We start from the raw sequence: 71,017 nt of genomic DNA on the forward strand, positions 1-71,017 counted from the left end.
ATGACTTGCATTCTTCTTATCCACCTGCAAGGCACCAATTCTCTGTGATTATTGATTTGCTAATCATAAGTTACAATCAACTTGCCATGGTTTGATTCTCCCCTGGAAAAGGTAGGTGCTTCTAATCATCATGCCATGTTCTGCATCAGATACTCATGTTCTTCCCTTAATGTTTAGAAAAATACAAGGTAGAAGATTGATGATGATCTTCCCATGTTCTCTAGTTGCTTTCCAATGTTTGTAATATAGCATTTGTTTCATATATTTTCACAAGTGGAATGAGTCAGATCCATCATAGTTTGGGAGACTGAAATGTCAAGGTTGTGACAGAATTGAAGAACTGAGTAAAAAAAAAACCTTCCAGTTACTCAAAGTTGTATGGACAGATCCAATCAAGACTTTAAAGGGCTATAATGTTTTGCATGGGCTTCGCTTGATGGGTTGGGTTTATGGGGGCGGCACACTATCAAAATGCATATAAAAGAAAAAGTTTGGATTGAGTTAATTTAGCTATGGTTGAGATCGATTTCTCAAAGAGTGATCATTCTTAGATTTTTTTTTTTTATACTCATGTCCACATGACTAATTTAAAACTATTTAAAACTTTAAATTATGATACATATATTAAAAATATTATTTCTCCATAAAATTATAAACTCTCCTAATGAGCGATTTCAATAAATGCTCGAGCGTTCACCTAGGTGCTCAGGCAAGGTGAGACGAGGCCCGAGCGCATCGCTTCATGTCCAGGTGCCTCACTTTAAAGAGGTGTCCCTTGGGTGCTTCAAGCGAGCATCCGAGTTAAACCAAGCGACCGAACCAGTGTTTTACGTTCGGTTCAGTCTCGGGTGCTTAAGTTGGTTCAATCAAACCAACTAAAACATCAATATCAGCATCTCTCTCGTGACTTCCTCAACCCTAACCTTGCTTGTGATTTTGTCGTTGACATTTCCTCTATGTTGTCACTGCCCCTCTTCGCTGACGTTGCCTCTCTTCGTTATCGCTTCTCTCTGTTGTCGTTGCCACAATCATCGCTTGCCATTGTTGTCGCTACTCGCCGCCGCTGTTGTCATTGCCACTATCGTTGCTCGCCATTCCCGCTCCTGCTATCGCTGCTCGCTGCTACCATTGCTACTTCTCTCAGTTAACAGCCTCAATCTTACTCTTATACTGCGCCCCGCTACTGTTACCGTTGCCACTGCCACTACTACTACTCGTCGCTGTTGTTATTATTCGTCACTATCGTCACTCCTACTCTTGCTACCGCTATTCGCCGCTACTGTTACTCTTACTCTTTATTTTCACATCGACTCGATAATATACTGTTAACAATATACTAACAACATATTGTTAATTATATACTAGTAACAATATTTTTATTTATTAGATTAATAATTTTTTTAAATTTTAATACTGCTAATTTTTATTTAAAATTATTTTTATTGTTTTAAATTTTAAGATTTTTTTATTAATGTGATATTATGATTCCATAAGATTTTTTAATTTAATATCATATTTTTATTTAAATAATTATATTTATTAATTATATATATATATTTTTTTATTTTAACGTCTTACTTCGCTCGGGCGAACGATTAGTGCCTCGTACGGAGCTCGATGCTTTTTGACGCATAGCGTTTTTTTGGATTAATATTTTTTCTTTCGCATTTATACGTTTGACAATTTATCAAATTTATATCCACAATATTTGAAATTTTCACATGACAAACTATTAGCCAGCAAAATCACCTCCATTTCTCATTGGTCAACCTTACAAGTCCACAAACAAAAATTTATGGATCAAAATCATAGCATTCACTCTAATACTAATCTTTATTTGTATATAAGACTTTGTAACATTAATGATGGTGATGTCTCAACAGAAACACTGATGTGACTGGAGCTCCCACAGTCAAAGCAGCTAACGAATGCTCTGTGCCCAGTGTGGCTGCAGCTCATCATCCCTTACTCCATTGCCACTAGCTGTGCTGTTCATGTGCTGCAAGGGATTTCCTGTGTCCCCAATGCAACTCCTCCCTCAAAAGTGAGAGTGTGTGGGACCATCAGACAGCTATGTCTTGGTAATGAATCTACATTAATATAAAAGAAAATTAAAAGCTTGATGACAGCCAAATCCTCTTCAAGAAAAATACAGTGTGATTGTGATGGAAGATAATAAGTGTGTGGTTTTAATGGAATGCAATGGTGATGGAAATAACTAAAAAGGCACACACATACATGCTAATGGTTTTGTTGGATATGCTACCCTCTGTCGGCAAACACTTTCCAATGGACCTCCAATTAATGCAGTCAAATGTGAAATCTCAAAAAGAATAAAAAGAAAAGGTCATATTTTCTTTTCTTCTATTTATTCCTATGTCTTTATTTACTTAGCAACACAAACATTTAAGTTTCAAGAACGAATAGATCCATCGATTATTACAAAATATAATCAAATTAGTGTATATGAGTGCTAAAATATACATATATATATATTCTTTTATTGGGAAAAATGCATACAATAGTAGACTTGCTAGTTGTTGGATTGCCCAAATCAATAGAGACCCAGTTTGGTAGGAGTGGCCATAGAAAAAGATGAGACAAATGCATGAAGTCTATGGGGTGATTGGAACAGGGGACCAACCAATGATAGAGATGGCTTATCAAAGCAATAATCAAATAGAAATGATCACCGTCTATAAAGCAATCTTCCACCGACACATGATCGATGCATAATTGTCAACATAAATAAACGTGTTTGTCTCCTTGGAATAAAATGATTGCCATTTGTTACTTGTCCCCATCCTTTTGATGTGGGATGGCCAGTCTTGAGACATGGAAATAATATTTATGTTTTGCAAATCATAAATGCAATTGGTATTTCCAAGCATTAATCTGCGCAATAAACAAAACGAAATCCACAAATTGATTGTTAAAACTACACTGTTGTTTGGTAACATTCTGTGCCTTGGAAATGTGAAAAATGTGAGTCAAAGGACTACTTGGGTGATGAATGAATGACTTGAGATGCTACATTTTTATTAGATCACATGGCTTGGAGCGTTGGATTTTGTGTCAGTGTTGCAAAGTTGATGAAACCTCATCTTGAAGCTTCTTAACTCTCTCTCTGTCTCTCTCCTCTCGGAGACAAATAGGAAGGGGTGGGGGTTTACTTGTTCAGCTCTGCTGTCTCCATTGCTTCAGTGGTGCAGATCTAAGACGTTTCCCCCCACGACCAGCAATGGGGACGGATCTGAGCTCCTCCACATTCGCCGTCACCGGATCCATGGGAAAGCTCGCGACTTTCGCCCTCTTCCTGTTCGTTCTAGTCTTGTCCTCTCTGATTCCATCCACAGGTCAGTTCTTGGTCCTTCTGTCGTTAGAAAGTGCTCCACTCTTCTCAAGATTTGATCATTTGGAGTCGAAACTAAATATCCCGGCTCAATTTTCCCCGACGGGTTTCATCGGAGACTGAGCTATGTCAATCTTGATCGTAGAAATTTGGGAAAGGAGATGATTTTGGCCGTAGAAATTGCTCGATTCTTCTCAAGATTTGATCTTTTGGACTCAAAACCTAATTTTTTTCGACACAGTGTTGGAATTTTTTCCGCGGAATGTAATCTCAGATGATATTGATGGTAAAGTTTTTGGGAAATGAGAGAATTTTTCCTTTTTGGACTGTGTCCATTTCTTTTATTCTTAATTTAAATATCTTTCGTATGGAACTTGGAATCTTGGCATTTGCTTTCTATTTTTGGGGTATTGCTGGTTTTCCTTCACGAAAAAAATGATCCATGACTTGCTTACAAAGTTTGAGTTACGTGTGAAGTTGCTGTTGTAGCAGCAGCTAGTTCAGTATTTGAGGGTTTGAAAACCTGCAGAAAGAGAAACATGTCAAAATCTCTAATTTATGCAGACAATCAAAATGATCAAAGCTTTTTTTTTCATCACCGAAAAAAGCTTGAGAACAATGCTGTTTAAGAACCAATATGTTACTACATAGGGAAGAAATCCAATCAAGAGGTCCAATTTGGGGTGTTCATTGCACAATTTATTCAAGAATTACTTCTGGGAATCTTGGAGGAATGGTTTGAATGGGGGATTGGAATTTTTATTTTCCAATAAAGCAAAGACTATTCCCTTGATGTTAAAGGATGTTCAGATTTGTATCAGGGATTTGTTTTCTTCGGTGTTCTGTTGAGTAGATCCAAGAAACTTCTTAGCTAAATTGTTTTTTTCTGTCGCGTTCTTTTCTGATTCATGCTTTAATTGTTTTGATTACAGAAGCTTATGATTCGTTGGACCCCAATGGAAATATAACAATCAAATGGGACATAATGCAGTGGACACCGGATGGTTATGTTGTAAGTACAAAAGAGAGACACTGCTGAAAGCATGTGATGCTCGCATGGGCAATCCTTTGCATTTTGCTTCGCCATGTATAAATTCTCATAGTAACTGATTGAAGAGACAACTCAAATTCTTGCCTTCTTGAGATCATCCTTGCATAAACTTCTGTCAGTTTATATAGCAAGTGAATTTTGCATCTACAATCAAAATATTGATATGAATCATTTTCAGGCGGTCGTTACGATATTCAATTTCCAGCAATATCGTCACATTCAAGCACCCGGATGGATTCTTGGGTGGACCTGGGCAAAGAAGGAGGTCATCTGGTCAATGGTAGGAGCCCAGACCACAGAGCAGGGTGATTGCTCAAGATTCAAGGGGAACACTCCACATTGCTGTAAGAAAGATCCGACAGTTGTTGATCTACTTCCTGGAACACCATATAACCAGCAAATCGCCAATTGTTGCAAAGGAGGGGTGATTAATTCATGGGTGCAAGATCCAGCCAATGCTGTAAGTTCATTCCAGGTCAGTGTTGGTGCAGCGGGGACCACCAACAAGACTGTCCGTGTGCCCAAGAACTTTACCCTGAGGGCACCAGGACCTGGATATACATGTGGAATAGCCAAGATTGTGAAGCCTACTAAATTTGTTACACAAGATGGAAGGAGAACAACTCAAGCTCTTAGTAAGTCATCAAAGAAAAATTGCGAAAAGCTAGTAGTTTGATATTTTAAATAGGATAAGCTTCCAGGTAGTGGATTCGGCTCTTTAGTTCTTTTGCACAATGAAATACCAATCAAGTAATGTAGGATAGCCACTTCGCCTAGCTAGTCAATTCTGCTTTTTCGAAACTCAAGAAATGACAGTCCTTATAGTCGGCTAACATTTTCTTCGATGCTTAATCGCAGTGACATGGAATGTTACATGTACATATTCCCAATTTCTCGCTCAGAAGACTCCTACTTGCTGCGTATCCCTTTCATCCTTCTACAATGACACAATTGTTAACTGTCCGACGTGCACATGTGGTTGTCAAAATAATGCAACTCAACCAGGAAGCTGCGTGGAGTGAGTTCAAATGCCAACCTCTTTAATTCTCTCACTATGAAAATTTTAGCTGATATATTGATGATGTTACTGTTTACTATGCCAGAGGAGATTCGCCTTATTTAGCCTCTGTCATCAACGGTCCTGGCAAAAACAGCTTCACACCATTGGTCCAGTGCACATCACATATGTGCCCAGTAAGGGTCCATTGGCATGTCAAACTAAACTACAAGGAGTACTGGCGTGTGAAGATTGCAATAACAAATTTCAACTACCGGATGAATTATACACAGTGGAACCTTGTTATCCAGCATCCGAACTTAGACAATCTCACTCAACTTTTTAGTTTCAATTACAAGTCATTGACGCCGTACGGAGGCATAAGTAAGTTTCTTTTCATTCATTTCTATTTTTCCTCAAGTTCATTCTTTGACATTTTCTCTCACTATTGAAATGTGGGCGGGGGAATACGGTAATCTGGTAATCTGTTTATCCTGTGAGATTTCATCATGGTGGTGGTAACTGATCTAATTTCACAAGAACTCATGGTGCTTTTGGTGTGTCTGTTGGTCTGAAATCTATATGGTTTAGCATACATGTTGCTTAATGCTTCTTTCTATAACTAAAATCTTACTGGCTTTGGTCTGACAGATGATACTGCAATGCTATGGGGTGTCAAGTACTATAATGACTTCCTCATGGAAGCCGGACCTTATGGAAATGTGCAGTCGGAACTTCTATTCCGGAAGGACCCATCAACTTTTACCTTCGAGAAGGGGTGGGCCTTTCCACGGCGCGTATACTTCAATGGTGACAACTGTGTCATGCCTCCCCCAGATTCGTATCCATGGTTACCGAATGCCGCCACGCGGTTGACAAGCACCATGATGATGGCCCTTTTTGCTGCTTTGGCTTGGTTGCTAATTTATGTCTAGAAAGGACTCAAGGTTCGTTTGAAACTTTTAATTTCGATAGAAACACAAACTGCTCTGCTTCTGGAAATCGATTTGGATTCTGGATAAAAAGAGGATTCAGGTCTCTCCGCACCAAAGCCATCATAATGTAAATTTATACTATAAATCCACAACTTGGCAAGGTTTTGAGTTTAGATTCTTGTAATTTATGTGGTCTATGTCAGCATGTTATATGTAGAAGAGTGGAGACCCATGATAATTTATATTTGTGAAAGTACATGAGCAGGCAACTTTGTTTGATGTTGAAAAGGACCTTCCATTTCTCTTGCTACTTTCTTCTGCTTGAATTCCATCTCATCATATATGATGTTCTCATCCTTACAGAATGAATAATGGAAGGGTATTATGGAGGTCATCTGAACAACTAATCCACATTTAAATCTTTTAGTTCTGCTGTGATCCATGTTTGCAGTGTGATTCAGTGATAGTGTTTTCTGACAAAAGAAGAAAAAAGGGGACCTTGAATGAGTATCTTCTTCCCAATTGGCTTTCCATGAGAACTCAACTGGAAATTGTGTCAACAGATACTATAGCAGTGCAATTTTATGGATTGAGGCAACAAATGTCTGATTTGAACTTCTCCAACTTTAGTCAATGAGTTCTTAACAATTAGCCTTAAATTTGACAGATTTATAGTCAGAAAACCCTATTGACTTAAAAATTTGTCCTCACTGCCTAAGGTTTGGGTACTTTTGACTTCTGATGGGGTGACCACAGAAAAGAACATCTGTAAATATATACACCCATAACTATAACTAAAATGAATTGAATTTTGGATGTACATAAATTAAAATTGTCCAATAAAAAAAAATCATCCAATTTCATGGAAAGATTAGTCCAATAATTTCACTAAGCCTAAATCATTAATCTGAAATGCTTAGATCCAAATTAATAACAATTGAATCATCAAATCCTTATATTTGCGACTAGATCAGTACATAAGTCAAATTTCTCATTCTCAGTGGTACATTTATATCTATTTCCAATAAGATCTTGAGCAATTTTATCCAAAAAAATGAAGTCGCAGGAAAAAGAAAGGAAAGTAAAATTGTAGTTCTCTCAGATAAAAAATGCTCCAGAAAAGTAGGTCTCAGAGGAATTTTTGGCTTGGTATTGTGGAAGCTTACTGAAAACCTCTTGCAGAGGAAAAAGCACACACACTGTTCCACTTGGCTAAAGCTTGATTAGTCTGACAGTAACAGGCAAAACACATGATGAATTTAATGATTTCATTCTCATGATCATCTCTTGAGGTATTGATCAGTAGCAGAATGTTGAGCATTATTCTCTTTATGCATCAGATGAGCTAAGGACACTGTATCAGTGTGCACATACCCTGTTTATCCCTAATTCACAACCAATATTAAACTAAATGGATGATATCTTGATTTGTCTTCTCATGAGATATAATATATATGACATCAAATTTCTGGTAGCCTCTGATAGACTATGAACAACTTTTAGCATACCAAATAAGAATCATAAGATACAGAAATTTACAATGTAAGTTCGTACCTCTCATGGATGGATCATGAACTCAGATCTGGTTGAGAGAACACCAAATCCAGGATAAACACCACCATTTCAGTGACAAGGTTCTCTCATCTCCATCCTCAGGATTCATCCGAGCCAGACCAGCTACACGCAGATCTGATCCAACACTCTGAACTGCCTGGTGTTCAGAGGAGGAAGAATGATCTTGTGGATCTTTATGGATGGGTAAAAAAGGACTCTCACCACTCTCAATCCTTCTCTTCCTAACTGTTCCTTCTATTTCAGTTCCTCTTTGTTGAAGCAATGCATTTGGTGAGGGGTAGTGAAGGAACAAAGGCAGGAAGTCTGAACATCACCCCTCAACCATCTCTGATGTGAAGGAAACTTCAAATGGGAATAGAAACAACAAAGATCAATTATATGTTTAGTAGGATAGTTTAACTACAACAAAGCTTTTTGTTAATCTTCAGATTTGAGAAACTACTACTAAATAGAACTTAGAAAAGCTAATCATCAAAATATGGTGTGTGAGTCTTGTGTTGTGTACACAAGAAACAAACGAATAGTATCTGGGTAATTAAAATGAACTGCTCTTGACTGATTTTTTCTTCCTTTTTTTTTGGTGCTGACAATGCAAATGAATTAAAAATTCTCCACATGAAGACATATGATTCCTTTGCTCATGTTTTGATATGGTTAATAGTTGGCAGCAAGTAGACAGTCTCTATCTGAAGAGTACTCCCCAACTTACTCCACAGAATTGGCCAGGCTGTTCCCTACTGCTGATTAGGGATGGCAAAAATGTTAGGTAGACTGGGGACAAGCATCAGCTATACTTCCTTTTGAAGTGAATTTGCTGCTCAGTACATCAACAACAACCAAAAGGATTTATTGATATGGTATGCAACAACCAAAAGATTTGAATGATTGTGAGATACCTCTAATGCATCATCTTTCAAATCTAATGGAAGTATCAAATTTATTTACCGAAGATGAAGGATCAAAATCTACAACATTTGTCTAGCGGTAGTGTTGTAGACCTACTTAACGAAAGTTGAGAGTTCAATATCTCATCTAATAAATTTTGGTCTAATGATAATATAGCAAACTCGTTTGCAAAATGATTAATGACTCGAAACTTGATTACGTAAATTTAGTCGGTTATCATTCTTTCTTTGTCTATTGAAAATAAGACTTTGGGATTTGATATTTTTGTTGCTTAGTTCATAAATCTACAAGTACAAACTACTAAGCTCTCATTTGTCACAATTAATAGGGGGAGAAAGAACCTTTGAAAAATAATCCACATATATAAATCACCATTGACTTTCTTTTTATTCGTCAAACATACCATTAATGTTTTGGCTAATGACTCGCGACTTGTCGATAAGACTATAACTTATCTAATTATACATGTAATACTCATAATCTATCAAGATATTAGGCTACATGTTTTATCAGGAAATATAATTTATCAAGAATTCTTGCAAAAACCTTTTGCTCTATCAAATTCAAAATATGTGCATTTTCCATTATCCGCATATGTTGTTAGCTTAAAGCTAAATTGCACACTTAGGCATGTCATTTAGCAACAGTATACAACATTTCACAGTTCATGGTGGAACAAAAATTCCATAAATTATTAGTATATTTAATCACTTGCATTAGATAAGAGATAAACGGTGGTATCGATAAGTTCTCCAAACTCATACGATTATTTTGTCTAATAAATATAATCATATCAATAAAATTAACATGATTTCTCATAGATGTCCCCATACCTACAAAGTTATGTATCATTTAAGATAATACATTTTAGTGGATAGAGTGCTTAGAGCTGCTTTTAGCTCCTTTGGGTTGTACGAACATGCAGTAGTTTTCCTTTGGGAAAGAAAACTACATGCCTCACGATGCTCAACACAACTAGATCAGGTGATCCGTAAGAGAGATCACATCACCCTGATAGATTTCGAAGATGTTTAGACATCAGAAGCATGTTTCGTGGATGGAACTCAACCCTATCGTCCATCCTCCAACTCAAGAACAGATCGAGCACCGATTCTTGCAATCCCCAAAATCGTCGTAAGGTTTGCTTCTGGCACCAAAATAGGTGTAGACGCCACTCATGAGAGTGTTGATTGCTGACGCCCCAATCAAACACAAGATAATGATTTCAAGCACCGAAAAAAATAAACAACAAAAATACACCATCGACGAGGAACTATGCATACACATCAAGAAAGAGTGTGTGGGTGGGGATTGGGATTGGGATTTCAAGCTGTCTCATCAAGCGGACGCTTTCTCAGGACATGAGAGAGAAGGAGAGGAGGAGGATAAATCCAGCGAAGATTGCAAGCTCTCCTCCCTCTCCTCTCCTCGAGCTGATCCTTTTCCGCTGAGCCTACAGATTCTGAGAGCCAAAAGGCTATGATGGAGACAAAGGCGTGGTTCTACGAAGCCGGCAAGTGTGTGGGCGCGTCGGAGTGCGCCCTTCTTTTACTCCTATGGGAAACCGAGGAATCGTCACATCACTTTGCGGCCCCTCAAGACACCGACAAGCGTATCCATCCCCTCCTCCAACTTCTCAGCTAAATCTTCTCGTGATAGGCGGAGTAAAGCTGTAGCTTAAGCCGCTTTAGTTCTTGTAATGGGATCCAATGCGGACCGCCGAAACACTTAATCCAAATCTTTCTCGTAAGCGCTTAAGCCAAAAGGGACGGACTCATAATTCGAATGATAATGATAACGAATTGTTCGTTTGGGTAATCGATAATAATCATAGACACGAGACATGATTTGATTTATATTCGACCGCACCCTTTGTTTTCCATGCAGCTTTTACCGAGATCTACAAGTCTTGAAGTCAAGATTTCTCTTGTCTTACAGTAGGAGGAGGAGGATGAAATGATCATGTCAAGATATCACGAGAAATTGGAAGGCAGACCAACTTTCTGCGCCATGGCTGGGTTGGCTTGGCCGTACGTTCCATGTGTGGGGTTCCCCCGGGCATTATTGCTGATACAGAAACCCTAGCCATGGCGCATGCCCATCACCACAGTCAGCACTTCTCTCCCTCCTCCTCGGCTTGCCTCTCCTCCTCCTCCTGCTCCTTTTTCTTCTTCCTGCAGTAATGGACTACTCGGTCTCTCCCACTGAGCACATCTGCTACGTGCGTTGCAGCTATTGCAACACAGTTCTTAAGGTAATTCCCTGGAGTAGAAGATTAAAGATGAACGTACCACAGCAATGCTGCTTTTGGGTGTACAAGAAAGATGTACATCAGAAAAGCATCCGCTTCAGCAAGCTTCTTGGTGTTTATTACCTCCGACACTACTTCACATCATATTTTTCTTTCTTCGTTTCCACCGATCTAAGGACCGGCACTCTTGGAGAAATTAAACTCGATCTCAATCTTTTAATCGTCTCATGTATGGATTTTAACTGATCATGTTGATATAGTGCTCTTGCTGTTCATGATGTGGTATCTACAGAGGAATCTTGATGCTTTCTAGGGTTTTTCCTGTCTCCTAGGAATATGAGTTTGTATGATCAAGATCTGCACATTTCTTCTGTCTTGGAGACAAAGATGGGGCCTTATGCATGCATGAGGAAGCTAAAGATGATTCCTAGAGATTTTTCACTCTCTCCTCTCTCTCTCTCTCTCTCTGTAGTTGCTACCGATGTAGTTCTAAGAGCAGTAGTTATAAGGTAGATATTATGCTCATTCTTCTGTGTCCTCGTCGCAGAATTAGAAGAACATAAATGTTCCCTCACCCAAATTCATCAGATCTTCGAATTAAGAACAGCATAAAGAAGATCCGCTCGACGGTGCTTCACCATTTAATCGATGAACCAAAGCTGATCTTATCTTAATTTGTAGAGTTTTGTCACAAACACACATCTCAGCATCCACCAATGCCAAAAAATGTGGAAAGAAAAAGGGCACTACTGGCAAAATAAGAGCTGAACGATGAGTTTCTATGATGCCACAAAGTGCAAACAACTTGTAGTTACTCCTTGCTCTCGAATGGTGACAGACTCTTCTTCCCTTTGCTTTGCAGGTTGGCGTCCCATCCAAGAGGATGATAGACACAGTAACCGTGAGATGCGGTCACTGCGACCATCTCTCCTTCCTCTGCCCCAGTGACCATCAGATGGCTCTTCAGGTTCGCTTCTCCTTGTCCATTAAATTTTCAGCACTCATACTACCGTGACAAGATGGTGTAAGGAGGTTCATAAACAAAACTATCATGCGGTAAACTTAGTCTTCTTTTTCTTCATCTCTTCTTCTGTTTGTTGTTAGCTTCACTTTCGATGAAGAACATTTTGATGTGACAAAATTGATTCTCATGTTTCTAGCTACACACTACTGGTTTGCAGGCCTACATTTATTTGTCCTGGATGTTGTTTTCTTACTGCTTAGGAAGAAGAAGAGAGAGGATGGGAGAGGTTATTATTTCTTATGACACTGCACTTTGTTTTGAATTAGGAGACTTGCACTGATTACATCAGGGGCATACCGTTGTCGTTGCCGCCGCCACCACCATCATCATCATCATCATTAAGAGAACAAATAATCCAAAAACCACCATTTGTCACGAAACGTAGGTTTTCGACTTTCACTTCATGTTGTTCTTCCTGTTCTTGCATAATTATTATGTACTTGTTAACGAAATTTTTGTTGATCTGTTGATGACAGCTCCTGAGAAGAAACACAGAATGCCTTCAGCCTATAATCGCTTCATGAGGTATGAGTTACAGACGATGTTATGCTACCATTCAATTACTGGTTCATTTTCTTAGATCACCATCATAAACCATAATCTAGTAGCTAAGTAAGATGTGAAGCATTCATATTAGAAAAAACCAGCTCAATCTGTCTTCGAGTTCATCACGGAAATCTCCTCCGCCATTATTCATACAAATAATTCTCAGTGTAGAATAACACTTCCTTTGAAGAAACAACTCCATGCTTCTTCTTCTTCTTTTTTTCTTCTCCTAATTAGCCTTTAAGTTTTTGACCATTGTCGAGTCATCTAAAAGCTTAAGTTGACATCAAGTCATTCAATCACTTGTATTCCATCACTTCCCTCATTTGTCTATATTATTCTGGATTAAATAGGAAGAATTACTATCTACTCAGACAAAACATATATTTCTAACCACTGTCAACATATCTAAGAACATAAGATGATTTATGTTTTGTTTACTTATATATTTAAACACCATACATTTCTAATTAATGTCAATTTAGTCCTTTCTCTTCTATGGTACATATCCGATCCATCCTCTAACGATGAAAGTGAAACCTTATTCGAGTCAAATGAGATCAGGAAATTGCAATGCTTAAATACACTACTGATAACAACATGCAAGACATGTTGTCTTGCTTCTGTCAACATACCTTAGATTAATACATGCTATGTTCTTCTGCCAATGCATGTAAAGTTAATCTTATCCTATTTCGAATCACGACGCCTACAATTTCTCAAAAAAATGAAAAGCCTTAATTCGGATGTTCATCGATCCTTATTATAGATTGTCAAAGTATAAACCAAGCTGACTAGTACATCACAGTGGAGTACTTGAAAGTTTAGCTACTGTTAGTGAACGAAAGTACCGTGGCTGATGAGTCAGCACAGTTAGGTCCGCGGGTCGACGTCGGAAACTTATGGTGGAAAGAATAGGATGATGAGGTGGCTGTGCCTCGTGGCTGTGCCTCGTGAGCATCTCGGGCGAGGGTCGAATCGATGGGGTCGATTGAGTCCTCGTGAGTGGTGGTTGGCACTCTAAGTCTTGCTGACTTGAGTGTTGTTTGTGGTGGGTTGAGCCCTCTCGTCCCAGGGTGGTTGGTTACTTTTCTTCGCGACGTGGGTGTGCCCTTGGGAAGGGGGGTGCAAACTGGCATTGATCAGGATCCGGGCCGACGGGCCACCCTCTGCGCACCGGATGACGACTTCGGGGTGAAGACACCCGCCGCTCGGGGGTGCCCACCTTCCTGCAAAATAACCATCGTCGCGTGCTTCCTGACTTTGGCCCCTTCGACGAGCAAGTCAGTTTCGTCTGCCTTTTTCCTTTTTTTCTCCCCTCTTGGCCGCGCGTCGGACATAGGTTTTTATACCTGTGTGCGAGGGTTGGTTGTGCCTCGGTTCGACGTGGCCATCGACTTTCATGAGGGCGGGACGACTTCTCTGATGAGATGGCGTCTCTAGGGGTGCTTGAGCGGCGTCAGACGACACCACCTCGGGCTCTCGGGGCAGTCAAGTCACACAGTGTATCGGTACCGAACCTGACGTGGGGTGCACCCCATGGTTCTGATGGCGTGTGGCATCGAGTTCACGGCTGATGGCGTGTGATGTTGCTGTGATTCATCTAGGACCAAAATATGCCCTATCAGCTGCTCTCCTAACATATGAGGCAAATTTGTAGTACAAATTGGGAAGAAGACCATGCACACATTAGGAGAAATAAACGACTTAGTAATCAGATATGATCTAAAGTGTCATGAGCTAAAAAGAAAAAAAAAATTAAGGATCAGTTTTTGATATTATCATTAAAATCCATCATCTTAAGTTAGAATTGAAGTTCTATAAATTTTCTTCATCTTTAACTACAACCTTAGTGCAGTCCATATCATGTGCCATCAAAATTGGGACTGCAGTCAAAAGCTAGATAGCTAGCTAGCTAATCCCTCCCTCTTGAGCTTGTAAGTATTGTTGCTGAAGTTTACTCTCCATATCATCACAGAGAGGAAATACAGCGAATTAAAGCAGCAAAACCTGATATTCCACACCGAGAAGCTTTCAGCAAGGCCTCGAAGAACGTGAGTTATCGAACAAATAATGTACAGATATAATCTTCATCAGATATCAGTAGTAGTACTCATACTGTTTTTGTTGCGAGAAATAAAGTGGGCTAGGTGTGATCCTCGTCGGTCGACCTCGGTTTCGATCTCTGGTGCTAAGAGTAAGCCGGCTTCTGTTCCTCAAGTGGTAAATCCAATCTTTGCTCTGGAAAGAGAGCATAAGCCTTTCTTCTCTTACCGTTAGGAAGCAGTTCTGTAGCATGATTAATTGTTTGTGTTCTCTTTTCTTGAAGATAAAGGAAAGCAGTTGCCCTATAGTGGAAAGCTCCAGCATTTACAAGCAAATGGAGCAGAAGGAATAGGTTCTCGATCAGCTCATGGAGCTCTTTCTCTTTCTCGGTGATATGCTGATATGGTGTTAATTATTATTGTTGGATCTTGTCCTCTCTCTATCTAGCCATAACTAAATATCTGTAAAGCTGTAGTATTTCCAGTTTTATGTATGCATTTGTGAACGAAGAGGAATGTACAGCTGTGGTTTGTATATATGAATTGTTATTATCCAGACCTAAGATGATCTACAATCTATTATTGGGTAAGTGCCAAGTTCATGCCAACATAAATATAGATTATAACTTACGAGCATTTCTTGGGTATAACTTTTGAACATATTATATTTAAATTTTTTTTTGGTTAAATGTTATAGATTACGAACCGACATCAAAAATACTATGTACAAAAAATATCTTATTATTTTGTTTAGTAATTAATATGTTTTAATTTTTTGTTTCATTCATATCGTGCGCTGCATTCATATCGATAGCAATAATGTAAATGAAAATGTGACATCTTACTATATACAAATTGTTGAAAAGGTGGCATATTTGTGTTAAGTTTGTTGTTTTTCTTGGTGTCTCACCTGGACAAGTTCTCTAAAGATCATTTTCTTCTGACACATTATTCTCACTATGATCCCAAGATCAGATGCTCTTATATATATACAACAAAAATTCTTATCTGAAATAGAAAGCAGCCGATATTTCTTTTTAGAAGAACTGCTCAACCAATCAGATTATGTTCATGCATAATATGTCTCTAAGCGTCCTCTCTTGTGGCTCATAAATTGTCTTTAGTTGAAACTGATAGTATGCTAATTTGGTGTCACTGCTTCTTTTGATTCCTTAAAAGACTATACTTATTCAACAGACAGCTATAATAGAAGGGAGAATTGACCAAAGAAATAGCTGTTTATGTGGTTGCATAGGAATTGCTTTGACTAAAAACAGTTTGAGAGTGATGAGGTCCAAAGAGAAAGGATGAGTATTATCCCACATAATTTTGTGCAGTCAACTTACATTTTTAACCAAGTATAACAGACAGTAGGACTAATACTTCGAGTGTCACCATAGCAGCATAATACATATGAGACCCTATCCATCATATAGCATTTATGATGATCTTATGTCATGGGCCTATGGAATTACTTCATGCAGCCAAGACAGATGGAACCTATAAGCTAATCCATATCGCGTATCATGGAAAATATTTTTCATATCACAAGATGTGGAAACTATATCATGGAGATGATACATAGCCCCTGATTCAAACAAGATATTTTTCCCATGACAAATAGTTTGATGACCACAACAATCACTCCAAAATGGTGCCAAAATAGAGGTGTCATCAGTCTAAAGACTCTAAACTACTTAATACGATACCAACATCATAAGACCGGCAGATGAATGCTCATAAAAGGAAGCAGAATTATGATCCAGGAGGAAAAAGGCAACACATACAGTACACAGCATCAACACATTTAACAGTGGCAACCACAACTCTTGTTGACAAAATGTTCAACAACTGTGTTATAAAACATTAAGTCTTGAACTCATAGAGTTCCCAATATCTTATTCTGGAAAGGCTAAGACCTAGATCAGACAGCACACTAGCATTTAGACAGGCTATGCTGCATTGGCAAGGGCACCAGCCTCAATTAGCAGAGGTTCCAGTTTACCTTGTTGATGCTTTGCCAGGGTATCTGTTGAAACACAAGTCAATCAGAAAGCTCAAAGACCTGAAAAGGCTAATTGAATATACACATAAATTAGGCCATTTTTCATCTACACTCATGAATATATATGTTCCTTATCAATGGTCAAGTATACTTTGTAATTCTCATGTTATATGATATACTTTGAACAGAATTTCTTGGAATGCAATTTAACATTCTAAAAAGGATTTTAAGATGAATCAACCATCAATCAAATATAAAATCAGAGGCTTTCAGTATAAAAATAGAGAGGAAAGGGAGGAAATATAGTTCTGCTGCAAATTTACACAGGAAAATGAAAGGACAAGGGACATACCATCACAGCCACCAATATGTTTCCCCCCAATAAAAACATTTGGAACAGTCCTCTGACCAGTCCATTCTGCCAGTGCTGCTTGGATATCAGATCCATCACCTTAATAGAAAAAAATTCAAGGCATCAAAGGAATTTTAGATTAGAGCCAATGCTAGCATCAAACATAGTGGGATGACTGGACAATATTCACAAAAAAATAAAAAGAAACTGTTGATTAATGAAATTTCCAATCCATGAAATAATACGGCTGAAATTTCAGTTTACCGCTGTGAATATTGCTTCTCAGGAAGGCTAATGTAAAAAGTTCACCAAGACCAAGTAAGCTCAGACCCAGTCTACTTTGCAGAAAGCATTAAACTCTATAGTTTATGCATAAGCTACAATCCATAAAAAGAGAAAGTATTCATAAAAGATCTCTCTTGTTCCTCAGATGAAATTGGAAGTTGGAACCCCTCCACTGCTTCTATGGAAGAGAACATAAACAAGGAATTTCAATTGCAAATTCCATTCCTCACCTTATGGCCCAACAAATACTATATTATGAACAACAAACTAATGCTGGATACAAAATAGAGTACAATCACAATCTAAAGGTGGAAAAATCTTTGGCTACAATCAATCAGATACCTAAATTAGAAAAAAAAGGCCACCAAACAAATAAGCATACAAATTACATCTACTGCCACGTAAGAAAAAACACAGGAAAGATCACCCACATGTCATCACATCATGACCTTCAACTACTCATACCATCAGTAATCTGTATTCAAATATGTTACTTAATTGGTCAGCAAGTCCTAAAAATGTGTACGATTCGCCACTAAGGCCTTTTATAAAGCTTTGATTAATGTTTCCTATAGTTTGAAAATCCAAAATGTACAGAAGATTGTTAGTGATATGATTAGTTTACCACTTCTATAAAGTACTATTACTGTGACCATTTCAATCTATCAAATCCTCGCCTTGATCTGAAGAGCACTCTGTAAATCTAATTTGAGATCTCAAACAGGAACAGAACACTTGAATCGGATAAGACAACAAGACATACCATACAAACATTTCCTTGAGAGTTCATACAGTCACCAAAAGTGAAATAAAGTGCATGTTATGACCAGAAATAGCCAGAGAAAAAGGTCCACGTAGAGAATACTCACTCTCAACATCCAACTCAATTGCCTTGTACCTGGCCCCCAACTGATCTAGCAACTTCTTCACCCTTACGCAGAATGGGCAGAATGTCTTGCTGCAACCAGCAAAATATCAAGCTCAACTCCAAGCCAACCATGCCACAAGGTGGAAATGGAAACATCCACATTAAAGATGAGCAAAATTGGATTAGGCAAACAAGAACACAAAAGCAGAGCTTTTTATCCCTTTTCCATAACAAGAGAGAGGAAAAAGCTGATAGAATATAAACGATTTTGGTCCTTTTAGCGAAACATACGCAATAATAAAAAATCGAGGGTTGATACCGGAAACAAAACAAAAACTGAGGGATCATAAACACAGATTAAAAAAAACGATTTCATGTCTTTTTACCGATCAAAAAAGAAATTGCAGAGTTACAGTCGACAATAAAAAAACCACCGCTGTAGTCTGCAGGTTATGAAAGAAGGACAAAGATTTTTTGCCCGATCGAAAGAGGACAACAGACTCAAACACACAGGCGAGAATCAAAGATCGACTCTGCACCATCAAGATTTCGGCCCATTTTCCCATCAAAACAAGGAAGAAAACATTAAAGGAATCTTTTTTTTTTTTTTTTGTGATGGGATGATCAACATGGTCGAGAATAAAAAACTAGCTTAGATCCATGAAGATTTCGGCCTCCTTTTTTTCCCCAATTAAACGAGGAGAACAGAAGTTAAACACGGTCGCGAATCAAAAGGCAACTCTGCACCGCCACCCCTCTTCACCGATCAACAAGACGGAACAAACCAAAAAAGGAATTAAAGGTAGGGAAGTGATGGATAAGGAGAGGACGATCTAGACCTGAAGACCACGACAGGGTTGGAGGAAACGGTTTCCTTAGCCTTTTCGAGAGCCATGATGTCCACTGCTCGCTCAATTCCAGCCGCTGCCCGCCGCTACCTATGCCGACGCTCCTCCTCACTGTTCCTGGGAGTTGACGAAGTGGGTCATAAATAGGCCACGTTCACTAGCTTCCGCGACCGATCTTGGACACGTGTCAGTACACACCCCCCTCTCCTTAACCCGGCCCGTGGGTCAAATTTGACGGGCCCGGTCTAAATCTTAATAAAATAAAAATGTATATACAAAAACACTTCGGATAGTCTTCAATTGCTAATATGATATTTATATTTAAAGTATTATTATATACATGCTTTGATATAATATTTTTATTTAAAATAGCATATTTTTCCTTAATAATTATATATATAATATATATATTTATATTATGATCCTCCGTATATATTTCTTCCTTCAACATTCATCCAAAAATAGCTAAGATTAGCAGTGTCATACTATAATTAATGTTAGTTGTTTCAAGACAGAAAATAGAAAAAGCTTTTCAATTTTGGAAGGATATAATATGCATAAAACTTTGTTAGAAGCATTTAAGTTAATGGTTAGCTGTTTCATAGATTAAAGTCAAATGAACCTTTTATTTCTCATGTTTATTATATGGTCATGAGAATTTTGCATATGCATTCTTGTAAATTATATAGATACATAATATATATATACATATATACAAGTATGAGGAATTCAAAGATGATATCTTTGATTCCTGATAACTCTGAGAGAAGTAAAAATATATTTTTCTACCAAAAAATAACTTTGGCTCAAAAGATTACTATATAGACATCAGAAAACACAGCAGAAAAAAACTTTAGATTAACTCTATCCAATTCTCTGTTTTCTTCCTCGATGATGACTATTTGGTTTTCTCCTTTATAGAGTTAGGATTTGTCTTAATCGAATCAACCCTGCCGTCTCATTGCAAAAGTAAATGCGCAACATTAATGTCTTTTCATAGACTAATTGTGCAAAATATAGCGCTCAAACGTGCACATCATCTTTCTCTTCCGACTTGCAGCTCTTCACAAAATTGCAGGTAATGATGGTATCAAAGACCAGGAGGAGGGAGTACGAGTAGGCGATGGACACAGCCTCCAAAATGGCCAATGGTTGCAGCTTCCCACCGGACTCAGAGTATGGCCTAATGACTCTACAATGGAAGAGAGCTTCCATGGCGGCCGCTCCGAGACTCGCAGGCAGAGCCAGAGTGATGGCGGTGGCCATCTTCCCATGGACCAGCACAAGGGCCTCGAGGATGCACAGGTACCCTCCGGTGTTCTCGGCGGCAGAGATGATCGTCGCCATGTTGCATGTGATGAGAGCATGGGCGAGCACCAACGAGTAGAGAATGACGCCTGCGACGGAAATGGCCAGCGTGAGGCTGCTCGACGCGAGGTCGAGGACGTCCGCGGCGTTGAAGGCCAAGAAGAGGAGGGACAAGACGGCAGCGTTGGCGGCGAGAACGAGGAAGGAGTTGCAGAGGTACGTGAGCACAAGAGAGGGGTAGAGACGGAGGAGCGAAGCGAGCGAAGGCAGTTTGCCGTGGATCGTCTGAAACACCGATGCTTTTGCTAGGATCAACGAGGTGGCGCCGAGGGGGAGAGCGGCGACGAAGGAGAAGGCGGCCTGCGAGAGCTTGACGTTGAGGAGGGCGAAGAAGTGCGAGGAGGGAAAGCCGGAAGCTTCGAAGAGCAGCCAAAGGCGGGAAGAGATCGCCGGTAGAAGATAAGGAGGAGAAGAAGAAGAAGAAGAAGACTGAGAGAGAAGAGTGGCAATGGAGTAGGGGAAGACGAGGAGTGCAGCGGTGGAGATGAAGGTGTGGTAGCTCAAGAAGAAGGCATGGAAGGAGGTCCTTAAGATCTTGATGGCCTCTCCCATGGTTTGTGCAGGGTCGAGGAGCTTCCAAGGTTTGTCCAGTGGTGTTCGAACATGGAGTCCTTTTTCTATGGGGAAGAAGAGTCTCTCATGGTGGTTATGATGTGGTAATGCCAACCACCAAAATAAGAGCTAACAATGGGTGAAACAAAATCCAAGCTTGGTGTGTGCCAAAGTGATTGGCTTAAGATTGAAGCGAGCTTTGCTTTGTTTTGAAGCCATTTGAACAAACACCCCATATTATCGAAGCAGAAGCAGCAGCAGCAGCAACAACAACAACAAAAAGGAGAAGTCATTGTCCATGGTCTGCCAATGGTTCCTCAAATTCAGAAGCTGGATCTCATCTGATGTTGATATAAACATATATTTTGTTTCATCTAATGACTTGAGAATTTAGATGACAAAATTTAAAATGGTATAAGAGCTAAGAATCCTGTGTTCAGATCTTACTGGTGCCAGGAATATATAATCATACATGATTTCTTATCTGATAGCTTAAGTATTTTTTTAGGTAAATTAAAGATGATTAAAATTTGAAGGACAATAACATGCTGCTGAAGCACAAGATTAGGGTGAGAAGAGGTGAATTGGAAAGTTAGGTGCAAATCGATAGCTGGTTAGGTGGTTGAGGAAATTAGCTTTGACTAAGATGATCAACTCCACTCTCAACTTTGAAATGATCACCTTCCAGTGAGACTATAATAGCTTACCCAAAGTTTTCTTGTCAGTGTAAAAAATGGGATCCTCTTAAATTGGATGAGACATGAGTTAATCTATGATCTTATCACTCCTCATGCTTAGGTGAAAAACAGATTGAAACCCCATTTATGAAACTTAAGTTGATCAGATATAATTTGTTTTCTTGCATTGTCTCAAAATGATCTGAATATGGCACCTTCTGTCCTGATATCACCTTAAATTGTTTGATCAATACTACTACATCTAAAGTGATGTCTTGAATGAAAGAGGTAGAAATAGGTTGTGCCAAGACTAGAGATGTAATCAGCAGTCCTGATGTCAGGATGTTAAGAAGGTGCTGAGTGCATACAAGGAAGATTTATGTTCATATCATGCAAGGCAACATAATCACTTAAGTTCATCAACAAGTAGGCAATTTCAAGCCATGAAGAGCAAGTGATATAGCAGGAGAATCCAAACACCAAAGTGAGCAAAAAGAAGAGGCCATTGTGAGGCTGGTGATCGGTCCTGTCCACCATGTTATCATGTGTGTCAACAGGAGGGATAGAAAAGTTCTTCTTGGTGGGAGGTCAAATAATTTGGTGGTGGACATCCTCAAGGTTTCTGGAACTAGATCAATCACTTGTATGATCTATTAGAGACTGGCAGTAAGTATTACTTTATGCAAAAAAATAAAAATAAAAAGAAGACTGTTTATGCAAAAAAGCAATCCAAATAGATATTGTATTGTGGGTGAAGAAATGATCATGTTCTGAATTTATAGAATCCAAGGGAGTGTACATCTATCTATTCAGAAAAGAAATTGTCATATCCCGAATGATATATATTCAAAAAGTCACATATCTTTAGTTTTAATCATTAGAAAATATGACTACTCAAACAAGGCATTTTCGCGTAGTCTGATAGAATGTAAACAATTTGTTAAATCATCTCCTAAATTTCACATATGTTCTAAATGTTTTGAATGTGGGTCACATTAATTCTAACACCAGTATTTTGATTTAACATAGAGATTTGTTTGGTGTGGAGGTACCCAATTGTGCTCCTCTCTTATGAGGTAGGTAGGTCACCTATTGATAATTGATCAACTTTTAGCTACATGGGTTCTACTTGTTTAATTGTTGTAAAGCAAGAAAGCAGAAGGTGGTGGACCTACTCATTTGACAGAAAATACTGGCCTTGTGCAACAGAAGGTATGCTTTGTCCACTGTGGTTTCATCCCCCATGTTCTCCTGGAACAAATAACAGCAGTCTGATAGGCATTTCCCAGGCAAAATGCTGAAGCATACAAGAGAAAGAAAGATCAAATAATATACAAGTTGAATAGGGAGTTGAGCAGAGGTAAAGGCATGATGTAGATTCACATCTGTTTTGTTCAACAGATCAATGGCATGAGAAATGGTTTGTGAAAGTAGTCTTGATAGGAAGAAAGCTCCTATTTGTCTTGCGAGAAAGATATCAAGATATTTCTTTATAACAAGATGAGATTATTACTGTACTATGGTAGAGAGAGAATATTCAGAAACATTTTCCTGCTTTTACCTCTTTTCAGGGTCACTTAAACCTCTTATTTTTCCACTGTGAATTGCTTCCATCTGAAAGCTGTTTGATCAGGTGAAAATGATGAGCTTATTCACCATGTGGTTAGTTCCTAGCTTGTCCCAAATCTGTCTTCTAACTCAGTGGTAGGGTCAAAACATGCAATTGTTGTGGAGAGAAGAAGGACACCATCACACCATTTGAGTGTTCCAAGTCTTGGGTGAAGCAGCAGTGCCTATAAAGTAGCAGCTCTTTCCTTCTGAGTATGGATGCATGTTTTGGGTTCTGCAGGCGAGAGCTGGAGAAAACTGAACCCTGCACATGATATAAAAAGGTGCAGCTTTCTCCAGCTTCTCTCCTTCACAGGCTCAAATAATTCCACCAACCACTGTTTCCAGTTCAGAATCACTTGCACTCAATTTGGTTTCCTTCAATATCTCTCACCTCCAATGTTGAAAGATGAATGTAAGAATTGGTGGGCACCGAACCCTAAGTCAGATCAATGCAGGCTCAGTTCCCACCAATATCTTACCTTCGACTGCTCAACCACAATTGTACCAACCATTAACAAATTTTTCGGTGAGAATTTATATTGTGACTGAAGTTTTTGCCTCAAATTTGATGTCATTTTACCTAATTTTGCCCAAACTAGTTAAGATCAATAAACTAATGCATGTCTAGATTTTTATTTGATTATTAAATAAAATGAAAATGGGTTCATTATGCACTTGTCTCTTCGAGCTTCAAGGTTCTTGTTTATTACAAGACAGATCTCCATCATGCCTTCAATGATGGGGAACATGTAACATCATACATCACATCACTATCCACACATCTCATCAAGCAAGCAAACGCACGATCAAAGAGGAACCTCCGTGCCGTGATGGATTGCATGGTATGTCAACTGCAAACTTGGACCATACAGAGCAGAATTCAGAAACCAAACAGCCATAGACATATTATCATGTTAAAAGCTAAATAAGATCATGTAAGTAGATCTCTGTTTGATATGCAAGAAACATCAACAGCAATATCACCATGTTTGATGGATGTGGATGGATCAGTATGGCCAGTCTACCGCAATGCAATATCGAGGCTATAATAATAGGCGGTATGCTGGTTCTGGCAATGTCAGCAGTTCCTGCAGGTTTTTCAAATCACATATCTAGCAGAAATCCAGTATCGATTGAGGTTGCAAGATTTGACCAAAATTATATCTCCATCTTGTGGCATGCCCCACGGAGGTGACTGTGTCAACAGCAGAAGCAAAATAATGCAGCTCGGGACCGGCAGCAGTCATGCGTTGAGATGATCTTGTCATTCTGCTGGTATCTGAAGCAACTCTCGAATACCTTCACATACCTGAAGGTTTATATTTGTTATTGTCTTCAGCAGCCAGATATTAACTTGTGAGATATAAAATGATGAAACAGTACTTATCGTCTGAAAACCTGCATCATGTAATTTGACCAAGAATACAAGTGCTCTCCTTTTTATGATCCTTTAATTACTTTTTGCCTCCGAATGAAGCAATCATACATTTGCTTAAATTATCAGTGAAAGAAGTAAGCCTGACCTAAGAATGTTAGTGCGTACCAAATCTACATAATACCAAAAAGAGTAACATCTATAATGACGTGAAAAAAATAACAGCAGTACTTCCATAAGGCCAACCAAATTAACATTGATCATAGTTTCAGGCCCAACTAGTTGCCTTAAATCTAGAAAACTACATAGCATCATCTGTAACTCTATACTACTCTAACAAATCCCACCTTATGCTCCATTACAAGATAATAATGCAGAATTTTCCAATATGTTTACCTCAACAATCAACACATAGAAACCATAGGTACTCATCTAAATCTTAAAAATTCCTAATAGAGTGAAATATATAAATGTATATATCATAATAATGCAATACAACAAACAGGCTACTGGAATGCTACAAACGTTTAGATGAACAACTTAGCAAGTCTTTTGGAAGAAAAATTACAAAGGCATGCCTAACGTATATTTGCGATTAAGAGAAAGAAATTGTTTTGCACAATGAAAAAATCAATTACGATACAGAATCAGCACGCTTACCATCTTGATCTGCGCTTTGATGTTTGCAATCAGGTGAGTGTACTCATCTATTTGTCTGCCAAAATACATCATCAAAGAAATAGTACTTTGGAGTAGAACATCAAATGAAAATACACTTAAAGAAAGAAAGACTAGAAAGCAGAAACAAGCCAATGTAAGAAGTTTCATCAATGTCATGATCTTCTACCAGCGTAAAACATGTATCCATGGCAACTGATTAATCATTAACCATCACCACTAACATATCTCCATCTTATTCCTCGCCTTAACTTATCAAGACAACAATTTCACCTTCCAAAATCAGGTTCACGAGAACAAAAGCAAAAAATCATTTTAATAGGACCTGATGCCATAAAAACACAAGTTGTACGATCCATCAACATATCCTACAAAATAAACTTGAGGACGGAGTCCATTGTAGTGCATATTACACAACAGCTCATGCAATAGTGACAATAAGAAATTCATAGGCCTTAAATAAGGCCGCTACCTTCAAAATGCATTTCCCTAGACTCACATGTTACAAAATGTTAAAAACAATGTATACGATACAACTTGCAAAGATTGCCCGAAAAGTAAGTTCGATGTAGCCAAGACCTATAAAAAAAAAAATCACATCTGGTCGTCCTTTACATTAAAGGACCATAATCACAATACCTTCATCCATTGATTCACATCCGAAAAGAATGGACTGATTCAAAGATTCAATCAAAATCCAAAGGCCAATAGGACACTTCTGTTTCATTATGAAACTGACACATTTTTCCAACTCTACAAGAAATCCCTAAAGAATTCTCAATTTTCCAATTTAAAAAAAGAAGAATGTCAAGATTGAAAAAGATATCTTGTACAAATACAAATGAGAACAATAATGAGAGAAAAAAGCCTTACGTACCAACTATCTATGAAAGCCTACATGAATCTTCTCCCATCTAGCAATATGAAGGGCCAGATTTTCCATCTGTGCAAAAGACACATTTTCTCATCCTTTTGCTGCTATGAAAACTCTGTTTCTTTTTTTTTCTCTCTTTCCCTTGTAAGAACTCAAGTATAAGTCATGTGCCATTTTCTTACAGTTCTACTATAAGTTCTCTGAACATTTTATCCAAAATAGTCTTAACAAACTTCTGGATAACAAAAAACATAATTGTTGTTCTCTGTTTCTCTTAGTGCATCTATTCATCCATCTTAAATTCCTCATCTTAACCACAATAAATATCTCTGAATCATATTTTCTCGCCATCCATTGTCTGGAATAGCTTCATAGCTTGATCAATGGATCTTCTAACAGACATGCTGACCACACTACTCACCCTTCAATTTGAAAAATAACAATAAAATAACATTGAAATGAAGACACAAAAAATAAATGTGCCCAACTATTGGTCATTACAATTAAGATACTTTTGTCTCCACACCATTCAATGGCATACACTAGAAGTATTTCTCTGGTTCAGCAAAAAAAAAAAAAAACAAGTAACTTACCTGGCTAATCTTGCTTCCCTCACTGATATGAATTCAAGTGCTTCCGACCAAGTGAACTCAACATGAAATCCCAACCCTATATCTACAAATATGCGGCGGGTGTCAGGTCTGCAAAGTGCATATATAGGAAAGAGAATGAATAAATTTCTGTAAACCCAATGATAACCATATAATATTACAAATTCATATGGAACTGGTAAAGCATCCACAACAACACAAATGTAAAGGTAAATATACAATTTGCATATACACAGCCAAAATTAAGCAAGCTTGGTGTCAATAAAAGGAAAGCATGTGACTAATTTTAGGCAAACTCAGCATCAACCATACAGATTCTTTTAGATTTGTCAGATAAAAAGTTCTAAAGAAGAGTACAGGTTAAGTAGGTCATTGCTTGTATATATCCATGTGAGGGTGAGCTTTGGTACAATGGTAAAATTGCTCCTTTATGATTTGGATGATCAAGATTCAAGTCACAAAATCAATCATAAATTGATATAACTAGTCAAGTCACGAGCCACTAGACTATTCTTATTTCTTTTATGTTTTCCTATATGTCTCCTTACGACATTATTACAAATTGACTCATCTTGTATAATTAGGGCAACTACACGCATCTTTGATTGGCACTAAATTTCCCCATTTTATCCTCAAACTCATTTCACAAATGAAAGTGCAGCCTTCTCTTAGCATTCCTCATCTCAGGAAATCTAACATGTTATTTCCTGATTACTTAACATTTTGATCCATAAATCTAAGGCACACCATAATAATCATAACTATACTTCTAATGACACTCATCACTTTAAACAATGTGTTTTAACCAATGATCGAAATTTTGTACCGTACCGGTGTACCGAGATTTGCTTGGTACAATATGGCGTACTGCTCGGTACACTAGGGCATACCGCTCAGTACACCAGTGCATATCGCTCGGTACACCAGCACGTACCGAGCGGTATGCCTAAATAAATATATATATAATTAATATATAAAAATATATAAAAAAAATATTTTATATAAAAATATAAAAATCAATATATAAAATATAAAAATAATATAAAAATATTTTAAAAAAGACGTACGCAACCTCGACGACATCGCCTCCTCCTCTTCTCCTCGTCACCTCGTCTGCAGCATTCAACAAAGAATGCAACAAAGAAGAAGGCAGTAGAGTTGCAGACGAGGCGATGAAGGAGACCGTCTCCTGGATCTAGATCGTCGAGGGAGGGCAGCGCCAGATCGGGATCGAGAAAGGGCGTGGAAACAAGTTTGCGCCAAGGTTCTCCTGATTCTCCCTCTTCTTCGAACGTCCTCTCCTTCTTCCTTCTTCGATGCTTCTCCCTCGGCCTCGTCGCAGCCAGGCTAATACCGCCTGGTAGCAGGCAGTAACGGTCAAAATTTTGTCTGTTACCGCTTGAAACAGCCCCATATCATCTAATACAGGGCTATATCGAGCGGTCCGGTACGTACCACCCGGTACGGGCGATACGATTCGAAATCGCAAACCTTGGTTTTAACTCTATGCTGCTGAATGATAGATCCAAGATATCAAAATTATTATTTCTAGAAGTTTATTGTCCATCTATTTTTGCACATGCTAGTAGAAATAACTAAGGTCAACTATATGACATCAATAACACTTTATCTACCGAAAGAAAATATGAGCACCAACAGGAAGATGGTGTACATAAAGAAAAACCAATCAAATACCAAGTTAGAAACCTAGACCTGATAGAACTCAACCCATATCCATATTCATGTTGTGAAGAAAAAGGTTGAAATGTGTGCCACGGCTATCGATTTACATAACCAGGCGTGATGCCACTTACATGCCAAGACCCAAAACAAGTTGTAATGATTATTAACATGGGTTCTAATACTTCAAATGGTACAAAACAACATTCCTGGCTATAAAATGTATTCAATTTTTCGCTCTTGTTTGTAGTTTTGCAAATCTCACATCTGTTTATTTTGTCAATCCAAGCAATATCTCCATTAAATCAAAACAACCATGACTACAATTAAGATATAAAAAGGACGGCGTAACATCTTGATTACGAGCGGTGCAAGGAACACAGTGGAAATACCTTCATCGCTAAAGAAAGCAATAAAGGTGTGTTCATCATGATGTTTGTTAAAAACCATGTAATACCTATTAAAAAAGCTCAATGATCACCAGCATAAGCACAAGGGAGGAATTTTACACGAAAAGAAAATATAATCCAAACTGAGAGATTTACACATCCGCTTGCACGTAGACTTCGGAGCCAAGATTGACCATGGAACGAAGACGGGTCACCCCATTCTTCTCCAAGCTCTCAATGTTCGTCTTCAAATCGGAGCTATTATCCCACAACAAAAAACAAGCAAAAGGTCAAGAAAAACAAACGGCAAAACCGTCTACACTGATCCCCTCGCCATCGAAAATAATCGAGAAGGGCCAAAAAAGGATACAAGACCTTCTGTTGCTGGAACACCTTATCTCTGCAAAGCAGAAAAGAACAAGCTCGGGATATCAGAGCTCCAAAGAATGCATCAGAGAGCCACCAAGACGGAGGAGGAGGTACCGCTGAGCGATGGCTTTAACTAAGTCGGGCTTCAGGCGGCGGTCGACGAAGTCCTCGAACTTCTTCACCTTCTCTTGCCGCAGACGCGCATCGATCTCCTCCATCCGCCCGTCGGCCGCAAGAGGGAGGGGAGGGGTTTCTCTCGCTCGCTCGCTCGCTCCTCGAGTGTCTTATTGGGCCCAATCGTGTTTTGGGGCATTTAACCCAAATTTGTCTTTAATCCTTCAGAATAGCTTCTTTTATATATTTTTACTTGGCTTTTATCATTCACGCCGTAAAACCAATTAATGATCAGATCAATCCAAAAAAAATAAAAATAAAACCAATTGATGACCAAATCGATCCAAAAATCAAAAGTTCTTCGATCGAATTGGAGAATATTTAGACTCAAATTGAATTGGTGACTGTGAGGCCGCTGCAATCAATGCGAAGACGACTCCACGAGTTCGATGAACATTTCGAATTCGACGAGTGTTCGGATGTTGCTAGAGAAATACTTTGTTTTAGATATTGTGAAAATTGCATGATGAAATATGTACGCAGATAAGGCAACCATATTAGAATTTAACTCAAATTTTGTGTTCCTATCTTTAATGATCGATAGGAATTTACTATCCGCTATCAACTTGATAATTAAGATAATCTTAAATTTTCTTTCTTTATTATAAGAAAATTAATATCTTAAATTTTCTTTCTTTATTATAAAAAAACAATATCTTAAATCTAATACTTTCAATTCAAGTTTAAGATCTCATATTACTAAATTAAATACTCATTCATCTCGATCTTCGTAGATCTTTCGTATAGTTGATATTTCAAAAATATAATACTTTCACTAAAGATATTTCGAATAATCTTACGCATATAAATTTTTTTTCAAGAAGGAAAACTGATATATTGATTTCTTTTTCTTTGGTTTGGCTTTGGCCTTAACTAAAAACCACTTTTTTTTTCTCTCTCAACCTTTCTCCTTCACCCTCCACCACCACCATCACCTCCGCCATCTCTTCCTCCTCTCCCCTCCCAGTCCGTGTATCCAACCATCGGCAGTCCAACCTGCAGAATATTTGATGGTTGACAGCATTAGAAAGATACGGAGTCTGGTTTGGCTTGTTTGATCTCAGACTCACCAACACTTGGTGATTCACTGTGTCATTCAGCATGTTTCAAAGCCAGTGATTACAGGATAAAATCCTACACAAAGGAACAGTAAATTAAACACTTCAGACAGAGGCGCACATAAATTTAGCTAATAAGATTTTATTGTGTTTCATTAAAGCCTCGGTGTTTCAAGAACCAATCGGGAACAATGATGCTCTGGGAATTAGTTGGATGCCGTCAGATGCAAAATACCAAAACTTTTGTTTTATTTCAGCAACAAATGGCAAACTAATCCACCTTCTTGTCGGCTTTGGCGTCTTCATCTCGAGGTGAACTGCTACTGCTGCTGCTTAGTTCAGATGAGGTTTTCGATTCATCGTACTCCAACAGCTGTGCACATCAAGAGGAAATCGGCAGGAATCACTTTCAATAGAAAATTTGAGATAGAATGACAACATGAATTAGCAACAAGAGCCTACTAGATACTGGATCGACGCAATAAACCCATCAGCAATGGAAAATTTGGTATTGTAGTTTCTCCAAAAATGTACTAAAAGTTCCACCTAAGATTTAATATGTTTACAACTTTGTGAGTTGACCAACATACACAGTCTCCATTATGAAGGGGGCATTATTATCATACCATTATCGAACCCATTTCTAATTTCTCTCCTCATTCATCTACAACTCATATCTCTTTATCGTAAATCAACAAAATCAACTGTCGTCTCTTTATAGTAAATCATCAAATCAACAAAATCACTTGCTTGATGTTCCTCGGTGATGGGGAAAAATATATGCACTTCTCTCTCGTAGATTGAAATAGCAAACTGACGTCAATTCCAATCCAACCGTCGCGACTCATCCATACTCATATTCTATGGCAAACTGGTGGTGGAAAGAGAATTTGGTCCAATCCAAATCTTTTCCCCAAACTTATGTGCTCATTTTACATCAATTTTTTATATGCTAGGTCTGCTTTACAAATCACATATAAAGAAGCAATTCATAATTGCAACTCAAGTATATAAATCACTATTGAAAAGGTAAAATTTCTCTTCCAACTTTGCTACTTGGGAATTAAAGCTCCAAGGTGCCACTAAAAGAAATTATATGATCAAAGACCATTGACAAAAAAGATACTGTACGTACCATTTTTACATCCCCATTCCAAAGGCAATGAGCACCCACAATTCCAATAACACCAGGGACTATATAAAGCAAAGCAGGCTGCATGTCACAAAACCCCCGGTTAACAGAACATATAAATATGAAAAATAAAAACTAGAACTGGACAAGTTTTAGTAAAACGCTTTATAAGTTTACCTGGGCAGCTTGAAACCAGTTCATGACAATGATTGTTAAGGTCAAACCAATAGTATATCCCAAAAAGGCACTATTGAAATAGCATATTTTCTTTCCTCTTGACACATCAAAGCGCAATGCCAATGCTACAAAAATCCCTGAACATTAGCAAGCATGTCAAACTTCAACAAAAGAATAGACTGCAAGTATGAGATGGCTTCCAGATACACCAACTTAAAATTGGAGCAATTCACTTAAAATATTAAATAAAATTGGGATAGGAGAATTTAATTGGAAAAAAAACCACATGTTGATTTGTGGCACAGCCAGATAGGCCGACTGAAGCAAACAACAGAATTCCAGGTATATGTTCTTTCATGAACTTCAATGCATGTAGTTTAATACTGCTTAACCTTTCTACAAAGGCAAGTGATCACAAGCCAGAATCCTCTACCATGCTAATAACCAATGTTTTAAGTTTCCGACTAAGACCTGTACCGATTGCTGACTGGACTAGTATTCACTACACCAGGTGGTGAGTTTGGATTGGTAGAACTATTGAACAGTAACCCTGTCATTTTGACTAGTCTGTGTCCCTTTTTTTTTTATTGGCTACCAATCTGTACAGGCTAGTCCAACGACTCCAACCAATTTATAAATCCAAGGTTTTCAATTTCAAGTATGAAACTCATACCGGTCCATGGTCCGACCAGTAGCAGGCCTGGTCCATTCTGATGTACTGAAACATGGTGGGGTGGGGGCAGGGTGTTTTGTGTGGAGAAGGAGAAGAAGAGGATGAGGGGGAGAAGCAGGGAAAGGAGAAGGATGTGAAGAAGGTGGAGGCAAAATAGGAGGGAGTACACAATGGGGGCAATGTGTCACAGGCGAGGACCAAAGGCGGCAAGTGACATGATAAGTGGTGGGCTAGACGTGCACACAAGATAGAGAGAGGGAGAATTGAATGGGCTATTAGGGTTTTTTAAATAAACATGTTAAATAAAAAAACCATGATTATCAAGTAGTAAATTGTTTGGAAGTGGATTGCCTGATCTAAAGTGATCAGTGTGTTAGTAACCTGTAATCGACAGACCAATATGTCCTGGGTGGTACATAGCAGTCCGCCAGATGTGTAGAACTATGTCTAAATCATTGGCTTCAACAATCATAATCATATTCATTCCACAAAAGTCACTTTCTCTACCGCTCATGAAATATAAAAAGTACTCAAAAATCAAAATTATTTAGTAGAGTCACTTTTTTTATAGAACTTTCTCTACCACTCACTCAGTGTATGGCTTTGTTGTTGATGTAGTAGTAGTAGTATTTCTAGCACTACCATTTAAGTTTATACAAGCCTTGGTGCCTAATCACATCTCAACAAAATTCACTCTATGGTATAACTAGCCAATATCATTCACTCTCTTCTCTAGCTGCTTTTGCAATGGTGATAGGAGTTGCCACAATGATATGCTTAATACCCAGTTAGACAACTTTCTCAATTAAAACAATCATGTGACCTATTGGCTTGTCTCGACAAATACATTCTATGGTTTCATCAAGCAACATCAAACCCAAGTGGTAAATGAACCTAATCAAGCATGAACCAGCTTGATTGATAACCAATATCAAACTAAACTTGAATCAAACATGAAGCAAGCCTTATCCAGGCTCTGTAGGATTGACTTATGTTGATTCTAGATCAACTAAATCCATTTATGGTTGCATAATAAAGAAAGATGTGTAACCAACTGATCAGGAAACCCAAACATCAAGCTGCCCAGGACTTGTCCACTAGTCATCCATTAATGAGCCAGTGAATGCCAAGTTTTACCTTCCAATAGCTTCCGGGTTACCATTCCTCAGTTTCCATAAAAAAAAATTATCTAAAAGGCACTACTACCCAACCTAAACAGTTAACGATCTATTAAGATAGAAGAATTACTTCAGCATATAGAAAAACAAGCCTGACCTAAATATCTCACCAGGAATAACAATATCACCAAGTCCAAGCATAGAAAATCGTCGTGCAGCATCAGAAGTTGGGAATAGAAGCTGTTGGAAACAAAAGGAACACAAGTGTTCATGCTACAGTGATCACATATGTAGATCAACCACCAAATATCTAAATGTAACACCCTAGAGAACTGACCTTTACTGGAGCATCAAAAGATTTAGCAACACTAACCATCACAGGCGTGAAGAATACCCAAAAGATATCATAAAAAAATAGTCCAACCTGAAATTGGAGTTAAAAGGCATAAATTAGACGAACATATTTATTATCATTCAAACAAAAATCTGAACTGTCCTGAAGTAACAAAGACAAAGGTTGGCACAATTGATTGATAAACTTGCTTACCAACAAAACATTTTCCTCTATTCTCAGGAGCTCATAAAACAGAAGGTAAAATCAGTATACGATTAAAAACTGATAATGTCAGCAATAATAAGTTAGATACAACCAAAAGACCATACCAACAAAATACATGTGATTGTCATGGGCAGCTGCCTAACACCTAGACAGTGGATATGATGCCTAAGCTTTAGAGGGTTTCAAGCCTCACTACTGGCCGAGGCTCTGAAATAGTCACCCGCTTAGGTAGTATGGAACTATGGATTATCAAATGTGTTTATACATAAATATGTAACAACTAATCTTGAATTCAAATGCATACCTAGGCCTTCATCGTAGGCGATATGACAAATTTGGCCACAAGCTTGCACAGATTTATGCAGATTTCAGTCAATCATCATGTATGAATATTATGAGAAAAGCAATAATTTCAATATCATTGTACCATATAATAATGATCAAGGTGATATTCTAGCAGATGGGAAAAATTCTAGAGGTTGCAGTAAAAGTTGCTTAAAAAGTTTGACAGACAGTAGAAAGATTTGCCTAACATGTAATTCTATTAGATGATTGCAGCCAGATCTACCAAGCAATACTGATTTATAGACTACTCAGACCACGTTCCCTTTAACTAAACTTAAAAAATCCTAAAACAGCCAGTACCACAGGATTGCCCAAAAGTGGACAAAAAAAGAGATCTCGAAGGGTAAAGCTTGAAATTGTAGGAAACATGATAAAACTAGTACAACTACTTGATGTTGCTTTCCTAGAACAAAGCACAATATTCGACACAACAAGATTCCAAAATTCAGTGGAGAGATCGATACATGTTTTATCATAAATGCCCCCCTGGTCGTTTCACATTCTTGCAGACATGAGAGTGTCCCCTTACGAAGCGTTAGATTTTATTGCACAATCATCCACAACAAGATCCTTAAATTTACTGAAAGTAGCCACAGCAACATGTCAACTAATCAGGATAAAAAGAATGAAGGGAAAAATAAGCACCAGCATCACATAATCTAATCAGAAGAAGAGAAATGCAGGGCAAAAAAAGGCAGAAAAGAAGACTGAATTGCATAAAACCCAGATTCCTGACCGGTGCAATACTATCTCAGTATCTCTTAAGTTAAAAACAAAGGAAGTTCTATGTGTTGCAAACTGAACAATCCCAATGCTACTTTCTCTTCCATGATACCATGGATAAGGTACATATGTTGTTTTTTAAATATCATTAAAACAACATTTCTTTTAGATAATGCAGTCAATTCTAACAAACAAATTATTTATTCAAGATGCAAATTCTTAGTTGTTTCTTATGATCCGGCACTAAATGCTAATGATTAAGGTCAGTCATAATCCAATTCCAAGATATCTGAACTAACGAACTTAATACTTAATAGTAAATGCTTCAAGAAGAAATAGCCATTACAAAATCTAAGCAAAATTGTACAGCAAATGTAAGTAACAGAAGATAAATCCAATTGCACATGGAGCAAAGAAAGCTTTGTTGTCCTTTACCAAAAGAATGGCACCAGTTTTGAATGATCCCAATGACATCATTTCAATTCCCTATAAAACAGAAGAGCTTGTTGAATGCAATTGGAGAATCTTAGTCAAAAATAAAATACAATTTCTTTTCAAAGTTTGAACTCTATATACTGTATTGCCTTCAAGTGTAATTTAAAGTTTAAATATCAAGAGCATGTGTAATTTCATATTCTGGGATCAGGTGGAAAATGAAATCTGTCCAATATAATGTGGGAAAAGGCTCCAGCAATTTCAGAATAGCATATCACAGACAAAAATGAATCCCAACAGGATGATATTCTAAAAAAGATGATCCTTGATATCCTCTCAATCTGGCTGCACAGATATGAAAAACTATGTCCCCATTTTCTATAATCTATTACTTTTTTCTCTCCAAGACCTGTATTCTCTTCCATCTTATGTCCGTTAACCCTATTTTCCGTTCAACCTTGAAATCATTTTAGCCTTGGTATGTTTTGTTCCTTGACAACAACCAAAAAGCTCCAACTTTGAACTCCCTCAATTTTTTAAAAGAATCAAGTTCAGTTCCTAGCCATGCCAAACTCTTGAAAGTATAGTACTGTTGTTCGACAAAATAATTAGTTTGTATTATGTGTATCTACAGCAAACAATGAGAAAATCAATTTTTTTATAATGAATTAATGATATCAAAAAATCATCTACCTTACCCAGGTAGGGTTTGGGAAAAGGCAATAAAGCTTTTCCCAGTACCAATACATACTATAAACTATAAAGTATAAAGTATGGAGAAGTTTGGAGGGAAAATGATAAGCATTTGTTTTACTTTAGATAGGTTTGATAATGCAATAAAAAACCTTTTCAAGTAAAATAAAAGAAAAACAAGCAAAAAATCACTAAAGAGAGCATATAAACCAGGTACATCATCAATCATCAAAACAATATAAAAGTTAAGAGGAATACCATAAATAATTTATATTTTAATAACTAACCTGAATGCAGAATGCAATTCCCAAAATATTGTTTGCCAGCCAATGCTTCTTCAAAGCATACCAGAGGCAAAAGAAAGTTCCTGGTATTGAGGCAACAATCTGGGACCTGGTGAACTCTACTGAAGCAGCTGTAACAAGAAATATCAATATGATAGTACATCATTCAGTGAGAACTCATTAGAATTCTGTGCGAATCATAATTATCCTATTTCCATTGAGACAATGCTTGCTCTCATTAGAATCCCTTTATCAACCTTTCTTTCTTCATTAGTCTCTTTGTATCTTTGCTTGTTCCACAAGGATGCACTCTATTATATATGAAAAATATATGACACGAAAGCTACAGAATCCAGAATGTTAACTGAAACAGCTTAGGCAGTTTTTTGAAACCATGCCCAAAATTTGCACTTACAGACCACAATGAACTTTGAAAATTCTTGTCATCATCCTTGATGAGTAAATTTTATCCCTCTACACAATTTTAGATCCTAAAATTTACAGCATTTGCTACACTGTATTCCTTGAAGATCATGCTAAACCTATGTCAAGAATATAACTAATGAACCAAACCAGGAGCTGCACATCTGAAATTCCCCTAAAACAGTAACTTGTATTTGTATTTTCATGTATCATTATTTTTATAAGAGATGGTTTTAATATGTTGAGCAATGATCATGACTTCCAAGGTTGATTGGTGATCAATGTTGTGTTGTTTATTAAAAGCATTTAGTCAAGGTAAATAAGAGTACAATGAGAAGGCTATTAATAATATAAGTATAAGCTGCAGCTAATTGACAGTTGATACAGTAAGGCACCTAAAACAATTTGCTAGCAGCAGATAAAAAGAACAAAATTACAAATTCAGAACGAATGAAACATATGACACTGTCAACATAAATTAATTTGACACAACACAGAACGAAGGGAAAATAAATCAGAAAGTGAATATAACATACAATCAAAATAAGGAGCACGCCAAATTATGAGGTCATTGTTCCAATGTTCTGGAAGAAAACGCTTAATTGCTGGTGATAATGTTGCTCTGCATGTCAAAATTGGCAGCAACTGAGGTGTTAAACCAACTAATCCTAGCAAAAATCATTGATAAAATCTATTTTTACTGGAAATGACAAATTACTCACGAGATAGCCACAATCCCGAGAATAAAGAAGTAACATGTCAGTACTGCATTAACCAAATCTTTGGAGAAAATTTTGAAAAGCAGAAACAACAATAACAGCATTGCACTTCCGACAAAAGGAAATCGCATGGCATGCTTGTTTGATATCATCTCCTGCACATATTTCATGAACACATTTGATATAGGTTGGTCAGTCTTAACCAATAAAAAGAACAAATTTTAACCTAACTGATAAAGATTTTGACTAGGTGACTGAAAATTCCAAAAACTTCTGTTAGGAAGTACCCAATACATTTATAAACTCTAACATCTCCTCTCATGTGGAAGCCCTACTCGCACGTTAAATTAAACCCAGGTGTATGATGCAAGTCAATTAGAGAGAATGCACAAGTGTTAATGAAACACCTGACAAAATAGAGAGGGATGGACACAAGATTTGAACCTATAAACTATTCTAAACTCATGATGAAGATTTTAATATATCTACGAACTCTAGCATTAACATATCCACTCACTCCCATCACCCTGCTCACCAAAACAAACAAACACCTATGCAAAAGGCCACCCACCAATGTTGTATATGAGGAGGATTTATATATCTTGCAATTCTCCCTTGCAAGTAAAGAATTGTTTCTGTGACTCTGGACCTTAGTCACCAAAGTCAAGCATGAACAATCTTACTGTACAATCAAGTCCCTCCCACCACCACCTCTCACCATCCAAAAAAAAGAAACTAACAAATAAAAATATGGATAATACTCACTGGAGGTGGCGTTGGCTTGACTGAACGATGGCAACCAACATAAACAGTCAAGCATGCTGTCAAAACTACATTCACATTGGGATTTATCTTCACTAATAGTGGAGCTAAGGTCAGACCTGCAAGAAAATAAATGTGAATTTTAAATTGTCAAGTTATAGGACCATTTATAAAACAAAATCCCTTTGTGACGAAGCCAGTTGTACAACAACCTAACGACACTTCTTTTAGAAAAGAAAAAAGTTAGAAACTTAAAAGAAGGAAAATTGAATACCTTGCAACCTGGGTGAAGTAACCATATGTAAGAAAATTGCCATGAACAATTGTTTATAAGCAGTACAAAAACCAAGTACATTTCATCAACTATTATCAAAACTTTCAAAGACAAGCTTATAGAAGTCTTAACGAATTGCGTGTGTGTGTGTGTGTGTGTGTGTGTGTGTGTGTGTGTGTGTGTGTGTGTGTGTGTGTGTGTGTGTGTGTGTGTGTGTGTGTGTGTGTGTGTGTGTGTGTGTGTGTGTGTGTGTGTGTGTGTGTGTGTGTGTGTGTGTGTGTGTGTCATTATATATAACAATAGTTTTGTGAGAAAAGAATAGTTGTGTGTGTGTGTGTGTGTGTGTGTGTGTGTCATTATATATAACAATAGTTTTGTGAGAAAAGAATAGTTGTGTGTGTGTGTGTGTAGTGTTGCATGCATTTCCTAATTCGTGTGTGTGTGTGTGTGTGTGATTATGTGTGTGTGTGTGATTATATATAACAATAGTTTTGTGAGAAAAGAAGTCTAAATATACCATATTTCACTAATAATATATCCCCTACAAGATGCTGCCACTGATGATTCCGTCGGATTTCATTGAAGGAATATGCACACGATAAGAGGATTTTAAGGACTTCGATGTAACTAAGAAGAATTAATGAACTTAAAACTTCTTGAACATTGTAACAAGAGCATAATTATGGAACAGATACAACTGTTTCAGTTTATTATAATCAAAGAGATACTTGGTTCCCCAGAAAAAATTGAAATTGAATACTCATCCAAACATAAATCAGTTTTCCAAACCAAAAGATCTAGATAGATATTAGCAAAGGTACCATACCTAAAAGAGCAAGATTTGCAGCATGCACGAGTGTATTCATTGTAATCAACTCAGACTCACTAGTAAATAACTATCACAAGCCGCAAAGAGCAGATGATTTTATAGATTGACAAAACTGGAAAGAAAAGTGATCTTTTGATATAAGATTAATTTCCCAAGACTACGGCAACAGGTTGAGTGACGTATCCAGGGTACTGTCCTCCCAGAATTAAGTCCTGCACCAGGAAAAGCAAAAGGCATATAGCAATTATCAATATTCTCATACAGATCCAAACTTACAGTTAGTACAAGAATTTCCATAAATATTTAGGAAACAGAAAGGTAAAACAAGAAAATGTCTAAAATTTGTTAAAAAATGTTTGATTCAGAAACGTGCACAAGTCGAAAACACCAGTCTTTGTTGGAAACAGAAACTGCTATGACGATCATCAATCCAAAGAGAAAAGAAGCAATTTTGCTTCCCCCACATGAAACGCTCTCGTAGGACCTCTCACCCAAGTTAGGAAACGAATCGAAGAACTACCAGCATTCAAGCAAAGCAGAAGTCCGCCGGCAAGCAGGAAAATTCGACAGACAGTGAAGCATTCTTGTAGACATACCAATTCTGGCCAAAAGAAAAAATCAGATTTTTTTAGCACGGACTCGGTATAACTACCTCGGGTCTCCGCTATTCAACCAAAGGCACAGCCCCAAAACCCAATCTTGTAGCCTAATCCAACGCGACAGTCGCACTCCAGGACAATTGGCCGACAAATCCAAGAACCGGAACGAAAGGGATCGGGGTTAGAGATCCATACGACAGCGAAATAGGAAGGAACGTCAGCGTACCTTTGATTCCTGAGATTAAGGGGGAAAGGTTAGAAGCCCTACTAGATCCGGGACAGAGATCTTCTGGATTCGGCGTGCCCAATAAACCTAGATTGAGTACATGCATCGTGCGTTCGAACGTTTGGATGACCATTTCGAAACGCACACCGCTTTGATTCATGCCGCCTTCGGCGTTTCTTTAGCGTGCGCGGGAGAGTCGTCAAGCGAGCACAAGCGACATCTACAACTACGAATGTGTTGATTCGTTGGTGTATTATTGCATAAATGATCGATGTAATAAAATTTTATTTTATTTTTAAAAAAAACATTATGGACGATGTGACATTCGCCCGTGATATAATGACATCATATTTTATTATAATGCTACTTAATATAATATAATAAATTAAACATTTAATATTTTCTTATTTGATGTGTTATTAAAAGGACACTAGATTTAATTAAATATTTAATATTTAATGGTGTATATACTATGTTTATTTTTTTCAAATATATAAATAATATTTTATTTTATTTTGTTAGTTTGTCATTATTTTTAAATTTATATACTATTTTATTTTCTTATAAAAAATAAATGATAAAAATGAGATTTTGTAAAACAAATTTTAATTTTAAATAATTTTAAAGGGGGATAGATATGTGGGAAAAGAGGAAGAATGAGAGGTTTTTCTAGGCAATTATCCATAGTTATTCAAATTTATTTTTCTAAGAACAATTATTCTAAGGGAAATGTAAAGCAAGGGATATTCTAGTTTTTTTTTCTTAAGTGCAAAGTTAAATCTTTTTCTCTTATTCTTCATTAGATAAATAAAATTCAATTTATTCTTTCTAAAACCCTCTCAGTTCTCAAAATTTTCTATTGATAAGAATATAAATGCTTTCATTCTGATTTTTGTTGGAGGTAGTGGTGCATCAACAAGTAAGAGATTTTGAGCAAAACAATAACAATTCTCTCTAGTTCTAGAAAGAAATTTCTGTAAGTGAGCAGTTGCAACATAACATTAGCATAACAGAATTTAATGTGACAATGAGCAACATTTCTCACCTTTGAATATCACTTTACCCACAATATAGTTATTGGTACAGTGAAAGAACTAACTGCTGAAGCACAAGTTAATCTTTACATATTCCTACAGAAGTTTCTTAATCTTTACAGAAACACTATGAACAGCATACATCATACAACTATTGATCATAAAACAAAGATATTTACACCAAAGATTGCTGGCATCAGATAGAGGAATAATTTATATGCAATATGAACAGCAAGGTCAGTATCAGGGGTGCTATAGCTGTGCTCCGGTTGGACATTTTGGAATGACCAGCAAATCAGCAATTCACTTTACACATTATAAAATCACCTCCGAGAAGAGAAATCTCGATATTTAACCCCCCATTCCAGATGAAGCCAAGGCACACTGACCAGATGTGTTTTCTTCGTTGCATTCCTCAGTTTGCAACAAGTTTACCTGCAGAAGAATTGCAAAATAGGTGGTTTCAGATGAGCAACTTCAAGAGGATGTAGGTGTTAGATTTTGGCCATAATAGATGAGAATTAAAAGCAAAATATAACTACCTTCACGATCTCAGATTTAGTAAATGGGTGCCAGTATGCTGCTAAGATACTCATGTGAAAATCCTGCAACAAATAAGCATTGTTAACAGATGAGATAAAAATAACAAAAAAGTATGCCTGAAAATCATATGTAGACTTTGCACACTAATGCAGACTGGTTGGGAAGCTGCCCCATGGTTCCATTCGTTCTTGCAAATTTTATAACAAGGGTATTGTAACACCGGGAAGGAGGATACTATCACAATAGCGAAAACAGAGAACAAATTCTTTTTGGCAAATTTTGACCAATCATTTTAGTACTACTATATGCAATAAAGTTATTATTAGACTGCTAAAATTTTACGTGGTATGTAACCTTTTTAAAGTATCTGACCTCTGTTCTTCTATTATCCTTCTTTCTACAAATTCCACAAACTCCAAGAATGACCATTTTGAAAACCCAAAGATGCACAAAAACTGAAATCTAATTATGCAAGTTGCCAAAGTAAAAGTATGAGCGACATCCAGTTGTTCAAGATATTGCCATTGGAGCTTTGAAATCCAAGTAGTTCAGCAACTTTAATTTAACCATCCTAGTGAGGAGTTGACATTTGAAAATGTCCAACTTCAGGTTATAGTTTAGTATTATTTGTTGTCAACTGATAAATCCATCTTTTGTCTCTGCATAATAAATTTTACAACTTGTTAAAACATGTGATAAATTTATAAAACAGTTGTGAGGGGTATCAAGAGTCTTGTGTAATCGTTGGATATCTTTATGATTGAAAAAAATTATAACAAAATTATGAGACCAACAATGTTTTATGGATCTGAGTGTTGGATCGTTAAGAAGCAACATATACAAAAAAAAATTTGCATTGCTGAGATGCATGTGTGGAATTACTATGAAAGATAAAAAAAAAATATTTTTCTTCGTGACCAATTAGGTATCGCTTCGATGGAGGATAAGACGAGAGACAATCGTTTAAGATAGTACGAACATGTGCTCAGGTGTCCTATAGATGCGATAGTTAAAAGAGATCAAATGATTAACATTAGTGGTACAAGAAGAGGTAGAGGAAAACCTAAAAAGATTTTAATAGAAATTCTATATCAATATTTAAGTGGTCTAAATTTAACTAAACATATGACTGTTTATAGATCTCAACGGCGGTAAAAGATCCATATAGTCGAACCCAAATAGTTAAAACTTACGGCTTTACTGCTGCTAAAACACATGGTAAATATGTCTTGAACTATGTACAATTTCAGAATACTTGTATTCAAAGCTGAAATGCACCTTTGACCACATGATTTCTGATTTAATTTCTAAGACCAACATTTGATCCTACTTTGTATTACTGGCTGGTGAATATTCCTATTTGTTTTACAATCACAAGTGCCAGAAATGACATTTCAAGAAAACTAATTCTCCGTTAACTCATTTGCTTGGTCAACCTGCAAATTCTAACATAATTCCTCACAATGATTCAAATACCAGCCCTACCATCCAATCGGAAGTATTTACTGGTCCAATAGGGGACCAGCACACAAACTGGGAATTTCACCATTCTGGTTTGAACCTAGTGATACCAACCCAGATGGTAAGCATACCGCCAGTTTCCAAATAATAAAATATATTCATTGGCCTCTTTATAATCTTCTTCCCCTCATTTCTACACTTGTCTCTCAATTTCAATCCATTATTTCCCCATTTCTTCAACAAACATTCTCAATCCCACTCCTCAAAATTGATTTCTCTTTATTCCAAGACCAATCTCAAACATTTGAAGGTTCGTTCTCAAAAAATCATCCCACCTTTTATATGGAAAAGGTAAATCCAAACCTCAAATTGGCATTCATTTGCCTAATTTCTCAGAATGAAGTTGCATTCTTATGATTGTTTCTCCTTCAAATAATGATATCATGAATTCAGATGATTTAGGATTTTTCTCAAGTTTATAGATGATGGCTACATGAGTTAATGAATGATTCTGAACTATATGTTAACGGATCTAATATAAAATCCATCAAAATCTTGCAAAGATCTGTTCAGATCTTACCAAAATTCTTGTGCATCCAGCCTATATCCATGCCAATCTGATATAAATCCACAAGCAACAAGGGATCTAGGCCAGATACACAAGTATCAAAGCTAAATCTCTGCAAGATCGAGGTTAGATCCACATGGGGATCGTCGCAAGGTACTAAAGGTTCGTTAATGATTATGGACAATTGAGACAGTTTATATGATCTACAATCATATAGAGTTCCTCAAAATCACAGTCTTCCTACTAGCATGGATCTTATGGCTAACTCATGGTAATGGTCATTTTTTTTCTTGAATTTGAAGACATCATAACTCAAGCACCAATAGAGCAAAGAAAGCCGCAATTCGACTGCAGACATCCTACAGAACTCTACTTTGCCACAGTAATTGTTGACTTAGGGTCTATTACAACTCAAGCACCAGTATAGTGACTACAGTCACAATTCTACTGCATACATCCTACAGGACTCTACTTTGTCACATTCATTTTTGACTTGATGTTGTATTATCTTGGTTCAAGCAGATAATGTCTAATTAGATCCAACCTTATAGCCCATAGGGAGATCCTGGCTCTTAAGCTACATAGAAGTCTAAAGTGAACAACTGATCGAACTTATAGAGTTTTAACATCTAGATGACCATTAAAATTTTTATGATTGCAGACGGGAGAACAAGACCAAATTAACCTCATTAGGCAATGACCATCACAACAATTTGGAGATAGAGTGCACTGTGCGGTACCATTATCTATGAAGATGTATATCAACAACCATTTTAAAAGTTCAGAAGCTGACCTATGTTGAACCAGCATAAACAACGCAGCTAAAAAGTTGCACATATTAACTGAATCAATTACAGAGAGAACACTAATGATATTTAAAAGACAATAGTAAAAATTTTATAACTACCAAGAAGGATTGTCGAAACAGATTTAACAAGGTAATATGATGACCATTTCATACAGTTTCAGTGCATCAAAAAATCAAAAAGAAATTCAAGTTATTAGAGATAATGAAGATATATAGAGTAGAAATCTACTGCATGTAATCATGACTTTCTTTTACCTCATGTTGAACATATTCTGAAATAACACAAAAATATTTCTTTGTCAACATAATTTCAACTGAGATATTAAAGCAAGAAATTTCGTGAGGTGCAAATAAGTAAAATTTCAAGAAAGATAACAAAAAGAATTAAAATTTAAAAATATGATAGACATATAAACTGCAAATTCATCAATTTCAGAAGTCACAAATATCAAAAGAGTGCATAAGACAAATTCTCACCCTGAATGGATCGCCCCTCAAAGACTGTATGAACATGGAATTTTTTGAACCCCGGCCCTGCAAATAAGATGTGACTGCTACATTAATGCCAACATAGAGGCACATAACAAGGATGTTCCAATTCCAAGTTTGCAACGTAGAATTGTGTCTAGAACTTTTATTTTTTAATTTAACTATGGAATCTACGAACACTAAGTTATAGTTGACAACACTGATATTTCAACATAATTTCATAAGCAAAATTTTATGACTGTTCAATTTTTTTAAGAAGGCTCGATATCAATATAGTGTGCTAAGCATATCACAGCTGCTATATACCATCCAAGAAACTACACTATATATACATTTATATAAAGAATAAGGGAAATATAATTTAAATAGATATAATAATCCAAAGAAGATCAAGAAAATTTTGAATCGAAAACCAAGGGTACTAAACTTGAAAGACTATAATGGAAAGGAAGTTCCACATAAGCATAAAAATTACCAATAAGAAAGGAAACAATTAAATACGTTAGCAACATTAGCAACTAAATATGCAAAAACAGAAAGAAAACAGAAAGCTCCAACAGACTAATAATTCTCAATGTGAAACCAGTCTTTTCATGAAACTCTAAATCTAGACAACTCTACCTCCAAATAGATGCATTCTTCAATATTGATTGTAATCGGTTCTTTTCAAGATGATGTCCCTTTCTCAGAAGAACTAAAGACTATATATTAGCAATCAGCCCTCATTGACTTTCTTCTTGGGCAATAAAACAGTTCAAATGACTGACATGATTCTTTCCATCTGTTTATTCCACTGTAATATAATAGCTCTATAATAAGACTTAGCTATCTTGTAGCAGCAAGACACATGTATCCTGTCCTGCTGCCAAGAACAATAACATGAGGCGTCCACTTAAATCTAGAAAGCATTGGGCAGTTGAAGCTAACAAACAAAGATTAAACTGACACTCTTCAAATTAGACATTAAGTAGCCTAAGCAATTTCATCCTCAGTAGTTGTCCCAAATCCACAAGTTAGCAATTTTCATCTTCCATGGTTGTCCCAAGCCCACAAGGATCAACACTTAGAAGCTAAATGTTATGGAACAGTTAATTGTGCAAACTGCAAGTCAGAGTTGACAGGCATCAAAGCTAAAAATACAACAGGTTCCTGTAATGAAGTTTATCATGGAACAATCGATTAGGAATGTTCATCGTGCATCAAACTTAAACCATTTTGGTGAAATTTCATTATAGATCAAGAGTAGCTTTTTACAGTTCAATGATGTCGTTAAAATAAACATGTTATTATGTTATTATGATACCTTAAATGAGTTTAACATTTTGTTAGATACATATGATATAACGAATATAATGTGATAACACAATCATTCAAGGATTTTAATTTTGAATAATACCACCCGTACCGGGCAGTACATACCAGTCTACCAATAGACCGGTACGTGGACCGCCCACTACCAAGTGGTACCATCGAGTGGGGCTGCTACCGCCCCATTACCATCCTAAATCGGTCAATGACGATCAATTTCAACTATCGCCACCCGCTACTGGGTGGTATTAGCCGAGGGAGAAGAAAGAAGAGGGAGAAGAAGGGGGAGAACATGGAGATCCGGCGTCACTCTCCCTCAACGATCCCGATCCGTCGCCGTCCTCCCTCATCGGACGTCGCATATGAGATGTTGCCTCCTCATCTGAGGCGATGAGGCCTTGGCGTCATTAGAGACTTCTCCTCATCCGCGCAGGGAGAAGAAGCCTCAACGACGTCGCGGGGAGAAGAAACGAGGCGACGAGGCAGTGACATCACCTCGTCGCTTTTTTTTGCGCGGGGAGAAGGAAACCTTGATTTCTTCTCCCCACGTGGGCATAAAAAGGAGGTGACGTCGTCTTTTTTTTTAACTTATATATATATATATATATATATACCGAGCGATACACCCTAGTGTACCACTCGGTACTTTGTATCGTACCATACCGAGCTACACTCGAAACAACGGTACGGTATGAAATTACGATCCTTGTAATCATTGGTAGATAAGTGATCAAAATATAATCAAAAATCTTTTTGGAGGTTATGAAACAATTTTCTTTTAATAAGAAAGAACCACGTGAAATAATTCAGGATCAGTAGTAAACAGATTATCTTCACTAGTCTTTAATTGAAAGTCAAAGCCACATTAGGTATTCAAAAACAAAATGTGACGATGTTAGCTTTCTTGGAACTCATCAGACAATCAATTATAAGCTACAGACAATAAAAAAAACAATTTTTAGCACTAATTTACCTCAAGGTAGACATCTTTTAGCCTCCTTCCAGTTTGAGCACAGCATATTCTTACAACATGCTCTTCACAACTCCCAGTTATAATGTAATCTCTTTCATTCATGTAATAAGACCGAGTATAATTTTGCGCACTTCCAGTAGAAGCAATGTCATATGATGTATGGAGTCTTCCATCTACAGCCAGTAGTTGCTTAACCTGGAAATACTTGTTAAGATTACATCAATATAGGATTGCAAGTATAACAAATCTTGAAGTGTGCTATAATTTTACCTCATTGTCAACGGCTGATGCAAGTAAATAGTAATCATCAGGAGAAAAGCAGACCATCACATTCCCCCTAGAGCTAGGAGCTGTATAACAAGGCTGTGAAGTACCTTGCCTTAAGTCCCACATCTTGACATCTTTATCAAAGGATGCAGTAACAAATACAGTGGGTGAATGATGAGCAAACTTGACGACATTAATATGTTCCTTATGAAGATCCTTGAAAATCTGCAACCTTCTTCCACTGCCTATGTCATAAAGAGCCACATGATTTGAGAATCCACTCGCAAGGAAATATTCATCATTTGAATTTACATGGACGGATGTCAATTGCTCAAAATCATCAAATGTGTGCATAGAAGCATCCATTGTGCAAAATCGATCAGTAATCTTTGATGGCATTTGACAAACATCATACATTTGCAAAGAACCATTGTCTGAGCCAGCAATGAGCTAGTAGCGACAGCATAAACCCAAACCAGGACAAGTCAGTAATGTGGAAAATGTAGGACAAGAAGAGTATAAATACAATTATTTGTGAAGCAACAAGTACACACTATTATTGAATTAAAAAGAAGAGACGATCTCAGCATATTTAAAAGCAGCAGATCTATTTTCACCAGTTGTTAGCTTACCTTCGATGGATGCTTCTTAAGCCAGCAAAGACCTAAAATGCTATTTAGTGCTCCAACAGAGGGAAGGTAACCAACAAGTTTCTCGCTTTCATGGTTGATAACGACAAGTTCCCCATCTAATGTTCCAAAGACCATAAGTCTTGGGTCTGTAGGATGATATTCAAATTGTCTTGGACGAAAACTCTTTGTTTCTTCATTTGAACAACTTCTAAACTTGGAAATGGAATGTAAATGAGGCCGTGGTGATGAGCTTACTTTAGAAGCAGAAAGTGACCTGCGAAACGAGTGATTACTTTCTCTAAAATATGGTTGCTTCACTTTAGAAGCTTTCTGGGAAAAAATACCACTGCTGATTTCACGCCTCTGCAGAATATTGATAAGACTATCTTTATATTGTCTATTATATGGTGCACACTCAAAATATCTGTTAAAAATTACTTTTGCTTCCTGCCTCTCCAGAGACCCAATAGGCAAATTATCTAGAACTCTTAGACGTGGCAGTGAGGTTATGATAAATTCTCTGTAGTATCTTTCAAAACAAATGGGTGAAGGATGACTAGAAATATGATTTTTCAATGACATCCTTGTAGTTCTCCCCCCATTCAACATATCACTTGAAGAACCTTCATCTTTAGGAAAAAATATATCATCGAACAAACTGTTATCACTGTGATTAGGCTGACAACAAAATTCACCAAGAGTTGCTTGCCCAGTAAAAGAATTGTCATTATTTAAACTTCCACTTGCATCCATTATCTCAGAAATTGGGGTAGTACATGGCACTGAAGAACTAGATGGTGTGGAAAGTTCGGATGGTCTTAAAAAGATGTTTGAATTGGCCTGTCCATCGAACTCAGTGAAGGTATCAGAAATTTTTCGCATATTATCAATCCCTTGTATATCACTTGAAAATTCAGGATCACTTTCTTCTGATAATTCCTCAGAAGTGCTTCCAAGCAAACTATGATTTACTGATGGAAGATTCTCTAAACAAAGGCCATCAAGAGTATCCTGTGAGTAGTGTGGCATAGTTTGCTCCAAAATATTCTCATTAGCCATGGATTGTGACCCATAATAAGAAGAAAATTGTTGCTTACTAGAGCAAAATTTCTCATTTCCCGGTCTAATAACTCCACCAGATGCCGGGCATGGCCCAGTATCATAACAGCACAAACAATTCTGGAAGCGAAGTTCTGCCAAAGAACAAAGTTTTGACAGTGCAGCACTGGTCATCCAAAGATTAGCAACTCGTGTTTCACACATCGAGAGCCGCATTAGCTTTGGCATACAACTAAAACAACTGATGTGGAAACTGGTCAAATGAACACTGAAATCCAAATTAAGTGTGTGTAACTGCATGAATTTCCCAATCATGTTGAGCTTTCGAATAGAAGAGAAACGTAAGTTCAAAATCTGGCATGTTGTACCTCTCTGGCAAATATCACTAGAAACAACAGAGAACACACCAATTATGCCAACGAACAACATAAGTTTGACATGCAATAAATACTCCAGACTCCAATTACCTAAGCCAGTTCAAGAATGCCAGCATCTATGTAAATGAAACATACCAACAAAGCATGCATTTACAAAGTAAGAAGTTTCTAACCAATTACCTAAGACAGAGTTCCAGAATGCCAGCATCTATGAAAATGAAACTAACCAACAAAACATGCATTTACAAAGTGAGAAGTTTCTAACATCCTTTGATGATCCATGCTATGAAAGGCCATGATAATCAGGATTGGCTAATCTTGCCCTAAGATCCAATTGGTTAATTCTAACAGATCTCAAGACATGCAATTGGTAGACCCTGAAGAATGGGGCATGTCAGGTGTAGGTGCAGCCAATTTTAAACACCTTAATGTTTGCTAAGATTCATAAGAAACTTTAACATGCAATATGCACAAAGTTTTCTATTGAATAAGCACTACAGTAGCATACGTTCATAAACCATGGATGGATTAATGGGGAACTTGAACAATATAGGTGAACAAAATAGTTAAGGTCCAATATCTCAAATTGTAAATAACTGAAGTGATGACATCCATACATAAAATATGATATGACGCAAATTTATAGTGATCAAGAGGGGATTATGAAACTCTCAGCCATAACTGAAGCATCATCATCATTATCAAAAAGTTCCATATAAACCATCTTTGGTCATCCAAGGGGGAGCCATGACTGGCCATGCTAAGGGGCCCAACCACTATTGTACTTGGTAGCTAAAGGGCCTAATGATGCCACCTCAGTACCTCTAGAATGCATGAACGCCTCTGTGGATGTATTTCATTTTGACAAAATCTGGTTAGCAATTGATAAGTCAACGAATATGACGTCCAGTTGGATAACGATTTAAGGCAAAACAGTCCAACTTAAATTTTCATTATTGAGTTAATGCCTATCTACCAAAATCGCAAAGATCCTTCGATCAGTTTCGAAGAGGGACAACACATGACGAATGTGAATAAATACTTGAATTCTTTGTTACCTCCACCAAGGAAAGACAAGTCTATGCCATCTAAGACAGTGAGGCAACCATTGAACTCAACCTCAGCACCCACATATGCCTAAGCACAGCCACCAAAGACGAACGGGACAATAGGGTTGCTGGCAGGGGCGAATACAATCATCAGCTAGTAGCCTCAATGCGCCATATAACGGTATAGATGACAGTGATTACATCTTATTGCCAATCATTGTCAAACTACCTATTCTTCTTCAATCTTGCATCAACTTTTCTCAAATTTGTCAAAATATCAGGCAGTCCCAGAGACTATCCATGCTAAAAGGCAACACAAAAAGTCTAAGCCTCGCATGTCCTGGAAGTGATGTGGTTTCTGTTCTTTTGTTTCATTTAATTTGGATCCAAACCATTTCTACCTGGTGTACATATTTTGTTTGCTAGGTAGAAGATTTGCACCATAACCCACTCTGAAATTCTTTCAACATAATCTGAAAGCAATGTTGTAAATATTTGTTTTGACTTTGTTAATAGTATAGCTAAAACCAGTGAGTTTGGTTTTCATTAGCAATCAAAATATTGGTTACATTTCATCTGGGTCAAGGTTGTAGATGCTGATTATAATAAATATAAATGATACCTCTACAACTGCAATAAACCATTACAATCAAGGTTCGCAATACTGTACCGTACCGGTGTTTCGACCCGGGCTCGGTACCAGTATGGTACGGTATACCGAGCGGTAGACCCAGGTGTACCGAGCGGTATACTCAGGTGTGCCAAGTACTGTAGCTCTGCTACAGTGCTACAGTGCACTCGGACAGGTAACAGGCGGTCTGCGTGCCGACAACCTGTCGGATCGGTATGTACCGCCCGTACCGGGTGGTACAGTTCGGTACTGCAGACCATGATTACAATGATTATAACAGCTGCTATCAACCGACTAGCTCACTTTGATTGACTTTCACTTTTTAATGAACATATATTCAAAAGTAGATCAGTCCATTATAACATGTTTACAGTGGGAAATAACAGAAACAATGAACATTATTGTTCAAATCACTATTTCATCAAAGAAGATACCCATTTTCAAGTAAAACACCTGCCATTATGATTCAAAATTCATACATGTTCAAGTTACATAAGACTGATAATAATGGACAACAATGTGTTGTAATTACTTAATACACATGACTTTTTTGCTTCATTAATGGACATTTCAGTTATAATGGCCATTATTTCGGATGAAAGTTGGTGTTGAACTTGAATGTTAACCCCTTCATTGTTAATTTGGAACTTTAAGAGGAACTCTAATACCAAAGGAGATCTTGTGAAGTTTAGTATGACATACCGCAAAGCATCTTTCCAAAATGATGAATTAATGAGATCAACAACCCGAAGCTTTTGGTTGACTGCACTAAGTAGAAGTAGAAGATTTTCTCCGTCTAATAAAACATTAGATGATTTTTGGCATAAATCAACTGCATTTATATCAGATAAACTGATTTCTGACAGAGTATCTATAAGTGGAGGAATATCCGAAGACGTCAAATGGTCAATCAAGATTTCCAAATGGCATTGCTCAAAGTGTGCCTTTTGATGCTTAACCTGGGAGCAAAATAGTAAACATTAGACTCTACATGCAGGGCCTCGAAAAAAAAGGTATAAAAGGATACAACAAAGTGACCAGTTTGTTTCAGAAAGAAAAAAAGGTAACAACTTAACCAATTTCAAGTTTTAATGCCTTTTGGCTTATAATACAAATGCATACTCAAATCTTAACCAGGTATTGGACCAAGCCAAAAAAAGGCAAAACCTATTTTTAACTATGAAAGAAACAGTCAAGCTAATTATCAGATATAAAGAGTATGTATGTAGTTGCACATGTCATTGTATTGGACACCAAGACATAAGTTCTGGGACTAATCACTTGAGCAAGCTTATAGAACTAGAAAATTTTAACCAGATGATGAAGTTGGACACTAACACTGACCTCATAAGCAGGAAATGAAACTGAAAGCAGGTGACCAAAACCAAAGACAAAAGTAGCAGCTCATAATGCACATACTGTTATTGCCAAAAGTCAGAAACAAAAAGTTCAAAGGAAAATGCTGGTACCCTTGAACCAGGATATGTACATTATGCAATTCATATGTTTACATACACAACCCTTAACTTGGAGAGGCAAAGATAGACAAGGCAGGTCCTGTCTAAGACTCTAGGGATAAATTTGTTAAGTGGGATATGTTCACTGGAACAGTAAACTGATAAGAAAGACAGCAGATGTGCGTACGAACATATAACAAAAAACTAGCAGCAACTGAACCATGTAACACCATTCACAGATGTCTAAACTGATATACCTGAATTTTGCTATGCATGATAACAGGTGTTTCTTATCTTTGCTTTATTTAGTAATAAATGTAAAGTCAAGATTATAATTGTTTCATATGTTAACAAAGTTGTTGGCTGATAAAAAGAAGGTCTAACAATTTTGAAACTTTTTAAAAGCATTTTAAAGGTATAAAAAACTGCTCTGCTCTCAGAACCCATGGTGGTTTTTTAGACAAGGCTGTCACACTATTAGCCCTGCATATCTACCACATCCATCCTTCATCCTGGTCACAGTTATTAAATCTACTGTAACATGCGCCAATCTTGCTAATTTTTTATTGAAGCACCCAACAGCCCCCCTACATGTTCGTGACATCTCAATTCAATGAATTACAACTTTTAGAGGGCATACTTAGGACATCATTAAGTCCCCCCATCCTTTCCAAGTCCAGGAAACAGATAGCAGTCGAGCCCTTTCCCAGCCTTAATCAGCATGCTATCAAGTGATCACATTAGAAAATCACGAAATGATCAATTCCATCGTTTTCTTGGAAGATAGTATATTCATTACTGGTAATTTGTACAACCACTAATGGCTTCGGCCAAATCTGTTGCTCTTGGAATAACAAAGCTTAAACATAGCGTTTTATGTAGTCTTAAAAAAAAAATTAATCACAAATTTGACAACTAAATAGAATTCCCTAACCTGTAATTAAAACCCCCACCGCAATAAGCACAACGATGTTAAGTTACTTCCTTAGAATTTGTACATCCAAATATAATCAAAAACAGAAGGTGAAATAGTAATCGAAGCCTTCAGATGTGAACAAATACATCTTATATGATGCAAAACTTACTTTTGACAAACTTGACGAGATTGAAGAATTGGGTAGAACCTCCAGCTTGTGACAGGCATCAAGGTACCTAAGAACAAAACAACCAAATCCAACGTAAAACACTTGAAGCAAATGGAATCTAAAACAGGAACCCGAAGTAACTGCCGCATAGATCACGCAGGAAGATAGATCAACAACTAAAGGCAAAGAATCGGAATGCAAATAACACAACGACATACACAATCGTATATTTCCATGCTTCTTGTAACCAAAATCAGAAATCGAATAGTGCATTATCCAAGCTCTTGAAACACAATAGTCATGCCTTTCCTATCAGTATTCTGCATAAATTTCGGTGATTAACCTAAACATATGGCAAGAATCTATTCTCAATTTTCTTTTCATTTCACGATGCAGCCAACTGGAACATCCTCTTCCCAACCAAAATTATCAACTCCGTAAAAATAGCCCTAGGACCCGATAACCAAAGACAAAACAGAAGCGCACAGAAGAACCAAATCCCTTATAAAGGGCTCAAAGAACGAGACAAGCAAAGCAGCAACGATAATCGGAATCCCAAACCGATTGAACTCATGCGTGAGAGAAGTTCATCCTCTCAGACCATCAATACCGCCCAAAAATATCTCAGAAATCGCGAAATCAGAAGCACGAGTTAAGATAAGAGATCTACACACAGAGAGAGAGAGAGAGAGGGGGGCAAATCCTCATGAGGGACTCAACCAATTCATAAATTTTCGCAGAACCAGACAAGCGTCACAGCGAAGGTAATCGGAGTCAAGTGTGAGAAAAGTTCATCCAATCATACAATCGGCCGCCAAAAAAAAAAAGATCACCGTACTCGCCAAATCAGAAGCGAGAACTAAGAGAAGCGATCTGGTGAGAGAGAGAGAAAACCTTGATTCCAGCTGAGAGAGATCCGAGGCCATGCGAATCTGTTGACCTCCTCGATTCTTTCCTTCAATTGACGCGCGCGCACCAAAGAGAGACAGAGCGACGGACGAATCAAGTCGCGATGGAGGAAAGAGAGGGGAAAAAGCCGGGAGTGCTCGGGTTGACTGTACGTTAGACTATGGGCGGATAAGCACGAAGAATTCTTCTTACCGTACTCCACATGCGTTTATTGTCCCTTTTGTGTTGCCGCCTCCCACGCGGCAATAATTGCACAGTGGCTGCGTCAGTGGTAGTAACAGTCTCGGGCAGGAACAATAATATCTTGATGCGACGCGGACGGCCGGTGGTGTCAGTTTACCACACAGGCAAAGGAGGATCTTTTGGTACCTGAAATGGACAGAAAAAGGTGTTCGAAATATCCGCCGGACCAACTAAAGGAACAGACAAAAAAAGGGGGTTAATTTTATTTATTATCATACATATATTTCAAAAAAAATGTCCATAGTCGATTGTTAATAGATAATATTTTTATTTTAGAATTTATGTGGACGTTGGAATCCCCCCATTCATTAAACATTTAATTTAAAAAGGCTAATTATAATTTTTCTTTTAATTAATTATCTTTAATATTTGAAATTTAATAATTTTAAAAAATTATATTTGGTATTTTTATAATTATAAAAGTAAAATAATTAGGTTTATTTATCCTAATAATATTATTTTTATCGATAAAAATATTAAAATAAATGGTAAAAAGATAATTTTAGTATTCGATGATAGAGAACATCGATGGCGGACGACGACCGACACCAGTGGTAAAAAGGGGAAGGGGTTTGCCACCACCGACGCCAGTGGCATCGTCATTGACCATCGACGTCGTCCACCATCAAATGCTAAAATTATCATTTTACCTTTTGTTTTCATGTTTTCGTCAACTGACGTCGTTAGGATAAATAGATTTAATTATTTTACTTTTATAACTATAGGAATGTCAATATAACTTATTAAAGTATATAGATCGAGATGTTAAAAATAACTAACTACATGGATAATCTGTAATTAATCCTAAATTAGATAATCAAATTTGTTAATCTTTTATCAAATTAAATTTAAAAAATCATAAAATAATAAATCAACTAATTATTTATATCATATTCTCTTTTGATCGTGAAAGATTTAGATAATCTAAATAAGCTTTACAATTATACAACAAAAAATGAACTATATTACATTAGGTCGTAGAATTAAGACGGAGATGTGTTAAATTAGTAAAAATATATTTAAAATTAATAAAAACTACAAAAAAATTATTATAAATATTTTTATTATAATTTCTTTTGATGCTTAAAGTATATAATAAGTTGAACAAATTTTATTATTTGCCACTTACGAAATGAAGTATGTTATATATGATTGCATGACTAAATATGACATAATTCATTTATGAATGTGATATATATATATATATATATATATATTCAATTGGGTTTTTTATTTTTAGGTGTTTTTATGAGTTTTTAAGTCAAATGTGATATTTGTTCAAATTGATATTGTGATCAGATGTAACACGATTCATTTACGAGTAAAACACAATAAAATATATCTAACTTACTTCAATCGTTTAATATAGTAGATAAATATTATAAAATAATAATTTTTATTTTTTTATATTTTTAGATGATTTGATAATTCAAAATCAAATTTGAATAGATTCGTCTCTATTGAGACATCTGAGTTAATTAGGATACCAATAGATTCGTCCATGTGTAATTGTCATAAACGTCATTTAACGTAATAAAAATACTTTCTAATTAAAATAAATAAATAGATCCACATTCATACCATACAAACATTATAATAATCCTTGTGGTATATATAATAGAAACATATATAAAATAATATAATACCATATATAAAAGTATTATTATTATTATTATTATTATTATTATTATTATTATTATTATTATTATTATTATTATTATTATTATTATTATTATATAATACTTATGATACATATGAAACAATAATGATACCATAGTCGAAATGCTTCACACACACACACACATATGTTCATATTGATATTGTAATAGAACTCAACTTGATAATTTTATTATTTTAATATAGTAGATAAATATGATATAAATAATAATTTTGTTATTTTTTATATTTTTAGATGATTTGATAATTTGAAATCAAAATTGAATATATTTCCATTCCTACCATATAAAATAATATAATAATAAAAATAAGAATATACATGTCCTTTTATTATCTTAGGCTGCCTCTTTATTTCAAAATAAGAACTGCTCCAGATAATGATAAATCATGGATGGTATTTTTTTGATAAATTATCGTTTTATTATTGTGCAAAAATTAAGTTTAAGGATGCGTAAAAAATTTATTGTAAAAAAATTTATAAATCTATATCCCAGCTTGGTATTGATTGAATCTTATCTTGATCATACTGACGATGTCGAACCTTATAAAACTATATAACTATATTGAGTGTTTTTAACAGATACCTTTTTGATGTTTTGAGGTTCAAATGATTCCAAATAAAATTTGAAATTATACTCTAGTGTATAAGAAATGCATATAGAGAATCTTTTTATAGTTTTATCGCATTTCTCAAATGTATCATAACCTTAAATCATTGATTATTTGTCATTCTCGTGATATTAAAGTGTCGGACACGTGATAATGAGACATCGATCATTTTATTAATTATATTTTATATAATAATATAAACAACATAAATGTGCTTAAAAAATATATTTCCTTTCTTTCATAAGATAATAAATACCAAGATAGATCTTTTAGCAAGTGAAATGGACAGAAAATGGTAACCGGGATTCCTCGATTGTGATAAAAGTATCGAGGAACATGATGCATATTTTATATACATAAGCTGTCGGTATGATGGCGATATGTACCAGACAATCGATTGTTGTCAATTTATATGGTCCAATAGCATTCTCATATAGGCATCAATAAATATCTTTAAAACGAGGAACATGTTCTATATTTTAACGAGGAACATTGTTGCATCAATAAATATCGATAGGCATTGATCTACAAAATTCATATAGTTCAGTAATTATTAGTGATATGGCACATTTTGACACCATCTACGTAGCAGTAAATAAATGACCTCCGAGCTAACGAAGAATGACCCGAACAAGGCGTCCAAGCGACCTCCACGTCGTTCGGCATCGTACACATCGATGTCGAACATCCCAAAGCCGCTCCACGAAATACAAGATGGCATCGAACGACACCAACCCGCACGACGTTGGACATCCCAGGGCCATTCCGTAAAACTCGGGACGGCGTCGCACAACGCCGCGTAGCGCTGACCCATATAGGTCAAGCGACATTTAGCTGCAAGGTATAAGTCATCCTCTCGAGGATTCGGCGGTCATTAAAGGACCACGTACGACTAACCACCCTGTCGCAAGTATAAAAAGCCAACTCTCTTACTGAAAAGGGGGAGGGAAAAGACACTAAACTCTCTCTCATTCCATCAAAAGCTAACTCAAGCTTCGGAGAGGTCGATGTCGGGAGGGAGAAGTTGGGAGATCCCCCTCCCGACATCGACCTGAGTGTAGGGGCAGGCGACAAAGAAGCAAGCGGCAACATTAGCAGTCCAACCCAACCCGACGTCCCCTTCGGCCACCAAAGTTCTTGCGTGAAGCACCCTTGGACATCTGGGATCAAACCAAGTTGAGTTGACTCCTCGGCCACGGCATAAAGGTGCACTAACATTTTGTTGCTAGAAGGAGGGCCCGATGTCGTAAGAACATGCCCCGCCGAGCAACTTTGAAGAATGTCCCAAAGAAGAGCCACTCATAGGTCATCCGACCTTTGGTCATGGAGGACAGCCTTCGCTTCCCCCGAGCTTAGAGGGGAATGCCACCACCGTAACTCTGAGCCACTATTGGCAGTTGTTTAATGATCTCGGGCTAACACCTCTCGGGACCACCATGGGACAGCCTCCCGTCTCAGCCAAGGTATTCCTCGGCCTCACTCACCAAGTCCAAACCTTGGCAAGGATGATGTAGGCCATCATTCCCCTACTCCCCTTAGTACGCCCAACAGCTGGTGCTGTCCCAACCGCCGTTGCCACCACGGGACCCGTCGACTCTTACTCCTGAACCACGAGTGCCATCCCCGGCTCCTCAACAACCCCAACTAGCGGGCGTCGCCACACGAGGAGCAGTCAGGAAACCCGAGGCCTACCCTAGAGCACAGCGCCCTGAGTCCCCGACGCCCCACCCCAAGCTTCCCTAAGCCCGACACCCTATCATCTGACTCGGTGGACTCTCTCTGGGCTCAGCTACACTCAGTTAATTGGCATCTAGATGAGGTCCAAAAGGAGTTCCATAAGTCCAAAGAAGAGCTCGAGGAACCCTCCGTGGTAGGATCTCACTTTGTGCAGGAGATTCAAGACAAACTGATCCCGTTGAGTTTCCGCCTCCCCGCACTCGAAGATTACGATGGTGGCTCTGACCCCACGGAACATGTCGCTGCCTTCCGTGCTCAGATTGTAAGGCACGTCTGATGCTCTGATGTGCTGAGCATTCCCGACCACACTCCGAGGTTCGGCTCAGATATGGTACACATGACTCAAGTCAGCCTCCATATCATCTTTTGATCAGCTAGCAAGAGAATTCGAACTCAATTTCCTAGCCAGTGCATGGCCGAAACCATCCACAGCCATGCTGCTCGGCCTAAGCCAAAAGGATGACGAACCCCTTTCTCATTTCATCACCCGCTTCGCCACTGAAATCTGAGGAGTCCCAAATGGCCACCCCTCTCTGATCATGCAAGCATTCTTGATGGGACTGCATCCATCCAGGTTCTTTTGGTCATTGATCGAATAGTCAACAACGACTGTTCCCGAGATGCTCCAATGTGCAAACCAATACGTTACTGCTGAGGCCCTAGTGGCAAGGAAACACGAAGAACACAAGAGACCACACACAGAGCAATCCCGAGGGTAGCCCTCGAGTCCACCAAGAAGGAAGCTTGACCGACCTGAACCGTCGTCGCCAAGACCACCTCCTCACACCCTGAGCTTGTCCATAATGAAGATCTTCCTCCAAATCAGGGAGAAGGGACTTCTAAGGGCCCCCAACCCGATGAAGACTCCACGTGAGCTTAGAGATTATTCCAAGTATCGTCAGTTCCACCGCGACTATGACCATAACATCGAGGAGCTCATTCACAGAGGACACCTTGGATGATACATCAAGAAGCAACGGGAACCTTCCCCACACCCCCGAGGCCCTGTCGAAAAATAGATAGATGTCATCATCGGCGGACCAGCTTCTAGAGGGGATAGCCCATTAGGACGGAAAGCCTACACCCGAGCAACTATGGAAAAGCGTCCCTGACAATAGGACACACCCGAGATCACCTTTCCCAGGGCTGGGGGGGCGGGTGGGTGGGATTCGAGCACCCCAACCATGACGACGCCCTGGTGATCTCGGCTAGGATCGCTAATGCTTGGGTCAAAAGGATAATGGTTGACACCAAAAGCTCAGCTGACGTTTTGTACCTTGACGCCTTCCAGAAGCTCAGCCTAACCAAAAAAGATCTCACTCCCTTGGCCTCGGCTCTCACAAGCTTCACCGGAGATTCTATCTCACCCCTCGGCACTACTGCCCTGTCGGTCACCATAGGCGAGGAACCGAGGTCCAAGACTGTGATGGTTACTTTCATGGTGGTCAGAATTCCTTCAGCATACAATGTCATCCTAGGCCACCCGACCCTTAACAAGATAAGAGCTGTCATCTCCACCTATCATCGGGCGATAAAATTTCTAACTCAAATCGGGATCGGAGAAGTAAGGAGCGATCCTCGAGAGTTGAGGCAATGCTATCCAGTAGCGGTCACGCTGCCTAAGAAGATGAAGTCGGAGTTGCCCATTCCCGACCCCCGAGATGCTTCCAAGCGATAACTTCGGCATGAGCCAACCAAGCATACCTTGGAAGTTCCCCTCGACCAAAGTCGGCCAGACAGAGTTGTCAAGGTCGGGTCCGAGCTTCCAGAGAAGGAGCGGGTTCAACTCATCGACTTCTTGACAAGAAATGCTGATGTTTTTGCTTGGTCGTCGAAAGACATGTCAGGCATTGATCCAAAGGTCGCACAACACCATCTGAATGTCTGCCCCCAAGCACAACTAGTGAAACAGAGGCCTCAGACGTTTTCCCCCGAATGATAGGGAGCAGTCAGTGATGAAGTAAACCATTCGTTGGGGGCAAGGTTCATAGCCGAGGCGATGTATCCCCGATGCTATCCAATGTAGTCCTTGTCAAAAAACCTAATGGAAGATGGAGGACGTGCATTGACTATACCGATCTTAACCGAGTATGTCCAAAAGATTGCTACCCACTCCCCAAGATAGACCAATTGGTCGACGCAACGTCAGGGCATGAGCTCCTCACATTCATGGATGCTTCTCGAGATATAACTAAATCAAAATGGCTCTTGAAGATTAGGAGCATACTGCCTTCATCATCGACCGAGGAGCCTACTATTATAAAGTCATGCCCTTTGAGCTGAAAAATGCTGGAGCAACATACCAAAGAGCAATCAACCAAATGTTTAAGCACCAGATCGAGAGAAATATGAATGTTTACGTTGATGACATGATCGTAAAAAGCAAGCTCACCCGAACCCACCTAGCAAACCTGGCTGAGACATTTCAAACATTGAGAAAGTTCGACATGCGTCTCAATCCTACCAAGTGTACTTTCGGAGTCAGCTCGGGCAAATTTCTCAGCTTCATCAGTCACCAACAGGGGATAGATGTAAACCCTTCCCCCCCTCTTAGTGCTCTTGATCCTAATAGATATCTCGACACATCTCCATGCATCGCAATCGTCCATCTCGTGGGTCCCACTATCGCTTCCATGCTTCTGTTGCACCTCCTCGTGTGATTATAACTTAATCTTAGGCACGCAAGCCGAACAATAAATGAGAAATAAAATGAAGGCTCCAAGCCCCAATAATAATAATCACAAGTACACACACATCAGACGATTTATGATCATCCGTCCACATCATACATCATATGTACACATCATCATGTAGGACTATTAGATAATAATAATAATAATAATAATAATTAAACTTTTAATTAATTAATATTTTTTTAAAATTATGCATGGAATTTTTTGAATTATTAGGGGTATTTTGATAATTTAGATAAAAGGATAAAATTTAGAATTTCTAAAATTTCGAGGGGTAAAACTATCTTTTCTTAGAAAAATGCCCTTTCTCCTTCTCCTACTTGTTGCGGCCGCTGCCACCCTGCCAACGGCGGCCCTCTACAACGGGGAGCAGGGTTGTTGCCTCTGCTCGTGAGTGATGCCATCGCTGCAAGTGGGCGCCCCAACGGGCACCGTCTCCCAAGTGGGTGCAGGCCCAACGGGGGCCAGCGACCGCTGCTGGCGTGCTCCGCCCCTTCGGGTGGCTCGCCCACGGGCCCAACGCTTGCAAGCACCGCCCTTGCATGCAAATGCAATGCCCGCGTGCAGGCGGCCATCGTGCTTGCGGTCCTGCCTGCGGGCGACACTATAAGCAATCGTACCTACGCATAGGTGGCTATCGCTGTAGTAGCCCGTCAGTCGCCGACCGGGAGCCTGCACACAAATGGCAGCGTTGCCATTTGCGAGGGCAGAAAGTTGCTGCCCTTTCTCGCTTTTGCATCAACGATTTTGACATCAAAAACTTCTCCAAAACACAACACATGTAGTTCAAAACCAATCTTTCATATAAACAACTTGGCTCTGATACCACTGTTGGGAAATCTGGGGGGCGACATCACATGCGTAGCAAAATAATATAAAATATAAAATCTCCAATTTTCCAAAAGATGTGTTCATCGTTATGCAAATATTGGTGGGCAAAAACCGCGAAACTTAAAACTGTGTATTTGAAAGATTGTGTTACCTAGGGAGATTGTATATCCCTGAATCCCTGTAGATTTCTATGAGAGGGTGAAGGAGGTCAAGTGTCCTCCTCTCTAGCGGTGATCCACATAGCAGGGCTGCGACGATGCTCCTCAAAACTCTAAGCCTGTTGAGTAGGAGAAGGGGAGGAGAATAGGAGATGCAACATAAAAAGACGAGCATATGGACCATTGGTTCCCTCCTATTTATAGAGGTCTCATATCAACTAAACCCTAATGGATCATACCTTATTGGGTATTAGATCTCCATCCAACTACCCAAGCCTCTTAGATTAGTGGATCTCTATCCAATAATCTCTTATTAGCTCTTATTGAATCTCATCCATAGGATCTAATAATTAGGGGCTTATTGGATATCCAATAAGATATGGGCTCCGATTGATATCTTATATCTGAATCTCTACTTGTTGCAACGCCTACCATATATATGTGACCCTCTAGTCCCAATATCGAGCTGGCCATGAGTCATACATGTTAGAACTCCTTCTGGCTTAGTGAATTATTATCTACATAATAATTCACTCGACTTATCGACTGTATACGTACTAGGCCACTACACCATAGTCCCCAAACGATACAGGGGAATCCAATTCATTGGACATGTCTATCATCAGTTACCGTTTACCTATATTCCCTCATCAATCTAATATCTCAGAGACCATATATCGAGCATGGTGCTGTCAGACTCATATAGTTTTTGCTCGAGTCTCGCTTTAATTAAATTCTCTCGGAGAACTATTTTTCTCTCAATTCGAATGACTCCTAACCAAGGATTTGTTTGAGCGAGAACACATGAGATATTCCTCTCATGACACCGAGAGAGAATCTCTATCGATACTTAATAGTCCTTATAAGGTTGACTATCATTCCCGATGGACGGTTGTGTTAGATCTGGAACCTCCAGACCTATAAGTATGGTATCAAAGAATGAAGTACTCATACATGATATCCTTGGTGTTACGGTCAGTAACTTTTTTAGCCGTGGCGTCGGGGCCGTGGCGTCGGGGCCGTCGCGGCTTGGTTCGGGTCTGGAAGGCGGTGGTCTCCGTGGGGGTGCTCCTCGAGCCTGCTGAATCTCCGAAGGCTTCGCACCTGCACAAAGGTCGGGTTGGGGTGCTCGACCCGACCCCTTTGACGATCAAGTTAGAGGAAGATGTGGAGGGGGTTTAGGAGGAGGAGAAGCCTCCGTGTGCTGGGTGTGTTCCCCCTCCTTGTTCCGTTTAGGACTCAGGGGTATTTATAGATGAGATTAGATTTTACCTGACGCACCTGTCTGCAGGGCAGGACTGTACCTTTGGTGGCGTCTGACATTGCCGCTGGGGTTGCGTGGGGGGCCGAGCTGCTGCAGGGTATGGCGAGCCTCGGGCAGTGTGTCGCTCAGGGGGATGCTGTCATGACGTGTCACACCGCCATTTTTGCCCCTATCATATGCCCCCCCCGAAAGGAGCTATGCGTCGGTTCTTGCATGCAGGGGGTCCGATGCATGGCTTCTTACTTCAGGTGGGCTGGTCATGCAGATCCGAGGCGTATGACGTAGGAGGGCTAGCCGCGCGGACGCGTCTAGTGCAACATGGGGCCGAGGTGCGCAACTCAGTCAGGAAGCCGAGCTGGGTTGGACTCGGGGTCGATGGAGCCGATGAGGGCCGAGGAGCACAGCGTAGGCAGGGTGACCGCGTAGGTGTGGTCCCGGGATGGCGTAGAACCGAGGGCCGAGGAGCACAACGCAGGCGGGGTGACCGCGCAGGTGTGGTCTCGGGATGGCGTAGAGCCGAGGGCCGAGGAGCACAACGCGAGCGGAGTGACCGCGCAGGTGTGGTCTCCGGATGACATAGAGCCGAGGGCTGAGGAGCACAACGCAGGCGGGGTGACCGCGCAGGTATGGTCCCGGGATGGCGTAGAGCCGAGGGCCGAGGAGCACAACGCAGGCGGGGTGACCACGCAGATGTAGTCTCGGGATGACGTAGAGCCGAGGGCCGAGGAGTACAACGCAGGCGGGGTGACCGCGCAGCTGTGGTCTCGGGACGGCGTAGAGCCGAGGGCCGAGGAGCACAGCGCAGGCGGGGTGACCGCGCAGGTGTGGTCTCGGGATGGCGTAGAGCCGAGGGCCGAGGAGCACAACGCAGGCGGGGTGACCGCGCAGATGTGGTCTCGGGATGACGTAGAGCCGAGGGCCGAGAAGCACAACGCAGGCGGGGTGACCGCGCAGGTGTGGTGTCGGGATGGCGTAGAGCCGAGGGCCGAGGAGCACAACGCAGGCGGGGTGCCCGCGCAGGTGTGGTCTCGGGATGGCGTAGAGCCGAGGAGCATGACACAGGCGGGCTGACCGTGCTGATGAGCCTCGGGCATTACGCGACCGAGGAGCATGACACGGGCGGGCTGACCGCGCTGATGAGCCTCGGGCATTATGCGACCGAGGAGCATGACACAGGCGGGCTGACCGCGCTGATGTGCCTCGGGCATTACGCGACCGAGGAGCATGACACAGGCGGGTTGACCGCGTTGATGTGCCTCGGGCATTACGCGACCGAGGAGCATGACACAGGCGGGCTGACCGCGCTGATGTGCCTCGGGCATTACGCGACCGAGGAGCATGACATAGGCGGGCTGACCGCACTGATGTGCCTCGGGCATTACGTGACCGAGGAGCATGACACAGGCGGGCTGACCGCGCTGATGTGCCTCAGGCATTACGTGACCGATGAGCATGACATAGGCGGGCTGACCGCTCTGGTGTGCCTCAGGCATTACGCGGCCGAGGAGAATGACGCAGGCGGGCTGACCGCTCTGGTGTGCCTTGGGCATTACGCGACCGAGAGGCACGACGCAGGCGTACTGGCGGCGTTGGTCTGTCTCGGGAACATGGAGCCAAGGAGCACGACGCAGGCGGTCTGGTCGCGCAGGTGTGTCTCGGGGATGATGGAAGCGAGGAGCACGACGCAAGCGGGCAGGCCGCGCAGGTGTGGTCTCGGTTATCATGCTGCCGGTGAGCACGACGCAGGCGAGCAGACCGCGCAGGCGTGGTCGCGAGGGTCATGCGGCTGAGTAGCACGATCAGGCGGGCAGGACGCGAGGACGTGGCCTCGGGCACCACGCGGCCGAGGAACACGACAGGCGGTTGGGCCGCGCCGAGGTGGGTCTCGGCAGAGATTGGCCGAGGTGCTTGGTGCAGGCAGGCTGTGACCGAGGGACACCGCTCAGGCGCGCAAGCCGCGCTGAGGTAGGCTCGGCGCAAACAGGCTGCGACCGAGCGGGCGCTGCTCAGGCGGGCAGACCGCGCTTAGGTAGGCTCGGCGTAGGCAAGCTGCGACCGAGGGGCGAGACCCTGGTGGGTAAGCTGCCCTGAGACAGACTCGACAGTGAATGTGGCCGAGGAGCTCGGCGCAGGCAGGCTGGCCGCGCAGGCGTGTCTCGGGGGGTATGGAGCCGAGGGACACGATGCAGGCGGGCTGGCGGCGCTGGTCTGTCTGGGGAACATGGAGCCAAGGAGCACGACGCAGGCGGCTGGCGGCGCAGGTGTGGTCTCGGGCATTACGCGACCGAGGAGCACGACGCAGGCGGGCAGACCGCGCAGGCGTGGTCGCGAGGGCCATGCGACCGAGTAGCACGACGCAGGCGGGCAGGACGCAAGGACGTGGACTCGGGCACCATGCGGCCGAGGAACACGACAGGGGGTTGGGCCGCGCCGAGGTGGATCTCGGCAACGAGCGGCAGAGGTGCTCGGTGCAGGCAGGCTGCGACCGAGGGAAACCGCTCAGGTGGGCAGGCCGCGCTGATGTGGACTCGGGCCGTCTACGACCGAGCCGTGCGAATGCAAAAAAGAGGGGTTTAGGCCGAAGCTAACCGTGAGCTAAGAGGCGCGCTGAGGCGCGCTGGCAGCGGGCTGCACCGTTATGGGGCCGAGGAGCAGCCGAGGCATCAGGCTGCTTGCTGCGCGTGGGGCTGAGGAGCCGAGGCAGCGCGTGGCGTATTAGCTGCGCATGAGGCCGAGGAGCCGAGGCAGCGTGTTGGCTGCGCATGAGGCCGAGGTAGCGTGTTGCCTGCAGCGTATTGCTGCGCATGGTGCCAAGGGGCCGAGGCAGCGGGCTGCTTGCTGCGCATGGGGCCGAGGCAGCGTGCTAGCTGCAGCGTATTGGCTGCGCATGAGGCCGAGGGGCCGAGGCAGCGAGCTGTACCGTCAGCCGGGCAGCTGAGGCGGGCGGCCATGCATGGGACCGAGGGGTCGATGCAGCGGGCTGCACCGTCATGGGGTCGAGGAGCAGCCGAGGCATCAGGCTGCTTGCTGCGTATGGGGCTGAGGGGCACGACGCGCTGCTTGCTGCGCATGAGGCTGAGTCGCGCACGTGGCCGAGGAGCCGAGGCGCGCGGGCTGGTCGTGCGCGTGGGGCCGACGCGGGCGGGTTGGCCGCGCGCGTGGGACCGAGGGGTCGAGGTGCTTGTGGCCGAGTTGAGGCGCGCGTGAAGTCGACGCGGGCGTGCTGCCGTGCGCGTGGGACCGAGGGGGCGAGGCGCGCAGGCTGGCCGCGCGCGTGGGGCCGAGGGGGTGAGGCGCGCAGGCTGGTCGCGCGCGTGGGGCCGAGGGGCCGAGACGCGCGAGGCCGACGTGGGGGAGGCGCGCGGGCTGGCCGCGTGCGTGGGGTCGAGATGCGCAAGGCCGAGGAGCCGAGACCGCCCTCAGAAGTCGCTGCTGCTGATGCAGGTCGACTGTAGTGGAGCAACTAAAGAGAAAGCTAACGTACCGTCATTTCGAGCCCTCCTTCTAGAGCCATTCTGTTACGGTCAGTAACTTTTTTAGCCGTGGCGTCGGGGCCGTCGCGGCTTGGTTCGGGTCCGGAAGGCGGTGGTCTCCGTGGGGGTGCTCCTCGAGCCTGCTGAATCTCCGAAGGCGGTGATCTCCGAAGGCTTCGCACCTGCACAAAGGTCAGGTCGGGGTGCTCGACCCGATCCCTCCGACGATCAAGTTAGAGGAAGATGTGGAGGGGGTTTAGGAGGAGGTGAAGCCTCCGTGTGCTGGGTGTGTTCCCCCTCCTTGTTCCGTTTAGGACTCAAGGGTATTTATATATGAGATTAGATGTTACCTGACGCAGCTGTCTGCAGGGCAGGACTGTACCTTTGGTGGCGTTTGACATTGCCGCTGGGGTTGCGTGGGGGGTCGAGCTGCTGCAGGGTATGGCGAGCCTCGGGCAGTGTGTCGCTCAGGGGGATGCTGTCATGACGTGTCACACCGCCATTTTTGCCCCTATCACTTGGTATCTCAAGTCTAAGGACTAGATACACTACTAGGACTACAGAATCACTGTCTGACGATAAGGCATCATCAACCATCCAACATTCCGTAAGTGGATCAATCAGTAAACTCATTCCCCAATGAGCACTTATATTGCATCCCTAGAGTCCCCACACGAGCAGTTATGAGACCAGTTGCATCCATCATATGGACAGGTATACAACACACCAGTCTATCCAGTTATCTCGATATCCCTCTCGAGTAACCTATGACCGAGATAATTTATGATCTATGTTTAAAGGCGAACCGGTCTTGTTATCGTGATTTTATCACGATCTAATTCCCATTGCACAGATTCATGGACATCACAATATATTCAAGCAACAAATAATATAAAATGATAAAATGCCATATAATAATAAAAAATAAAAATACTGTGTGCCAGGTCACACGTGCCATCACTTACGTGATTGGCTTGCAAGGCACCTATGACTAGCACATTGACCCAACTTGCAAGACACACCACGCCATGCACCAAGCCCCTTGGAGAGATGTATGCCTCTTTCTGGAGGGGGAGAATGATATAACACATTTTGACACCATCCACGTAGCAGTAAACAAATGACTTTCGAGTTGACAAAGAATGACACCTCAGACCCAAACAAGGCGTCCAAGAGACCTTGACATCGTTCAACATCGTATAGGTCGGTGCTGAACATCCCAAAGCCACTCCATGAAATACGGGATGACGTCAACCCGCACGACCTCGGACATCCCGAGGCTATTCCGTAAAACTCGGGACGGCATCGCACGACGCCGACCCGTATAGGTTAGGCGATGTTCGGTTGCAGGGTATGAGTCATCCTCTCAAGGAGTCAACGATCATTAAAGGACTGCGTACGATTGATCGCCCTAGCGCATGTATAAAAAGCCAACCATCTTACAAAAAAGGGGGAGGGAAAAAACACTGAACTCTCTCTCATTCCACCAAAAGCTAACTCAAGCTTCTAAGGGGTCGAATTGGAAGATCCCCCTCCCGACATCAACCTGAGTGCAGGGGCTGGCGACGACATTCGTAGTCCAACCCAACTCGATGTCCCCTTCGACTACCAAAATTCTCGCATGAAGCACCCTTGGGGACATCTGAGATCGAACTGAGTTGTGCTGACTCCTTAGCCACGGCATAAAGGTGCACTAACAAGTAGTATGTATCGATCAGTATAATCAAAATTTAATTCTTTAGAATGGATCATTTAGGCCTGATGATTCAAACCGAAATCGATCATATAATAAAAATAAAAATAAAAATAAATCACATATAAAGTTTATAGTATAGTGGTTAAATTCATAATTTTATTTTAATAGAGCCAATTAGTTTGATTAAAAAATTTTAATTTTTATCTTTTCTAACATCATTACACTCATTATTGTTATACATATATTGTTTAAAATTTAGAAAAAATATTTGTTATTTTTAATTTTTTAAATCAAAAGTATAATAACAAATTAATGATTCAAATCAGAACCGTTTGAACCTGAACCGAACCATTAGTTCCAATTCCGGTTCTAGACAGAACATGTAGTTCAAGAATCAAAATCGATAATTTCGGAATCACAATCAGGGATAAATCACATGATCTCGATCAAGATATATCTTCATTGTCAGACACAATAATATAATATTTAATAAAACTCTAATGTATCCGATCGGTTTTGTATGAGTATTATATAGTTTAATTATGATAAATTCGAAAGAAAAATAGAAATCTGAATCGGATTTAAATATGGATTTACGTCCTATATTTTTGCATATTTTTGCATATTTTTAAGTCATGCTTAGGATGACTAATTATTCGAATCGAATTTGAACAGGTAGAAATTGGCGGGTGCAATCGCTTCTTCGTTCGCGCCAATTTGCCTCGGGAAATGGCTTCTCTAATATCGGTCGACGCACCGTCCAGGAAAGGACACCCGCCCAATGGTTCGAATCGCTTTGTCGCACTAATCCCTCGTGGGGCCTCCCAAATTAAACCAATGGCGAGCATGCATTCCATGGTTGGTGTGTCGGGAGGGTCAGGTGCCTAAAATACCATTTCTAGTTTATTGTCAGGCTTTTATGATTAAAATCGCACTTTGATCGGAGCCTCCCCGAGCTCGCACAAAGGTCCCCTAATCTCATCTTTGCTCGATTCTTCGCTTTTGGTTCGTGGAATCCATCCAAGCTCGTCTTCGTTCCTTTACCCGAATCCTCGCCCCCCTTTGTTCCGGAGATCTCAAGTTGATCCCATGGTTGTCTGCGTATGCCGCAAGGTTCCCCCTCCCGCTCCCTTACCCGTTTCCTTTCGCTTACTCATGTATCGATGTCCGATTGTATTCTTTTGTATGAAATTTTGATGAATTTTAAAGTTGATTTAAGAGGTTTTTTGAAGTGGAAGAGCTTGGAACTAAATTAGTCTATCCAAGTTCGTCTTTGATCCTTACCCTAATCCCCGCCCGGGTCTTTTTTAAGATCTCCAGTTCATTCCATAGTTGTCTGCAAATGCTGAGATTCAATTTTGTTGTTTCTATCTGAAGCTTTGATGATTTTTTGGTTCCTTTAATAGGTTTTTTTTTAAGTGGAAGAGCTTGGAACAAAATCGACCTATCTAAGCTCGTCTTGGATCCTTGATCCTTCTTTCATCTCCTTTCTTCTGGAAATCTCCAGTTGATTACATGGTTGGCTGCAAATGCCGCAGGGTACCGTGTATCCCTGTCCA

At 39.6% G+C, this 71,017-nt stretch overlaps 7 protein-coding genes across 12 annotated transcripts; 2 read left to right on the forward strand and 5 right to left on the reverse strand.

Annotated features, from left to right (window-relative positions):
- Positions 1-3,060: 3,060 nt before the first annotated feature.
- Positions 3,061-6,614, forward strand: LOC135598910 (COBRA-like protein 1). The gene is made up of 6 exons (XM_065093392.1): positions 3,061-3,356; positions 4,285-4,364; positions 4,582-5,038; positions 5,262-5,421; positions 5,507-5,784; positions 6,052-6,614. The coding sequence occupies exons 1-6, from the start codon at positions 3,242-3,244 to the stop codon at positions 6,333-6,335; spliced, it is 1,374 nt and encodes a 457-aa protein (XP_064949464.1). The 5' UTR covers positions 3,061-3,241; the 3' UTR covers positions 6,336-6,614.
- A 4,201-nt stretch (positions 6,615-10,815) lies between these two features.
- On the forward strand, positions 10,816-15,192 carry LOC135598101 (protein DROOPING LEAF-like). The gene is made up of 7 exons (XM_065091629.1): positions 10,816-11,070; positions 11,930-12,034; positions 12,358-12,472; positions 12,568-12,616; positions 14,616-14,691; positions 14,780-14,860; positions 14,967-15,192. Exons 1-7 carry the CDS (start codon positions 10,999-11,001, stop codon positions 15,033-15,035), a joined length of 567 nt encoding a protein of 188 aa, XP_064947701.1. The 5' UTR covers positions 10,816-10,998; the 3' UTR covers positions 15,036-15,192.
- A 1,274-nt stretch (positions 15,193-16,466) lies between these two features.
- Positions 16,467-19,169, reverse strand: LOC103996586 (glutaredoxin-like). Its single transcript, XM_009417518.3, has 4 exons — positions 19,032-19,169; positions 18,194-18,282; positions 17,040-17,138; positions 16,467-16,711 (listed from the first exon to the last, which is right to left on the reverse strand). The coding sequence occupies exons 1-4, from the start codon at positions 19,085-19,087 to the stop codon at positions 16,635-16,637; spliced, it is 321 nt and encodes a 106-aa protein (XP_009415793.2). The 5' UTR covers positions 19,088-19,169; the 3' UTR covers positions 16,467-16,634.
- A 786-nt stretch (positions 19,170-19,955) lies between these two features.
- Positions 19,956-21,012, reverse strand: LOC103996578 (uncharacterized). Its single transcript, XM_009417506.3, has one exon. The coding sequence runs from the start codon at positions 20,958-20,960 to the stop codon at positions 20,064-20,066; it is 897 nt and encodes a 298-aa protein (XP_009415781.2). The 5' UTR covers positions 20,961-21,012; the 3' UTR covers positions 19,956-20,063.
- Positions 21,013-24,056: 3,044 nt separating this feature from the next.
- Positions 24,057-29,534, reverse strand: LOC135598911 (uncharacterized). Its single transcript, XM_065093394.1, has 6 exons — positions 29,339-29,534; positions 29,226-29,255; positions 29,012-29,113; positions 26,769-26,876; positions 25,284-25,338; positions 24,057-24,557 (listed from the first exon to the last, which is right to left on the reverse strand). Exons 1-6 carry the CDS (start codon positions 29,440-29,442, stop codon positions 24,513-24,515), a joined length of 444 nt encoding a protein of 147 aa, XP_064949466.1. The 5' UTR covers positions 29,443-29,534; the 3' UTR covers positions 24,057-24,512.
- Positions 29,535-30,328: 794 nt separating this feature from the next.
- On the reverse strand, positions 30,329-40,664 carry LOC135598912 (signal peptide peptidase 2-like). Of its 6 annotated transcripts, none has more exons than XM_065093398.1 (13): positions 39,600-39,777; positions 38,503-38,618; positions 37,741-37,892; positions 37,555-37,640; positions 36,599-36,726; positions 35,619-35,669; positions 33,894-33,980; positions 33,727-33,796; positions 31,766-31,890; positions 31,592-31,669; positions 30,737-30,829; positions 30,469-30,532; positions 30,329-30,394 (listed from the first exon to the last, which is right to left on the reverse strand). In XM_065093398.1, the coding sequence occupies exons 1-12, from the start codon at positions 39,637-39,639 to the stop codon at positions 30,518-30,520; spliced, it is 1,041 nt and encodes a 346-aa protein (XP_064949470.1). In that variant the 5' UTR covers positions 39,640-39,777; the 3' UTR covers positions 30,329-30,394; positions 30,469-30,517. The 6 variants fall into 6 exon arrangements, with proteins under 6 accessions (XP_064949470.1, XP_064949471.1, XP_064949467.1 ...); XM_065093399.1 differs by having other exon boundaries at positions 30,334-30,394; positions 31,766-31,902; positions 39,660-39,796; XM_065093395.1 differs by having other exon boundaries at positions 30,335-30,394; positions 31,766-31,902.
- Positions 40,665-41,449: 785 nt separating this feature from the next.
- Positions 41,450-55,263, reverse strand: LOC103996539 (protein DWD HYPERSENSITIVE TO UV-B 1). The gene is made up of 9 exons (XM_009417452.3): positions 55,063-55,263; positions 54,169-54,235; positions 52,329-52,585; positions 48,511-49,954; positions 47,882-48,328; positions 47,612-47,806; positions 45,319-45,375; positions 42,004-42,066; positions 41,450-41,896 (listed from the first exon to the last, which is right to left on the reverse strand). The coding sequence occupies exons 1-9, from the start codon at positions 55,092-55,094 to the stop codon at positions 41,813-41,815; spliced, it is 2,646 nt and encodes an 881-aa protein (XP_009415727.2). The 5' UTR covers positions 55,095-55,263; the 3' UTR covers positions 41,450-41,812.
- Positions 55,264-71,017: the final 15,754 nt, after the last annotated feature.

Source organism: Musa acuminata, chromosome BXJ2-1 (genome assembly GCF_036884655.1).
Source record: "Musa acuminata AAA Group cultivar baxijiao chromosome BXJ2-1, Cavendish_Baxijiao_AAA, whole genome shotgun sequence".
Taxonomy (NCBI): Eukaryota; Viridiplantae; Streptophyta; class Magnoliopsida; order Zingiberales; family Musaceae; genus Musa; species Musa acuminata.

Bases quoted from the DNA above. Each gene is read 5' to 3' on its own strand.
- LOC135598910 (XM_065093392.1), top strand. From the start codon at position 3,242: ATGGGGACGGATCTGAGCTCCTCCACATTCGCCGTCACCGGATCCATG. The intron at 4,365-4,581 runs GTAAGTACAAAA...AATCATTTTCAG, and splicing joins GGACACCGGATGGTTATGTT to GCGGTCGTTACGATATTCAA. The intron at 5,785-6,051 runs GTAAGTTTCTTT...TTGGTCTGACAG, and splicing joins GACGCCGTACGGAGGCATAA to ATGATACTGCAATGCTATGG.
- LOC135598101 (XM_065091629.1), top strand. From the start codon at position 10,999: ATGGACTACTCGGTCTCTCCCACTGAGCACATCTGCTACGTGCGTTGC. The intron at 14,692-14,779 runs GTGAGTTATCGA...CGAGAAATAAAG, and splicing joins TCAGCAAGGCCTCGAAGAAC to TGGGCTAGGTGTGATCCTCG. The intron at 14,861-14,966 runs GTAAATCCAATC...CTTTTCTTGAAG, and splicing joins CGGCTTCTGTTCCTCAAGTG to ATAAAGGAAAGCAGTTGCCC.
- LOC103996586 (XM_009417518.3), bottom strand. From the start codon at position 19,087: ATGGCTCTCGAAAAGGCTAAGGAAACCGTTTCCTCCAACCCTGTCGTG. The intron at 18,283-19,031 runs GTCTAGATCGTC...TGCTGGTTGCAG, and splicing joins AACCCTGTCGTGGTCTTCAG to CAAGACATTCTGCCCATTCT. The intron at 16,712-17,039 runs GTATGTCCCTTG...GTGTTTCAACAG, and splicing joins ACATATTGGTGGCTGTGATG to ATACCCTGGCAAAGCATCAA.
- LOC103996578 (XM_009417506.3), bottom strand. From the start codon at position 20,960: ATGGGAGAGGCCATCAAGATCTTAAGGACCTCCTTCCATGCCTTCTTC.
- LOC135598911 (XM_065093394.1), bottom strand. From the start codon at position 29,442: ATGGAGGAGATCGATGCGCGTCTGCGGCAAGAGAAGGTGAAGAAGTTC. The intron at 29,256-29,338 runs GTACCTCCTCCT...TCTGCTTTGCAG, and splicing joins GTTAAAGCCATCGCTCAGCG to AGATAAGGTGTTCCAGCAAC. The intron at 24,558-25,283 runs GTAAGCGTGCTG...ATAAACCTTCAG, and splicing joins TCAAAGCGCAGATCAAGATG to GTATGTGAAGGTATTCGAGA.
- LOC135598912 (XM_065093395.1), bottom strand. From the start codon at position 39,639: ATGAATACACTCGTGCATGCTGCAAATCTTGCTCTTTTAG. The intron at 37,893-38,502 runs GTGAGTATTATC...AAATATGTGCAG, and splicing joins TCAAGCCAACGCCACCTCCA to GAGATGATATCAAACAAGCA. The intron at 31,903-33,726 runs GTGAGATATTTA...GCTAATGTTCAG, and splicing joins TGGTGATATTGTTATTCCTG to GGATTTTTGTAGCATTGGCA.
- LOC103996539 (XM_009417452.3), bottom strand. From the start codon at position 55,094: ATGGCCTCGGATCTCTCTCAGCTGGAATCAAG. The intron at 54,236-55,062 runs GTTTTCTCTCTC...TTTTGTTCTTAG, and splicing joins CTCTCTCAGCTGGAATCAAG to GTACCTTGATGCCTGTCACA. The intron at 45,376-47,611 runs GTAAATTAGTGC...TCTTATTTGCAG, and splicing joins TAAAAGATGTCTACCTTGAG to GGCCGGGGTTCAAAAAATTC.